Source organism: Hyperolius riggenbachi, chromosome 8 (assembly GCF_040937935.1).
Source record: "Hyperolius riggenbachi isolate aHypRig1 chromosome 8, aHypRig1.pri, whole genome shotgun sequence".
NCBI lineage: Eukaryota > Metazoa > Chordata > Amphibia > Anura > Hyperoliidae > Hyperolius > Hyperolius riggenbachi.
The window spans coordinates 28974774-29046862 of record NC_090653.1 but is presented as its reverse complement, the minus strand read 5'-3'; the positions used below and the strand labels follow the sequence as shown (position 1 = coordinate 29046862).

The 72089-nt window shown below is 44.1% G+C and overlaps 2 protein-coding genes across 2 annotated transcripts; both read left to right on the top strand.

Annotated features, from left to right (window-relative positions):
• Positions 1 to 54255: 54255 nt before the first annotated feature.
• On the top strand, positions 54256 to 55191 carry LOC137527236 (olfactory receptor 6C1-like). The gene has a single exon (XM_068247742.1). The coding sequence runs from the start codon at positions 54256 to 54258 to the stop codon at positions 55189 to 55191; it is 936 nt and encodes a 311-aa protein (XP_068103843.1).
• A 9868-nt stretch (positions 55192 to 65059) lies between these two features.
• Positions 65060 to 66031, top strand: LOC137527235 (olfactory receptor 6C74-like). The gene has a single exon (XM_068247740.1). The coding sequence runs from the start codon at positions 65060 to 65062 to the stop codon at positions 66029 to 66031; it is 972 nt and encodes a 323-aa protein (XP_068103841.1).
• The last annotated feature ends 6058 nt before the right edge of the window (positions 66032 to 72089 follow it).

Below are 72089 nucleotides of genomic sequence, written 5' to 3'. Positions count from 1 at the left end.
AAGTGACGATTGGTGAACGTGCTGGGGGTGTGGGGGGGGGGGTGGACCTTTCTTTCTTTCTTTCTTTCTTTCTTTTTTCTTTCTTCCTTCATATCTTTCTCTCCCTTTTTCTTCTTATACATGTCCACAGGTGGAGGGTGACTACCCCAAGTAGATACGAACTACACTAGTGACAGCCGACACTCTAACCACATTATACCATCTGTTATAAACAATGTAATTGAATGTACTACGATGCTTGCTGTTATTAAACTTTTATTCATGTCTGTATCGGGGAGACTGTCCCCTTCTCCACACTGTTTGTGGTTCATTGTTGTATATGTTGGAAAATTTTCTAATAAAAATTAACTTTTAAAAAAAAAAGTTTCAAAGGAAAAATATATACATTTAAAAACCCGCCAACTTTAACGGTTAATAGCAAAGCCTGCTTAAAATTTAGGAACACCAAATTCTCAGGGTATATTAAGGGGATCAGTGGGAATAAGAGGAATTTTTTTTTTTTTCAAAAAGACCTTATAGTTTTTGAGAAAATCGATTTTTAAGTTTCAAGGGCAAAAATGTCTTTTAAATGCGGAAAATGTCAGTTTTTTTTGCACAGGTAACAATAGTGTATTATTTTCATAGATTCCCCCAAGTGGGAAGAGTTTTACTTACTTCGTTCTGAGTGTGGGAAATATAAAAAAAAACGATGTGGGGTCCCCCCTCCCAGACCTCTTTAACCCCTTGTCCCCCATGCAGGCTGGGATAGCCAGAATGCGGAGCACCGGCCGCGTGGGGCTCCGCACCCTGACTATACCAGCCCGCATGGTCCATGGATTGGGGGGTCTCGGAAGGGGAGGGGCAGCCAAGCTTTCCCCTCCCCCTCCGAGCCCTTGTCCAATCCAAGGACAAGGGGCTCTTCTCCACCTCCGATGGGCGGTGGAGGTGGAGGCCGCGATTTCCTGGGAGGGGGGTTTCATGGTGGCATCTGGGAGTCCCCTTTAAAAAGGGGTCCCCCAGATGCCCACCCCCCCCCTCCCAGGAGAAATGAGTATAGGGGTACTTGTACCTCTTACCCATTTCCTTTAAGAGTTAAAAGTAAATAAACACACAAACACTTAGAAAAAGTATTTTAATTGAACAAAAAACATAACCACGAAAAAAGTCCTTTAATATTCTTAATTAACCATTAATACTTACCTGTCCCTTTAAATAAATGATCCCTCGCAATAGCCTCGGAAATGTTCTATCAGTTACAATGTAACAAAGTTATTACAATGTAACAACTTTGTTACATTGTAACTACGCCGCACCCGACGTCACTCGCCGCTCAGCCGCCGCATACACTTACGCGTCCTTGCAGGACGCTAAGTCCCCGCCGGCTCCCGCTGTCCACCCCGCCCACATCTGTCACCCACATGTGAGTGACATGTGGGTGACATGTGGGAGAGGCGGGGAGGGCAGCGGGAGCCGGCGGGGATTTAGCGTCCTGCACGGACCCGACAGAGCTCTGAGCTATATAGCTCAGAGCTCTCTAAGCATCTTTGAATTTGGGCTCCAAGGAGCCCCATTGGTCCTTAGCAGACCAATGGGGTTCCTTCAAATCAGAAGGAACCCCATTGGTCTGCTAAGGACCAATGGGGGTCCTTGGAGCCCAAATTCAAAGATGCTTAGAGAGCTCTGAGCTATATAGCTCAGAGCTCTGTCGGGTCCGTGCAGGACGCTAAGTCCCGCCGGCTCCCGCTGCCCTCCCCGCCTCTCCCACATGTCACCCACATGTCACCCACATGTGGGTGACAGATGTGGGCGGGGTGGACAGCGGGAGCCGGCGGGGACTTAGAGTCCTGCAAGGACGCGTAAGTGTATGCGGCGGCTGAGCGGCAAGTGACGTCGGGTGCGGTGTAGTTACAATGTAACAAAGTTGTTACATTGTAATAACTTTGTTACATTGTAACTGATAGAACATTTCCGAGGCTATTGCGAGGGATCATTTATTTAAAGGGACAGGTAAGTATTAATGGTTAATTAAGAATATTAAAGGACTTTTTTTGTGGTTATGTTTTTTGTTCAATTAAAATACTTTTTCTAAGTGTTTGTGTGTTTATTTACTTTTAACTCTTAAAGGAAATGGGTAAGAGGTACAAGTACCCCTATACTCATTTCTCCTGGGAGGGGGGGTGGGCATCTGGGGGACCCCTTTTTAAAGGGGACTCCCAGATGCCACCATGAACCCCCCCCCAGGATATCGCGGCCTCCACCTCCACCGCCCATCGGAGGTGGAGAAGAGCCCCTTGTCCTTGGATTGGACAAGGGCTCGGAGGGGGAGGGGAAAGCTTGGCTGCCCCTCCCCTTCCGAGACCCCCCAATCCATGGACCATGCGGGCTGGTATAGTCAGGGTGCGGAGCCCCACGCGGCCGGTGCTCCGCATTCTGGCTATCCCAGCCTGCATGGGGGACAAGGGGTTAAAGCGGTCTGGGAGGGGGGACCCCACATTGTTTTTTTTTTATATTTCCCACACTCAGAACGAAGTAAGTAAAACTCTTCCCACTTGGGGGAATCTATGAAAATAATACACTATTGTTACCTGTGCAAAAAAAATGACATTTTCCGCATTTAAAAGACATTTCTGCCCTTGAAACTTAAAAATCGATTTTCTCAAAAACTATAAGGTCTTTTTGAAAAAAAATTTTTTCCTTCTATTCCCACTGATCCCCTTAATATACCCTGATAATTTGGTGTTCCTAAATTTTAAGCAGGCTTTGCTATTAACCGTTAAAGTTGGCGGGTTTTTAAATGTATATATTTTTCCTTTGAAACTTTAACATCGATTTTCTCAAAAACTATAAGGTCTTTTTGAAAAAAAAAATTTTCCTCTTATTCCTTCTGATCTTCTTAATATATTCTCCAAATTTGAGGCTCTTAGCACTTAAGGGGGCTTTGCTATTAACCCTTAAAGTCGGTGGCTTTTTTATATTATACGGGAGCGTAATATTACGCGATTACGGCAGGCTGTGTAATTTCAATAGGAGTTTACTGTCTTACGCGTAATTTGTTACGCGTAATAACGTAACCTATGGTCTACGTGTAATTAATTACGTGTAATACCGTAAGCTTACACGTAACGCTTACGGTGCATTTGTAGTGAATTACGATGCGTAATTACGCTAATGCGTAATTTCGCCCCAGCACTGGTTGAAACTTACGCGGCTGAGTTTAGGAGATAAGCAGTGTCAGCCAGGTGGGGGCAGTATGCACTTTTGGACTGCTTTTTGTCAGGGTTATCTGATGCAATAGCTGATCTCATGTTGGGTCACCCCAAGCCCAAATCATTGGATGAAGCTAAATCATTAGCAATAAAGATTGACAGGCGAGTTCACTATCAGAAGCAGACTCGGACTAAGATTTCAGGGAGATTTGCTTCATGTACGTTTTCTGCTCCTATGCCTTCCTCTCCACCGTCTGACGAGCTAATGCAAATTGGGCATGCCAAACTTTCTGAGGTTGAAAGAAACAGAAGACAGATGGAGAAATTATGTCTGTACTGTGCTGACAAAGGGCATATGGTTTCTGCTTGTCCCAAGAAGGCGGAAAACTCTATCGCCTAGGAGTAGCTGGAGGTACTACCCTAGGCGATCCAGACTTACCTCTAAATAACAAACGTTTATTGCTCCCATGCTCTATTACCTGGGAGGGCCAAGTTCACTCCACCCAGGCGTTCATAGATTCGGGTTCAGCGGTTAACGTAATGTCACAAGATTTTGCCGATCAGTTTGGTTTTCCGTTGACTTCTGTGGAACATTAGGTCAAAATTACAGCCGTGGATGATTCTCCACTACCTATTAATCAGACCATTTCTCAGACTCCTATATTGTTGTGTCAGATTGGGGTCTTGCATAAGGAGCAGATACAGTTTCTGGTGCTCAAGATGTCCACCTCCACTATCATTTTGGGTATGCCATGGCTAAAGAAACATTCTCCTCAGATAGACTGGAGTTCCAGACAGTTATTAAACTGGTCTCCTTACTGCCATCATCATTGTTTGGAGAAGGTTACTATAGCCGCCACTGTAGCCCAAGTGTAGGGAACCTCTGAGCCCAGCTCTGAACCCCCTGAGGTAGATACCTGGGTGGATTGGATGCCCACGTTAAGCCCATTCCAACAGGAGGCCCCCGAGGGGAAGCCAGAGGAGGTTCTCTTTGTGCCATTACAGTTCAGATTCAAAGTTCTAAATACTTTTCATGCCCATTAAAATGCTGGTCACCCCGGGATTGCCTGCACACAGGAATTGTTGGACCGCTGTGTCTGGTGGCCCTCGATAGTTTCAGATTGCAGAGAGTTTGTGGGTAGTTGTACCATCTGTGCTAGGAGTAAGGCATCTCGGAGGGCTCCTGTGGGTACTTTGTAGCCGCTTCCAGTGCCTGAGCAGCCATGGACCCACGTGTCCATGGATTTCGTGGGCGAATTGCCTAGCTCTGAGGGTAAGACAGTCATATGGGTGGTAGTCGACAGGTTTAGTAAGATGGCCCACTTCATTCCCTTGAACGGACTCCCCACTGCCCAAGAGCTGGCAGAACTCTTTATACACCACATTTTTAGACTGCATGGGATTCCAGAAAGTGTGGTGTCAGATAGGGGAGTCCAGTTAATTTCCTGGTTTTGGAAAGCGTTCTGTCATCATTTGGGAATGAAGTTATCATTTTCCTCCGGCTACCACCCACAGACAAACGGTCAGACCGAAAGAGTCAACCAGTCGCTAGAGCAATTCCTTAGATGTTACGTGGCTGAGGCCCAGACAGATTGGGCCAAATTTTTGCCTTATGCTGAGTTTGCCCATAATAATTTGAAAAATGCCTCTTCGGGATTCTCCCCCTTCCAGATTGTTACGGGGAGATTACCGAAATTCTCACCACTACCAGTGGTGTCCTCACCATTTCCAGCTTTGGAACAATGGCAAGGGACTTTAAAGGAAATGTGGGGAATGGTGAAAGAGAATTTAAAAAGAGCTTTTTCCACACAAAAGAAACAAGCGGATAAGAAGCGGTCACTGGAGTGGGTGATTTGGTGTGGGTTTCTACTCGACATCTGACATTGAGACAGCCTTCTTCCAAGTTGGGTCCCAAGTTTATAGGACCATACCCTATTTCCAGAAAAGTCAACAATGTTGCCTATGTTGTCTTGCTCCCACCCAGTTTCAGGGGTGGTAGAACTTTTCATGTGTCTCTCTTGAAACCTGCAGTACATGTGGACTCCACTCCCCCCCCCCCCCCTGTGGTAGTTAATGGGGAACCAGAGTATGAGTTAGAGCAGATTTTGGACTCCAGATTGGTGCGCAATTCTGTGCAGTACTTGGTTCATTGGCGGGGATATGGTGCAGAGGAGAGATCTTGGGTGCCAGTCTCTCGCATGCATGCGGAGGAATTCAGGGAGGAGTTTCATAGGTTGCATTCAGATAGGCCGGGTGGTGCGTGTCCGGAGTCCACGCCTAGAGGGGGGGGGGGGGGTACTGTAACAAGCATGGATCTGGCGGCTGCTGACTCGCAGGGGGGGTCTGCAGCCACCACTCCCCCTGGCTCTCAAGCATTATCCATTCCCTTGGCATCTAGCATGCCGGGAACGATGTTATCTCCAGCTCATAGGGTTTCTGTCTCGCGCGGGCGAAGACAGGACCTTTATGCGGGCAGAAGGCGCGTCAGCTGACCTGCCAGTCGGCTGACGTCACTGATGACTCTCGCCGCGCCGATTGGCAGATTCCGTGGTGGGAGTGGCTGGAAGCGTGCCTCCGCTTCTTAAGCCTCCAGTCTTCATTTGTTCCCTGTCTGCTGTCGTGAATAATATGCAGACCCAGCCTCTGTGTGCTGATAGCATTCTTAGAACCCACCTCAGGTTCTCTTTAAAGCTAATGCAACCCCATATGTAAAAAAAAAAAGGCAGAGCGAAGGCTCGGTCCTAATGAGCCATCCCTCTCCTCTCCCGATGCCCCCGGTGCTGCGCTGGCTCCTCCGTTCACATCCCCCGCCTAGGGGACTTCGGAACTCTTCGGGAGCTGAGTCCTCCCGAAGACAGGCGGCGCACATGTGAGTGCGTCATAGAGGGTGCGCGCATGTGCGCAGTGTAGAGCGGCCCGTCTTCGGGAGCATTTCCGAAGCCTCCCTTCGGCCGGGAGACAGCGGTATTTGACCGAAACGGTCAAATACCGCTACGGGGGAGCCAGGACAACAGCGGGCACCGGGAGAGAAGAGGGAATGCTCTATGGGACCCAGAGCCTCTCTCTCCTTAGGTGAGTATCTGACTTTTAGAAAAAAAAACAGGTTCCTATTAGCTTTAAACCATTTTTCTTTGAATTTTTAAAATGGGGTTTCTTAATAACTACAAGGTTTTTTTGAAAAATTCTTTTTTTGACTTATACCCACTATTTTCCTGACATACATAACAATTTTGGTAGCAATATCATCTATGAGGGCTTTGCAATTAACCGCCAAATTTGGCACAAAATAACACGATATTATGCAAAAATTATGCAAAATTTTGAAATATTACAATTACATACAAAATGAATTACAATTTTTCCAGAGATTTCACATTACAATGCGTAATTGTGAATTATGGTGCAAAATTTCCCATAGGCGTAATCTCTGCTTATCACTAAATACAAAAACTCTGCTACTACCCTGCTGATAGCCCTGCTAAAACTATGTACAATGTTAAAACTTGAGCATTAGCATATAAAGGTATCTCTTACGGCCCAATGATATGCTCCAGCACACTTCCGTAGCAGCCGCGGGATACACAGTCACATCTGACTGATGAGGCATGCCTTGTGACGAAACAGGTTGGGATGGATTGTTGGATGGATGTGACTTTCTGTCTCTTGCAAAATCCTTGCATTACAATATCTTCCACCTCAGACGCCTCATTTCTATTGACAAGAATAGAAAATTATGTTTCTGACAACTGACTTGAAAAATATTGTGGCACAACCGTCTTTAGACAGGACACATGAAACACTGGGTGTATTCAGGGGGACGTGGATATTTCTAGTTTAAAGACTGCCTAATAGATACTTTGACAGATGTAAAATGGACCAATGAACTTTGAGCCAAACTTCTTGTAAGGGCACTAAAGCTTCATATTGCCACTGTAGTATAAATGAGTCCACATCTTCTTCAAAAGAATCCAGTAAAGCAACTATAACAGCATAAAGAAAGAGGGGAAAAGTAAGCCTCTGACACAAGAGACCTGGGTTCGAATCTTGGCTCTTCCTGTTCAGTAAGCCAGCACTTATTCAGCAAGAAGACCTTGGGCTAGTCTCCCTAACACTGCCTCATGCCTTTAAAGTGCATCCTAGTGGCTGCAGCTCTGGTGCTTTGGGTCTTGTCTTTTCACAACAACTCTAAATGTTTGGAACTAGAGTGTGAACCAGGGTTGGATCCCATTCCATTCTAACAGAAAGAAAATACTGTTGGAGATAGTTATTTCCAAATTTAAAAACTATATGGCTCCATAGAGATGTAGCACATGGCAGGTTGTAGACAAGTGGTGAGGGTGTCTGTGGTTACTTTAAAAAAAAATAGCTATTAAGATTTACTTTACTTCCTAAAGCCTATTATGCATGAATGTATCCAACCAGCTTTTCCAATGACAGATTTTAAAACCAATAATGATGTAAAACATAAAACAATCATCATAAGAGCAAGCTGATAAAGTGTAGTCCTAATGCCAAGTAACCACAAAAAAAGCTGATGTCTGAAAAAAAATAAAAGTAAGTGGGAGTGTTTCAGACTTATTTGGAGTAAACGTGCAGCTTTAAGTTACTGAGAAGGATATGAAAGTCTAATGAATTTTGTTAAAAAAAAAATCTTTCTGAAAAACGTAAATAAATACTTGTGCCTAGACTGCAGTTCTTAATTCTATAATCCTCACTCAGTGGTAAATAATATTTAAATAAACATTAACTGACTATTGCCCCATGACCATCATTTATCCCTTTTAGCAGTCAATTTAATTAGAAGCTTGCAAGTGCTCCAGGCCAATTTATTTTAGCATATTTTTTATTTATTTGTTTCATCTCCTTTCTTCTAATTAGTACTGCTGTAAAGTTGATTTATGGCCACTTGTCGTCACTAGGAGGCAGTGTGTGACAATAATAGAGTACTTCTGATTTAAGTCTCTATATTTTCTGCTTGCAGAGAGACATTAAAACATTCCATGAATTTACAGCACAACGAGTTCTGCTGACTTAGGTCAAAGCAGTGCACTTATCTCAAACAAGATAACTCTACTGAATGGGTTAATACACTTTGCTTGTAAATCCATTGAGTAACCACTGAATTCTGTACAGATAATGGCTGATGGTATTTTAGAGTTATTATGTTGTAAACTATCATAACAACCGCAGGCTAACCTTTGGGGAAATGAGTTCACCAAGGACTTGTTATGAGGTCTTCCTGGAGAATATAAAACCGGCATCTACAGCAAGGATATGCAATTATGGACGACAGCCACCAGACTGTCACAAATACATTTAGTATATTGCAGTCAACGGGTGTTGGTAGATTTTGTTGAATTGCAATTATTGAAGAGGACACTAGAAGCATGAATTTATGGTAACCTGACAGTAGAGCATTTCTTTATTCCATAGTTCCTTTAAAAAAGCTTACAAGTTGTAGTAAACCAATTTACTTTTTTAATTCAATTGGGTTGCTACATTTAAGGTAGAGAAGTTATCTGAAGATTGTATACAATGAACAGAGGCGCCAAAAAAGTATAAGATTAGATTAAATGAGCTTAAAAACCAACTTAAATGGCAAAATTGAAGGAGGAAGTGGTGGTCTTACCTCCCTCAAGCAGACACGACAACGACTGCGATTCAGACAGTTAAACACATTTATTAGGAACTCCAAAAAGAAATGCAACGCGTTTCGCAGGTTCAACCCCGCTTCATCAGGCAATATAGGGAGGAGTATCAAAAAATCTGCTCAAGGATTCAAGTTAAGCGTCACACACCACTTCCTCCTTCAATTTTGCCATTTAAGTTGGTTTTTAAGCTCATTTAATCTAATCTTATACTTTTGGCGCCTCTGTTCATTGTATACAATTTTGAGTCCACCCTTGGTGGAGGGTTGCTACTCTTTCTTCCTGTCTACAGAGAGTGACTTCTTAATCCTGAGTGGGGTCAGGACAATCTCCCCACCTGCCTTTACAGTGGTTGCCTGCTGGTGACCCTGACTTGTGAGTATCTAGCAATACAAACGTATTGCCACCTTGTCCAGTACGAATTACACTATTGGGGCTCTTGGTATTCCCTGTTTTTATCTGAAGATTGAATTGCTGACTATGCTTTGGAAGATATGCAGTCATCAGATAATATTTGGAGGGTAGTTTTAAAGCAAGTTGCAATAAGGTGTGGTAGTCCATTGTAACGAACTCCGGGAATACATGATTATTATTTACAGAATAAATTATTGAAAATAACTGGACAGAGTCTCTATGTTCCCAGTATCTAGAAATAGGACATTGATGAGGAGACTTTTTTTTATTAGGTACTCAGATAAGCATGTTGGAAACAATGGGTTGTTCACAAAATACTGCGGTTGCTTTCATAATTGATCCTGGCCCTGCTTTGTATCTTTTGACCTGCTCATCTGAGATTTACTGCAGTCCTTTATGATAATTTGTAAATACAATTACTACATCTGACTTACTTAGCATTAACGAGTACATATCCAAAGTTAGTTTGTCACACAAGTCATGCAACTTTGTATTTTTCACCCCATAGAGTTAAGCATAAATGAAGATAAGATGAAGAACATGACAATGGTGGCCTATTTTCTTCTTAAAGGGGTGTCAGATGCTCCAGAGTTAAGGTTTCTGATCTCTCTACTGGTTCTCCTCATGTATCTCATCACTCTTGCTGGTAACATGACCATTCTACTACTGGTTTGCCTGGACTCTCATCTCCACACTCCCATGTACTTCTTCTTGTGTAACCTTTCTGTTCTCAACATTTCTTCTCCTACTGTCGCACTCCACAAGCTTCTAGTTCTCTTCCTAACAGGAAACAATGTAGTATATTTTACAGACTGCATAGCACAGTTTTACTTCTTTGCATGGTTTTCCAGTAATGAGTTGATATTGCTTACTGCCATGAGCTACGACCGTTACGTTGCCATCTGCAAACCATTGCACTATTCATCTGTCATGAACAGTAATATCTGCGCTGGCTTGGCCACATTCTGCTGGTCATTAAGTCTTTTTGAAATGCTTCCTTTATTGGTCCTATTATTGCAATTCTCTTGCTATTCTTCCAGTGTAATTAACCACTTCTTATGTGACATTGCAATTTTGATGAATATTACTTGCAGTGATACCTCTATTCTAGAATTGGTGCTCCTCACACAGGGGGGTTTACTTTCAACTTTTGTGCCCTTTCTCCTCACCTTTATCTCCTATGTCCACATCATTGCAACTATATTGGGAATTAAGTCTAATTCAGGGAGGTCTAAAGCTTTCTACACATGTTCTTCTCACCTCACCGTCGTTAGTCTACTCTACACAACTCTAATATGCCAATATCTCACACCAAGTGGCACCTTCAAGTCCACCAAGCTTTTTTCTTTGCTCAATGCAGTTGTGATTCCGATGCTAAACCCCTTCATTTATAGTCTGAAAAATGAAGAGATGAAGACAGCTCTCATGAGAAAGATGAAGTACTTAAAGATCATGTTCTGAAGGTACATTTTCCATGACAAGACTAAGACACCCATTTATAACATTAAACTGGTTCTGAAAACATTAGTACTATTGGCATTGTAATGGATTTCAGCAAGAAAAGTGAACCCATGTTTATAAATGTGTACATATTTATAGTTCTTGCTATGAAACATTTTTGTGAAGCTTTACTAATCGTATATATGTGTGTGTGTGTGTGTGTGTGTGTATCATTCAATATTTTATGGCACAAGCAAAGCTTTTCATTTGAGTTGAGGGGCCAAAATCACATAAGCATAGATGATCTAAACCCAGACATGTAAAACAATCCAGAAGGTCCATACACTCAAATGAAGAATGAAGCTTGATTTATTCACCTGTCGTGACAAATGTCCATTCACAAAACAACCAACGACCGTTTCGGGTGGTGACCTTTCAATGCTACCTTCCTGTTCAGATACGTTGAGAAAAGGGACCTGGCGTGGCCCCGAAATGGTCATTGGTGGTTTTGTGAATGGACATTCGTTACAACATGTGAATAAACCTAGCTTTTTTTCTTCATCTGCATGTATGGACCTTCTGGATTGTTTTACTGGCTATTGCTATGGTCAAGCACCCCGTGAATGGTGTGAGACTCTAAAGCAAAATGCTCCCCACCTGATGGAGAAAGATGGATCCACTGGTGTCTCCCTAACAATGGATGTTTCACGATGCATCTTCCGGTCGGCGGGTACACACGACGACGCGCGATGTGTGCGAATAGGAAGTCAAGCGATATTGGTACTTTGTCCGGAGTCATCAGAGATCTTACAAATCTGTTCCACTGTGATGGTCCTTATCACCATGCTTTGTTAAACATGGTTCATGTGATCACCTGCATGTACCCACATTGCAGATCGCGGAAAGAATCGCTCATCGTACAAAATATTGCTGGTCGTCGGGAAAATTGTCAGGAAAATCACGTTGTGGGTACAAGCTTTAACTCTGCAATTATTTCCAGATATGGGTAAATAAAGTGAGCTTCAAATGTAAATAACTCATCTTTTCCATCACAGGTCATTCACCACTACATCATACTGATTCTGAAAATGTGACTATGGAAAATTATAATAGAGTTATAAATACTAGAGCTGTCGTTTTTTTTCGCCAGCTTTTCTTGCCAAATATTTTTCACATAAAAATGACTCCTGCGCTTACATACTAGTGCATTTCAATAAATTAGAATACTATTGAAAAGTTTTTTTTTTTTAGTATTTCAATTCAAAAAGTGAATTTTGTATATAATGTAAACTTATTACACACAGAATGATATATTTCAAGAGTTTTTTTTTTTCATTTTGCTAATTATGGCCTATAAGCAATGAAAACCTGAAATTCAATATCTTAGAAAATTACAATACCAATAAAAAATATAGTTTTAATATAGCATACTGAAAAGCATGTCCATCTACACACTCAAAATTTGGACGGGGCTATTTTTACAAGAATTAATGCTTTAAAGCAGCAGGGACAGCCTTACTATCCCAGAAAAAAAAGATAAATAATTGTTCTACTTACATAAATTATGTATTGTACTGTCCATGTTTTGATTTCAGTGAAATGTATATAGTAAATAAAGAGAATACAGTTTCAGGCATTTTCCATCTTTACTGCCTCTGACTGAAGCTACTCCTGATGTGATTTCCTGCCTTACTATTTTTTTCTCCTAGAAACTGCACTGTCATATCTAACTTGCTTTGTAAACACGTGAGCACAGCATATATCATATATTAGCAGCTTCACACTGAACTGCCCTCAGCCAATCAGGGAAGAGAAGGAATGTGGGAGGGGAGATAACAAGCTTCCTTCTCCTCGGCAATGTACCAAATAGAGCCAGGCTGATTGAGATACGATTTATCACAGCAGAAACATTTATATTTATATTGGAATGCTTGCATTGCAGGGTCAGATTGTAGACTGCATAATATACACAGAGCAGTGGGTGAATGGAATTTTTGGCTTACAATCCCGCTTTAAAGGATACCCGAAGTGACATGTGACATGATGAGATAGACATGTGCATGTACAGTGCCTAGCACACAAATAACTATGCTGTGTTCCTTTTTTTTTTCTATGCCTGAAAGAGTTAAATATCAGGTATGTAAGTGGCTGACTCAGTCCTGACTGAGACAGGAAGTGACTACAGTGTGACCTTCACTGATAAGAAATTCCCCTTTTTATCTCTTTCTTGCCGTCAGAAGCCATTTTCTGCTAGGAAAGTATTTTATAGTTGGAATTTCTTATCAGTGAGGGTCACACTGTAGTCACTTCCTGTCTGAGTCAGCCACTTACATACCTGATATTTAACTATTTCAGGCAAAGGAAGAAAAAAAGGAACACAGCATAGTTATTTGTGTGCAAGGCACTGTACATACACATGTCTATCTCATCAAGTCACATGTCACTTCAGGTATCCTTTAATGTGGCGTGGCATGGAGGTGATCAGCCTGTGGAACTGACTCCAGGAGAAGTCTACCTTATTTCACTTTTTTTCACAACATTCTCAGTTTCTGAGATACTGAATTTGAGATTTTCATTGCCTGTAGGCTATTCACTAATATATGTTTTTATTTTATTTTTTTGCATCTATGTAGAGATTTAAATAACTATTATTGATATCATTAAAGAGGAACTATTAAAGAAGCTTTCTGTGATGATCTGCTCAGCTGCCTGTGCAGGCAGGCAGCTTTTTGACCATTGTTTAGGTTTGCATGCTGCAGGACTCTGGAAAGAAGAGCTTCTGTCAGTTTTGCAGCTTGTGCTTGCAGAAGAATTTGCATACGTTGTCATGCAAATTGCCTGGACACATTCATTGGAGGCGTGTACTATAAGTACTATGTGTTTCCCACAATGCTTGGCTGTTCATAAGGATTTTGTCCTATGTAACACTTCCGGAGGAGTGTCAGCCTTACTCTCTGTTTGAAGATCAGCTTAGAGTAATTCCTGGAAAACTGCACTAGGCAGGTTTCCTTAGTGCAGTTAGGATTGCTTATTTGTTTGTTTGTTCTGTTGCCATTGTCCTGTCCCAATGGTGGTCGACAGGAAATGGTTCTGATCTCTGTTCTTGGAGTATAGCTGGTGCAGCGGTTGCTACCAGCTATCTCTTCTGATCTGTCTCCTTGTATCGCGCTAGCCACTTTTCGCTAGCGCTGTGGATCCTTCTGTTCTGTCTCCTTGGATCGCGCTAGCCACTTTTCGCTAGCGCTGTGGATCCTTCTGTTATGTCTCCTTGGATCGCGCTAGCCACTTTTCGCTAGTGCTGTGGATCCTTCTGTTCTGCTACTCTGTACCTGGATCGCGCTAGCCACTTCCGCTAGTGCTGTGGATCCTATCTCTCGCTTGTCCCTGTTTTCGTGTATCTGTCTTGTCTGCTATGAATGCTTGCTGGAGGCTCAATGAGGTAACCGTTAAGCAAGCGCTCGCGTCCTCTGTTTCATGTTTGTCTGTCAATGGTTAGTTAGGCGTGCTTGTCTCTATTGTGCTTATCACGTGGAGACCGTGCATAACCGCGTGCACTGTTGCGAATGAGTGCGGTGTTCGCGGTTAGCTAGCATTTGTTATTTTCCGTATCTCCTCATTGTATTATTTGCTGTGCCTTTGCTAACCTCGTATTCTGTTCTGATCTGCCTTGTGTCACGTCTGGCGATCGCACCTCTCGCGATCACGTTCCTGTTTCATATCTGCTGTTGTGTGTGCACTGTCGCGGGGTGGCGACTAGGTTGGTGCACACACATACAACCTGTCCCTTTGCTCGTCTCATTCGCAATCGCCTCTCTTGCGATTGCGTTCTGCGCTTCGTACAATTCCTGTCTGGCATTTGTGGAGGTACAGAGGATTGGTTCCTCTGCACTCCCCAGCGCCATCTGCCGACAGGAATTTTCCCTCTACGGGTGCGTAGCACCTTTTGCTGGGTGCCTGCAAATATACGCTTGTGGAGGATTTCCGCCGTGTCAGCGCACGCATTGTGCGCTGATCACGGAGAAAGTTCCACAATCGTTACAGTATGACCAGCCCGACCCAAAACCCCAGTGTAGACGGAAATTCCGATTTGTACGATTTTGTCGAGTTTGGGTCCTGTGTCTTTAAGAGCTTTAAAAGGCTTAACTCAGAGACCAAGGCGGACTTTCTTTCTGAATGTGTGAGGTTTTGTCTGGACCCCACCTTTCAGATTACTGATCCATCTACGTCGGCTCTTCAGTTTGCCTATGTGCTCTTAAAAGACGATTTGTTCACCTGGGCATATGATGTGCTAAAAAATAATTCTTGGAATGGTAATCTGTATCAGTTGCTTGCAGCGATATTCTCTCACTGGTTTAAACTGCCTGGCTTACCACCTGCTCTGATTAAATGTGTAGCTGCTGATAAGTCAGCTGATCTTTCCCTTCCATGCAAAACTTTTCAGTATGACAATCAGTTCAATGTGTCTGTTGCCACTTCAGGTTTTAAACAGCAGACATGCAAAGTGGCTAAAAAGAGAAAAACTAAAAAACGCAAGCATCGGAATAAAACACTCCCTATTGATGTTTGTAATGATGTTGTTCCGTCTCCGGCTTTTTTGCCCCAATCCAAAGCTTATGTGGATCCTGCTATAGGTAGGATCGCACACTATATTAAAGCAGTTAAAAAATCTGTTCTTGTTCCTGAACTCCACCCCTATGGAGATTATTTGGATACTGGCCTGTTTGAACCCCCATTTGCTTCCTGGGATATTGGGGCCTTGCTGGAGGAATTCGGTTTTGATTGGAAAGCTTTTTGCGATTTTTACATCGCAAAAAGCCAGGATGTCTTGAATGATTGTCTCGATTCTATGTACCTTTTGATTGATTCAGATGAATGTGACGAGGGTGATGTGGATCTGGTGATCTATGTATGGCAAACGATTTTGGATGAGTTGCACACACACCAACCAATTGATTCCAATAAAGAGACATCGTTGTCGGATGATTGTTCCTGCCTTTCTGGGGTAAAGCATGAGAGTCTTGACTTTGTGCAATCTGAAATAAATGAGTGTGCCGCTGTGGTTGATTCCTGTGCGAATCCTGAAGGATTCTCTCCTGACAGTGTGCAGTTTGAATCTGTGCGATCAGATGCCTGTTTTTCGGATGTTCCTGCAGATTGTGATCGGCATGAGTCTGCCGGTTTCCTCAAGGATGTGTGGGATCCTTTGTCATTTAGAAACAGATCTTTGAGATCTTCCGTCTGTGACCCTGCTATGGGGAAAAGTTCTCGACTATGCAGCGTCAAAAGTAAAATTAATATGCCTAATAAAGTTTATCCTGTTGATGTCGCTATTTCTTCTACAGATGAGTCTCTGTCTCACCCTGTTCACACCTGTAAGGGCCCGTTGCCTGGTGACAGTTGCTCCATTGTTTCGGTCCTAGATGCCTTGCAGTCTGCTCTGCAGATCGCGGAGGTTTGCGCTATGGAAGCGTCAGTTTCACAACCTAAAGTGAATTTTGATTCGCAGGTTTTGCGTTCTGGTTCCTCGGATTCGACATTGTTAGCCGAATCTAAGAGTGAGACAGCGCTTCTGTTTTGTGAATCTGATGCTGAACCTTCTTTGCCTTATTCAGAGACGCTTTCTCTGAACATGCCCTGTACCATGAAAGAAAACATGTTTTCTTTTCACACTGATGTTTGTGAGCCCCTTTCTTGCTCTGAGAGAAGTGCTGATTCTGCACCCTGTACTCTGGATGAGTCAATGTGGCCTTGCTCAGAATCCCCTGCTGTGTCCCTAGAGGCTCGTCTAGGTATTGCCACGATACTCACCTGTTTTTCTGCAGTTTTGGAGTTACAAGCTAGTTTGACTGCCACACAGAGTTCTGGGTACAGTGAGAATGAAGTTAGGGAGTCAGTGTGTGTTCCAGTAAATATACCTGTACATTCCCCTCATGATGATGAGATCCAGTCTCAGGTTATGGTGGAACCATTCCTGGGACATCTGCCCTGTCCACAAAATAAAGTTCCAGTTTTGCCCTGTAACATGGATAGTTTAGAATCCTTCTTAGAAAACCTGGAAAATGATGTTCCTGAGGTCTTGTTTGATGTTCTGGAGGTCTCCGAGTTCCTCCCAAAGGGTGCAGAACTTGTAGGAGATGTCTCCTGCCCCCTAAGTCCTTCTGAGGTGTTGCCCTCTTCCGTGGGCATTGCTGCCTTGCTGGCTACCTTTTCAGCTCTGGTGGAGCTTCAGTCATGGGTAGTCAATGATGAATTTCTGTCAGATACCATTACAGTCATTGAGATCTCTAAGCCTGAGATCGAGTCTTCTTTTGAAAGTCCAGTACCTGTGACCTCTACTCGTGATGTTTTTCTGCCCGGTCCTGGTTTTGGTCTGGTCGTGCCGGACTCTGAGGTTGGCAGTTCCCTGACATGTCCTGAGGTTTCTCATGTGCTGGTGTACCCCAGTGTGCTCTGTGACCCAGAAAGCCCAAGTGTGCCTCGGTTACCAGCGTACTCAGATGCTTCCTTGGTGGAGACATGTTCTGATTTAGCCTGCCTGCTTGCATGCCCAGAAGTGGTCCCTGAAAGTCTTGATCTTGATGGGTGTCCTCGTAATTCTGAATCCGGAATTGTCATTGGTTCCATGGGGGTTCTTGGTAATTCTCCATGTGAGCCTGGTGATTGTTCTGCCATCTTGGGATCTCTGTGGAGCTTCAAAAGGTTCTGGGAGATTCCGGGAGAAATTTTGCTTGGTACCCTGGATAAGATCAACGGTGGCTTTTGTGTTGTAAGGGACACTTCGAACAGGTATTGTGGCAAGTTTGGTATTTTCGGACGCTCCTTGGAAGGTGGTGGGTATTGTCTGGAGGGTGTCGATGGCTTCTTCTCTGGTGTTCACAGTCCTGATGGGCATTATGCTTAGACTTGTAGTGCTGATGGGCATGTTTCGGTGGCTTCTGTTTCCGATGAGGTCGGTTTCGGGTGGACTGACTCTGGAATTGGACCTTGTCGGGCTGTCCCGACCTTCATGAGTCTTCGGTTGGAGTCTTTTGCTAATAGCAGTTTTGAGGGTCGTCTGGAATTCGACCCTGGAGGGGGGGGGGGGGGGGTACTGTGATGATCTGCTCAGCTGCCTGTGCAGGCAGGCAGCTTTTTGACCATTGTTTAGGTTTGCATGCTGCAGGACTCTGGAAAGAAGAGCTTCTTGAGGGACGCCTACAAAGCCACCTCATGGGCAGCACTGGGCGCATCCGACCACTGCCTCATCCACCTGATTCCCACCTACAGGAGGCGCCTTGAAACTGCAAAACCAGTCCTTAGATCAACCAAAGTGTGGTCAAGCGAGGCCAAGCTTCAACTCCAGGCCTGCTTTGACTGCACAGACTGGAAGGCCCTGGAAGCACCAAACCTGGATGAGTGGGCAGACAACGTGAGCTCGTACATCAGGTTCTGCGAGGACTCCTGCATACCAACAAAAACTCACAAACTCTACCCAAACGACAAGCCATGGTTCACCAAGAAACTTCGGCAACTGCGCAGAAGCAAGGAAGCCGCACACAAGTCCGGGAACCAGGAGGAATACAAGAGGGCAAGAAACTTGCTTGACAGGGAATTGAAAAATGCAAAGAAAGGATACGCAGACAAGCTGAAGGAGGACCTCTCCTCAAATGACTCACAAGCCGTTTGGCGAGGGCTTAAAGCTGCAACCAATTACAAGCCCCCCCCCCCCCCCCCAAAGCGCACCTCCCAGCACTGAGCTGGCGGAAAACCTCAGCGACTTCTACTGCAGGTTCGAGGAGAATGAGGCTCCTGCGAGGCTACAGGCTCCCATCACTTCACCCCATACCGCCGTACCACCTGGCCATAACTTGCCTCCCCCGGCCGTAAGCGAGGCGGACGTGGCGTGCCACCTGTCCAGGCTAAAGGCCAGGAAAGCCTCGGGCCCTGACGGAGTGTATCCAGCCTGCCTGAAAACATGCGCACAGCAGCTTGCTCCTATCCTCTCCTCCGTCTTCAACAAGTCCCTTCAGTGTGGCAGAGTACCGGCATGCTTCAAGAGGTCCACCATCATCCCTGTACCCAAAAAGCAGGGCGCGTCCGACCTCAATAATTTCAGGCCTGTCGCCCTCACATCGGTCATAATGAAAACTTTTGAAAAGGCGGTCCTGCCCCTCCTTAAACACAAAACAGAAACCCAACTAGACCCATACCAATTTGCATACAGGGCAAATAGGTCGACCGACGACGCCATTAACATCTGTCTGGAGCTTGTCTACAATCACCTCGACAAACCAAATTCAAATGCCAGGGTCCTCCTCCTCGACTTAAGCTCAGCATTTAACACCATTAGCCCCCATATACTACGAGAGAATCTGGCTGAGCTCGGGGTCCACCCCACACTCCAACTGTGGATCAATGACTTACTTACAAACAGATCCCAGGTGGTAAAGCTGGGCTCCAGCTCCTCGCAACCAAAGACCACCAACACAGGGGCTCCACAAGGCTGCGTCTTGTCACCATTCCTGTTCTCCCTGTACACGAACAATTGCAGATCCTCAGCAAGCTCTGTCAAGGTAATCAAATTTGCAGACAACACCACCATAGTCGGCCTGATCTCCAACAATGACGAGCAGGCTTACCGCCATCAAGTGGAAAGGATTTGCCACTGGTGCAAGGAGAACAAGCTGGTCCTCAACAACGCAAAAACCATTGAGATTATCATTGACTTTAGGAAACATGCCCCCTCGCCACCTCCACTGCACATTGGAGGAATGGTGGTGGAGAGTGTGCCCTGTGCCCGCCTCCTGGGCACCACCATCTCCAACACCCTGAAGTGGAAGGCTAACACGGTCTCCACCCAGAGGAAAGCCCAGCAGAGGCTTTACTTCCTCCGCCAACTGAAGAAGTTTGGCATGTCACAAAAACTCCTGACGAACTTCTATACCGCAACCATCGAATCCGTCCACTGTTCTTCCATCCTTGTATGGTATGCTGGCTCCTCCGAAGGCGACAGACGCAAACTACAGAGGGTCATCAGGTCAGCGGAAAAAATCATCGGGAACACACTCCCTGCCCTGGACTCCCTCTACAACGCCAGACTACGCTCCAGAGCACTGAAGATTGCCAAGGATCCCTCCCACCCCGGCCACCAGTTTTTCAATCAGCTCCCCGTGGGGCGGAGGTATCTAAGGTACCGGTCCATCTCCACAAAGACCACGAGACACAAAAACAGCTTCTTCCCCTCAGCTGTAATTTCGCTGAACTCTATACGCTCTGCCCTTTCTCTCCCCCCGTAGGCTGCCCCCCCCCCATGACTTTCTGCATATAAACCACCACATGGCTGATGTGTTTGGAAAGGTATCACGTATATGTTTGGAACCAGATGTGTTTGTAAAGTATTGTTGTAAAGTATTGTTCTTGTGATGTTCTATGCTCTATTGTCTCATATGTTTCTATGTACATGCCCTGTATTCTTGTGCCAAGCCCAATTCCGGGCACGACCCAGTCGTGCTTGGCGAAATAAATGCGATTCTGATTCTGTCAGTTTTGCAGCTTGTGCTTGCAGAAGAATTTGCATACGTTGTCATGCAAATTGCCTGGCCACATTCATTGGAGGCGTGTACTATAAGTACTATGTGTTTCCCACAATGCTTGGCTGTTCATAAGGATTTTGTCCTATGTAACACTTCCGGAGGAGTGTCAGCCTTACTCTCTGTTTGAAGATCAGCTTAGAGTAATTCCTGGAAAACTGCACTAGGCAGGTTTCCTTAGTGCAGTTAGGATTGCTTATTTGTTTGTTTGTTCTGTTGCCATTGTCCTGTCCCAATGGTGGTCGACAGGAAATGGTTCTGATCTCTGTTCTTGGAGTATAGCTGGTGCAGTGGTTGCTACCAGCTATCTCTTCTGATCTGTCTCCTTGTATCGCGCTAGCCACTTTTCGCTAGCGCTGTGGATCCTTCTGTTCTGTCTCCTTGGATCGCGCTAGCCACTTTTCGCTAGCGCTGTGGATCCTTCTGTTCTGTCTCCTTGGATCACGCTAGCCACTTTTCGCTAGCGCTGTGGATCCTTCTGTTATGTCTCCTTGGATCGCGCTAGCCACTTTTCGCTAGTGCTGTGGATCCTTCTGTTCTGCTACTCTGTACCTGGATCGCGCTAGCCACTTCCGCTAGTGCTGTGGATCCTATCTCTCGCTTGTCCCTGTTTTCGTGTATCTGTCTTGTCTGCTATGAATGCTTGCTGGAGGCTCAATGAGGTAACCGTTAAGCAAGCGCTCGCGTCCTCTGTTTCATGTTTGTCTGTCAATGGTTAGTTAGGCGTGCTTGTCTCTATTGTGCTTATCACGTGGAGACCGTGCATAACCGCGTGCACTGTTGCGAATGAGTGCGGTGTTCGCGGTTAGCTAGCATTTGTTATTTTCCGTATCTCCTCATTGTATTATTTGCTGTGCCTTTGCTAACCTCGTATTCTGTTCTGATCTGCCTTGTGTCACGTCTGGCGATCGCACCTCTCGCGATCGCGTTCCTGTTTCATATCTGCTGTTGTGTGTGCACTGTCGAGAGGTGGCGACTAGGTTGGCGCACACACATACAACCTGTCCCTTTGCTCGTCTCATTCTCAATTGCCTCTCTTGCGATTGCGTTCTGCGCTTCGTACAATTCCTGTCTGGCATTTGTGGAGGTACAGAGGATTGGTTCCTCTGCACTCCCCAGCGCCATCTGCCGACAGGAATTTTCCCTGCTGGGTGCCTGCAAATATACGCTTGTGGAGGATTTCCGCCGTGTCAGCGCACGCGTTGTGCGCTGATCACGGAGAAAGTTCCACAATCGTTACACTTTCCTTCTGTAAACCCCACATACCTGTTTAGAGTTTTTACCCAGCAACAACAGAGAGCTTTTCAGAGGTCTCTGATGACAACCTGTGTGAAAAAAATGCTTTGTTTATAAGTTTTTTTAACAGTTTGTGTCGGCATCAGGGCTGGAGCTGTAACATGTAGATAGGTTCCACCTCTCTGTCACTAGTCACAGAGAAATGATTTACTGTTTGTTTCTGCCCTGCTTACACACACACTGCTTTTTCACAAGTCATATATGAACAGCTTAAAGCGGAACTGTAGATATAAAATAAACACATTGTTTCACTTACCTGGGGCTTCCCCAATCCCCCAGCAGCTGTCCTGTCCCGCGCCGAATCTCCACGAGTCTCCATTCCCCGGCCGCCGCTCGGTCCCGTACCTCGACTTGTAAGTCGAGGCCAGCGCAGCCCTGCCAAGCGTATCCTTTCTTCGCGTGCCCCTCTGCAATATCGGGGAACGCGAAGAAAGGATACGCGTGGCCAGAGCCGCGCAGGCGCAGTGGCCCGGCGGCGAAACTGAAAGTAGCTGGCCGCGGGAGAACGGACACCCAAATTGTACCGTGATGTTGAAATGCAAGTGGTGTCATCTCTGGCACACAGCGTTGGGTCAAGGGTCCATCTGGCCACAGATACCTGGTCTGCAAAGCACGGTTAGGGCAGGTACATTACTTATACAGCACATTGGTTTCTTCCTTGGATGTGTGGTGGTAGCCGTTTCTCAGGCTCCCACTCCAGACCGGAATCAAACCCTGATCCCCCGGCCATTACCCGTGGTCACCATGGTGCAGAAAGTACCAAAGAGAGGTGATCCAATAAATGTCAGACTTGCCCTCCATAACAGATTTCAAGTGAACTCATCATTATACAGGGCCTCGAAAGAGTCCTGTTTTGTTATTTTTCATCATTACCTCCCTGAGTCAGGACTTGCCTGCTGCCTTCCTTGGATGTGTGGTGGTAGCCATTTCTCAGGCTCCCACTCCGGACCGGAATCGAACCCTGATTCCCCAGCCGTACGCGGGGAATCAGTCAGTCCCCACACAGCATCTCTGCCTGCCTGCCGGCCGCTGCTGCCTGACCCAAGACTAAGTCAGTCCCCACACAGCATCTCTGCCTGCAGGCCGCTTGACTGCCTTCTCCGCCACCACCAACAGGGTCCAGGACTCCAGGTGGATTCCTGAACAAAAGAATAATCATTTTTCTGGTGTGTGTACATGCCTGCCTAATTTTTCTGGATGCACTGCGGCTGCAACAACAAAACAAAAGGCATGTACATGTGTCAATTCCCCTTCGTGATCGTTACATTGCCGCAGTGAAGGGGCTTGCGTATCACAATGAAGCAATGACCGGCTATATGAGTGTGTTGTGGGGCACACCTGACCCAAGATAATAAGGTTGTTGCTTCATTGGGGACAGACCAAATTCGATCAGCTGGACAGTCACTGTTGTTCTGTCATTGAGCTACCTCAGCCCGACCATATGGGCTTGAAAACCGTCATGGCCTGCACTCTCGCCAGGGTGCGCACCAGTCCAGCACCGCCATCACTACACAAACAGCTATTTGCAGTGTGTTACACAGTGAGTTTGGTCTGTCAGTGTGAAGCAATACACTAATTACACTACATGATTTATACACACAAGGTGTTTTCAAGCACTTTAGGCCTGCAATTTAGCAATGCCCTTAAAACCCTGCTGTGCGTCAAATCTGTTATTTTCCCCAGGACTTTTGGTGTGTATCCCACTCCGACATGCCCCCCTCCAGGTGTTAGACCCCTTAAAACATATTTTCCATCACTTTTGTGGCCAGAATTAGTGTTTGTAGTTTTGAAAGTTTGCCTGCCCATTGAAGTCTATTGCGGTTCGCTAAGTTCACCAGTTTTGCAAACTTTTGTGGAAGTTCGTGTTCGAGGTTCGCAAACCGAAAATCGGTGGTTCAAGCCATCTCTAGTGATGGGCTTTACTACCTCATTGTGCACTGCTTCTAGGGATGTACCCTCACCAAAAGGGTGCTAATCTCTTTATATCAGAAGCATATAAAGGTCTATCTTTGGATGATCTATGGGTTTTCTTTGAAGATTCTGGAGACTGAGTGCAACTGTGTATGGGGGTGCAGTTTGGAAGGATGTGGTTGTCTAAAAACAGTGCACCCCACAAGCTGTTGGACATAAGGAAACAGGTGGTCTTTTTTGCGTTAAAGAGACAGTTGAGCACAGCCATTGGGGACTGGTATTGGAAGTATTTTAGTCAATATATTATGACGTGTGCACTGAAATACTGAATAGGGACCACTGATACTCTGTTAGTATCTTTAACTACTTAAGGACCACAGGTTTTACCCCACCAGTGACCAGGCTATTTTTTACTAATTCGGACCCTGCAGCTTTAAGTGCTCACTGCAGAGCCGTACAAGTAAGCACACAAGTGATCCCCCCCCCCTTTTCTGCCCAGCAACAGAGCTTTCTGTTGGTGGGCTCTGATCCCCACCGGCATGTTTGGTTGTTTATTTATATATTTATTTGTTGTTATTTTTTTAAATTAAATTAAATTAAATTTGCCTATTTCCCCCCCTTAACTCCCTCCCCCCGCCAGCCAATCACCACGATCGGCTGTCATAGGCATTAGCCTATGAGAGCTGATTGCTCCTGTGCCTCCCCAGGGGACAGGCGAGTAGATCACAGTGCTGTACAACGTAAATAGATGGCGGTTTCGCCGTATAACAGTCTCCTAGCGGTGATTGCCGCTGGGAGACAGATGATGGAGCGGAGCGCCATCATTCAAGCAGAGAGGCGCGCGCATCGGCACGTGCGATCTCCAGTGATACCTTTCACTAGGACTTCACAATTGGCATTGAGCGTTCCTGGGGCTGAACCACTGAGTGGTCAGCAAGAGGTTAAACATCCTCTAGTTCTCTAGTTCTCCCCAAACAACCAAACAACCAATGGGGAGCCGGGATGGTAAATTCAATGTTGTTTTATGTTGGAGCTATCTATATTCTGCTATTGCAGCCTTATTAGGAACCTGTGTAAATCTGTCCTTGAAATTTCAGCAAGGGTTTCTTATTGATCTATGTACTGCACATTAAGATTTTTAGCAGGAAGGCATCCCATTGATCAGTACATTCTGTAGACCAACAGAAAACCTTACTTTTCCTGTTTTCTCGTACAGCTGCAGTAACAGTGTCTATGGACTTTTAATCTTCCACCAGGGTTCTTCATTAATCCTTGGATCTGCCCAATGGGAATTCTCCTGACAAAAGTTCTTACTAGTTTACTAACAAACCAATGGGAGCATACATTTGAAATGAGTGCCGGTAGACTTAGGCGCAGGACACAGCCGGTATATGGCTGATCCTGTTTCTGCACAAGTCTGGGCTGTGTTAATTACTATTCCCCCTCCAGGCCTGTCAGAATTCTAGCGGTCTATTAATGAATATACCATCAACAGGGACTGTATAATGTCATTTTATATGCACGGACATCTTTATATTATTTACTGTGACAAATGCATTTTGTATAAATTTCTCTATTTCTCAAATAAAAATATTTGGAAAAAAAAAAATAATTTTATTCTAAATGCATTTTAACGGGAATAATTAAGAAAACAATGGAAAAAATAATTATTTCTCAGTTTTCGGCATTTCAGTTTTAAAATACCACATGCTACCGTAGTTAAAATCCACACATTTTATTTGCCCATTTGTCCCAGTTATTGCAACGTTAAAATGATATTCCTTGTATAATGTATGGTGACAATATTTTATTTGAAAATAAAGGTACATTTTTTCAGTTTTACATCCATCGCTATTTTTTAGCACATACATTTATAATAATATGCCCTCTTGACATACATATTAATTTTTTTTTTTTATTCCCTAAAGTCAGTAGGTGTAATTTTACTATTTGGCCACAAGATGTCCCCATTGAGCATATCTTATTAGCGTATAAGTACGATACATAGGAAACAATGTGTTGCTACATTGTTACTAGGGAGGTGACACAGGCTTTAATGGAAGCCTGCTATCAGGGTGGCCTGCGGTGAGATTAATGAATGGGAACTTTGTTCCCATTCATAAATCTAACGATCGGTGGTGGAAATCGGCGGCTGGAGGTGGCTCCATTTAAGAATAAACACTGTCTTTGAACAACAACAGTGTTTATTCTCAGCGGACATGTACAGATTGGCACAATCCCCACTGCTCCCGGCAACAATCCCCTCTGCTCCCGGCAACAGTGCAATCGCAGGCATTTGCCCGCACGATCGCCCGCAAAGCACCCCATTCTGCAGGGACACGACTAGCACTCCCATCTGCACGGCATATACGGTTAACAAGATGTTAAAACACAGAGCATACAGTATATATAACATTATTTTGCAAACATAAATAAATGTCATAGATGCCTTAATTACAACTTCAGGAGGGTCTCACAGGAATGCTAGCTAATTTATGACAAACAGATAAGACCACTTGTTTGTTAAACATCACATACCACACACTACGGGTGATGGGGAGACTTTGTAAATCCAGAGTTCTAACATGACTAGGCAGAGTACATACATCATTAGTATAAGCTAAAGAGAATTAAGGCATTTAAAAACCATCTTACCAGCACATGTAATACAATGAATAGTGGCATTAAATCTTACCAGTATGTGAAATAAAAAATGAAAAAAAAAATAAAATAAAAAGGATGATGGCATTTAAAACCCATCAAACCTGCAAGTTAGAATCCTTGTTTAAACATTTTTCTCTACAGTTTTGAACCAATGTATACATTTTGTTTCTTTTGTTAATCTTTCTTAATGTGATTTGAAGCCACCCATTAATACAGTGACGAGAAGATCGCTTAACTAGTTACTGCACCAAGTAAGTCCAATGGTGTTTTGACACATACTTTCAAGGAATAAAGCCGTTACTTTTTTGCTCATGAGAAGCCTTGTGTGCTAACCAACCTTTGGACTTACTTATTACGCAGGGTGTCTGCTTTGCACCAAAGGTTATGCAGCCACATAATAAGGTAAGGTGTGCCACTCCAAACCCTCTACTTCATAGTTATTGCACCAAGTGCAGAATTTCTACATCCCTCAGGACTTTATCTAAAGTCCCAGGGATGTAAATATTTGTCTATCGCTGCTGCGCGCTCCCACGTGCAGTTTCACAGCCCCCCATTCATTGATCTAAGTCCCCATGTCAATGATCACTGGCATCAATAAGATACCTGTGGTTATTGTAATAAGGAAAGTAACACATACATGTATTACTTCCTGTTAGCGTACTAACATTATGCACAGGAAAATAATAGGTGATCTTGTGGTCAAATAGTAAAATTACACCTAAATACATTTATTTTAATAAAAAAGCTATACGCATGCATTAAAATTAACCCCTTACCTCCCACACTCTCCCATAGTTATCCACATAAAACATTTCTGTTAAAAATTGACAATTAAAAAAAATACATAAATAGTTACCTTAGGGACTGAACTTTTTTTTTAATATGTATGTCAACAGGGTATATTACTGTTATTTTTGCCCTATATGGGCTTGTAATTAGTGATGGACGTAAAACTGAAAAAAAATCCACCTTTATTTCCATAAAAAACATTGGCGCCATACATTTTACTAAGGAAATATTTTAAACGTTGCAATAGCCACGACAAATGGGCAAACAAATGTGTGGGTTTTATCCACAGTAGAATGTTTTATTTTAAAACTATAATGGTTGAAAACTGAGGAACAATATTTTTTTGCCATTTTTTTTTAAATGCATCTAGAATAAAATAATTCTATTGCCAGCAGCTGAATAACCACATTTTTTCAGCTAATTTGTGCTCTTACTATTGCTGGCCCCAAATCAGTCACTAAGCGCCGTTATAGCCGGAGTTCATATTACAGCCTATGATGGCACCCAAATCATCAGCATATTGCTATGCGACATTTACCGTAGCTGTCTCGACTTTAGGCCACAGGATACAAGTGCACAAAATAAGTTGTCTGAAGTTTAATGTTATTTTTCTTACTAACTTCTTAGTACTTTATTCACTTCCTAGATGCTGGAAAATGTATTTTTCTTTTGTAGAACAGAAATCATCTTCTAAGGAAAACAAAAAAAATAAAATCACAAGTTTGCTGTATCAGGGCCAATATGTTAAAATAATTTAATCAGTCAGTAAATACACTGAGCATGCCTCAACTTGCACTTAGCTTAAAGGGAGAATATGAGAGTAGGCTGCGTGCGCATCTCCTGCTTGGGGGGTGGAGCTCTGCCCCGCCTTCAGTCTCTGAGCGGCTATTGCCGCTCGGGAGACTGTTAGACGGCGTAATCGCCGTCTATTTACTCTGTGCAGCGCTTCGATCAGCAGCAGCGCTGTACTGGGGACAGCCGTGTGACACGGCTGTCCCCCTGGGGGACAAGAGAGCGATCGGCTCTCATAGGCAGAAGCCTATGACAGCCGATCGCCGTAATTGGCTGCCTGTGGGGAGGGAGGGAGGGGGGGAAGGGATTTAAAGGAACAGTTTTTTTTTTTTTTTATAAAAAGCAGCAACAAAAATATTTAATAAAAAAAAAAATAAACATGGGGTGAGCAATCAGACCCCACCAACAGAGAGCTCTGTTGGTGGGGATAAAAGGAGGGGGGGGGGGGGAAATCACTTGTGTGCTGTGTTGTGCGGCCCTGCAGCTTGGCCTTAAAGCTGCAGTGGCCTTTTTTTTACTAACAATGGCCTGGTCACTAGCGGGGTTTAGCCCTGCAGTCCTCAAGAGGTTAAATAACATTATTTCTGGCTTTTTTGTGGAATATAATGTATTCTGCCTTATTATAACATTTTTGGGAAAACTGTTTGTAATTAGAGTATCCACAAAAATGCAGCGCTCAGATCTGGTCTCCTTGTCTGAGGCCTTGGATCACCCTATAATAAGAAAGTACAGCACATAGTGCCTGAGACTGTCTTCACAATCCAACACCCAGGTGACCAATGCAGAGAAACTGTATAGCTGTGCCTTCCCCAGGAAACACTCCATAGAGCACTCAAGGGGGAATAAAAACTCCCCCAGGTGGGTTACACTGGCCTGTTCCCATTTGAATCAATAGCACATCATCCTTCCAATAATCTGAGCAAGTCTCCTTTAAGTAAAGCATTAAAACACAAGCCGGAACAAACTCATAGTGTAAAACTGTAAACGTAATCTCTTAAAGAGGAGCTGTCAGCCATACTATCTCAGAAAAACAAAACAAAACACATATATAAGTAGATAAATACTTGCTCTACTTACATAACACATGTATTGTACTGTCCATGTTTTTATTTTATGAGAAGTCAAGAAACAGAAATCCTGGATGAGAAAAGGCTGCACCACCAAGATATGTACTCAAATAATCTTTATTCAAAAACACTAGGACATTTAAAATGGAGTGCATTGCACCACAAAAGCAACCCTCACAGCACAATGTGATGTGAGGAAATGACAAACAATGACAATGTCTCACCTCTCATGTATAATGATTAACCCTTCTATGCTGCACGTTAACCATCTGGGATCTAAAATAGATCACAGTATGGAAAAAATGGGACCTGGGTCCAAGGGAACACGTCTAAAGATTGGTTCAGTAGTGGCTGGGATATCCATGCAAGTGCCTAAGCAAACATCCAACAAGTGCACATATAGATCAGGAACAGTGAATGGGTATGGGTTTGAATATGCTCACAAACATGCATGAGACAATGATTAAGAATGATGGACAGTGCACATAATGGTGAATAGTAATATTGGTAGTATACATACGTAGTCCCAGGACAGGGTCCAATATGAAGTCATGTGCAGCATAGGTTTAAGGGCGGAGGGAGGCAAGTGATTGTAGTGTTTTTTCTACAGTAAAAAAAAAGAGAAAATCCTTCTTAGCATTTCCCATTTTAAGTGTGGCTATTCTGAAACCAATTCAGATGTCATTTCCTCCCTTACTCTCCTCTGCCTGATTTGCTCGCCCTCCACTATAGAAAGTGCATTGTCTCAGCATGAGAAATATTGGCCAATCAAAGATGAACAGAGGTGTGGGAGGGGAAAACAGGAGGAAAAGAGGCTTCAGCCAATCAGGCTGCATTTGTTAAGTCTGAGGGGAAGTACAGAAGCAAAAAAGGACAACCCAGCATGCCCTGCAACTTCCTTTGTGTGTACCAAATTTTGTGTGTACTAAATAAGAGTCAGGTAAACTGGGGAATGATCATTTATCAACAAGAAAAGTAAAAGTGATTTTAACTTTTGGATTGCCTGGTTAGCATCCTTATTACTTGTTTACCAGATACAAATAAATAATTGATTTTTTATTTTAGGCCGACAGTTACTCTTTAAAAGCAATACCAAATATTCAGACAATGTAAAAGAAGCAATCAGGCTTATCTGCATGAGGTTACAGCATTCGCCGTGGTCAGATCTCGCTGCATGTATCTATTTTTTTTTATTCTAGGGTGATCCAAGACCTCGGTGGATATTTCTATATACACACAAGGAGACCCGATCCGAGTGCTGTTTTTTTGTGTACAGAATACTCTGGGAAATTGGAAGTAGTCTTTGTGAGCAAGTGCACTCCTTCTTTACATTATCTTTGATTATAGAGACATCTAAGAATAAGGAGTATATGTTGAACTTGTATCTAATATTTCTATTGTCGGGTGCACAGCCTTAAAACTATTTTTTCATGTAATTAGAGTGTGGCATATATTACAATTAAAAACCTCTCTCAATGCCTATACAGCTATAATACCAGCCTTTGACCCCAAGTAATGTTATTTGTATAAACATTACAATTACTGTCCCAGGCCACAGTCAACTACTATCAGATGGCGCCATCTCGTATAATAATGTAATCCAATCTGTAAGCAGCTCTACTGCTATTTTCAGATTACAAAGCTTTCTATCAGTGTAGCATACACACAGAAGCTCCCTGCTATAAATCAAACCTTATTTATTGCCCTCTCCTCATAAAAGAATTGGCAGTTGGAGAGCTAATTGTGGTAAAATGAAAATAAACCTATTAACACTTCCAGTCAATATTTTTTTTGTATAAAAAAACAAACAAAAGTATGCACTTATGTGGGCGATATGTTGGAGCAGAATAAGCTATTTCACTATAATTCCATCCTAAATGCAATAAAACATTGGAAGACACATTGATACCAGTAATTCAACAAGAAAAACAGGACTTTTAAGAACACTGTCAATGAAGGACTTCTTTGATTTGTTATCTTAATGTCTTCAGAACTAAGTTCGGTTCACATCCTTCAAATGCTTTAATGTCTTCATTATTTTAAACTTTTGTTGTGTTACTCATTACATTAGGCCCTATGATTATTACTTGTTTTGTGTGTAGTACTTTGCTGGACATTGCAGCCTGTTATCACTTAGAAATAGCTATAGCAATATTTTTTATTTTTTTTTTAACAAGATGCCAGGTGTGAAATGTAGAAGCAGCCTAACGAGATTTCCCCAAAGAGTCTTACAATTTTCTTGCTCGTTAAGATAGGCTTAATATATTATTATTTCCTTTTGTATCTCAAGAGACTTATGTCTGTGCTACAAATAATTTTAAGGAAGATATTCATCCAGGGATTGAGTCCTCTGTTGTGGGTACATTATTTTCTATTATATCTTCTTGCATTACCTTACACTATTGTCAGTTGATTGTCAAATAAATAGTGTTTACAAAACGAATGATTATAAATTATAGGTTTATTTAGGCTATCCCTAAGTCAACTTTTGTAATATAAACTGAACAAATCATGATAAACTACATAATCAGGAGATACTGATAGTGAAATCTGCGCATCCATATTTTTAGAAGATCCAGGGATTGTAGCAGATATAAATTATAAACAAAACTGTGCTTAGCTCTCGGGCTTCCCTGTTGGTCATTTAAGCTATACGTTACATTAAAGGACCAATAAGGAGGTTTAAAGGGAATCTGAAGTGAAAATAAACGTATGAGATAATGACTTGTATGTGTAGTAAAACTAAGAAATAGAACATTAGTAGCAAAGAAAAGAGTCTCATATTTTTTAGCAGTACAGGAAGAGTTAAGAAACTTCAATTGTTATCTATGCAAAAGAACTGCACTGAGCTCCCCGACCCAACTTGGGTCGGATACTGTCCTATTTTCTGAAGCACTTATACAACCAAGAAACAGTGAGACACAGCTTCAGATAAGGTTTTACTACAGTGGAGTTCAAAGGGTCATTAGCTCTGCTCTGTGTCATAGTTTAAAATACAGTGTGTGGTTTGTAATTGCAAATATGACAGAATTATGCAATGTTATAAAAAAAAACATATAACTGAAAATAAAAATATGAGACTCTATTCTTTGCTACTAATGTTCTAATAACCTCCCTGGCGGTGCATTTCTGTCTGGAATTATGAGTCAAAAGCAGTACATTGTTTTCAAGAATTTTAGGCCTCCAATTCTTAAGTCATAACTCATCAAAATATGTAAAAATAAAAGCCTGGCAGACAATCTGCATATAAATAAAAGACTAGAACACACATTTGTTCAATTACATTTATGAATGAAATAAAAAAAAATTGTGAAACTGTACAAATAAGGCAGGCAGAGAGTAGTCAAAATCCAGGCAGAAGTCAGTGCAGACGGCAGGCAGAGAGTAGTCAAAATCCAGGCAGAGGTCGGTGCAGGGGGTAGGCAGAGAGTAGTCAAAATCCAGGCAGAAGTCAGTGCAGACGGCAGGCAGAGAGTAGTCAAAATCCAGGCAGAGGTCGGTGCAGGGGGCAGGCAGAGAGTAGTCAAAATCCAGGCAGAACTTAGTGCAGACGGCAGGCAGAGAGTAGTCAAAATCCAGGCAGAGGTCGGTGCAGGGGGCAGGCAGAGAGTAGTCAAAATCCATACAGAGGTCGGTGCAGGGGGCAGGCAGAGAGTAGTCAAAATCCAGGCAGAGGTCAGTGCAGGGGGCAGGCAGAGAGTAGTCAAAATCCAGGCAGAGGTTGGTGCAGGGGGCATACAGAGAGTAGTCAATTTGCTAGCTCAGGATTCCCGCTCCCAGCTATAGTCTCCCACCCGGAGCTCAGCTCGGGCTTACCGCCAGTGAGGTTAATTTTCTTTTAATGTAATATATCATTTCAAGTGACCACAAGGACCTTATTCAATTTACTTTTTTCCTAAGTTTTCTCCTAGGAGATAATTTTTAATTTTACAATTTCAAAAGTACCAAAAAGTAGGCTAAAATGGACTGTGAAAATAATTTTTATAATTATATAAGTGTTTTATTGATAAGGTGTGGAAATATCACCTAGGACAGTGGTCTACTCATTCGTCTAAAGAGCCAAAGATCAGCAGTAAAATGATTAAGATTTTTTTTTTTGAGAGCTAAATTTCTTTTCAAGAACCATGCTTTTAGGAGTTAGTTGAAACTAGCTACAGGTAGTCCCCGGGTTACGAACGCCCGACTTACGAACGACCCGCCGATACGAACGCCGCAACCGTAGCTCCGCCCCGCCGCATGACGTCACGCCCGCCGGGGACTACCTGTTTTTTCCCCTTGAAAATGCAGAGTGTGGGCAGCGGAAGGTAAATAGAGGCCTACTCACCTGATCCGCGGCGGTAGAAGGTGCCCTCGTGGTGCCCGGAAGGTCCGCAGCCCGTCCTCTCGCTTCCTCCATGGCTCCCCGGCGGCTCCTGGCTTCACATGCGGCGCATAATGACGCAATTAGGAAGCGCCGCCACTAGGGGGCTCTTCCTGATTACGTCATTATGCGCCGCATGTGAAGCCAGGAGCCGCCGGGGAGCCATGGAGGAAGCGAGAGGATGGGCTGCGGACCTTCCGGGCACCACGAGGGCACCTTCTACCGCCGCGGATCAGGTGAGTAGGCCTCTATTTACCTTCCGCTGCCCACACTCTGCATTTTCAAGGGGGGAAAAACAGGTAGTCCCGACTTAAGGACAGATTCAGGTTAAGAACGAGAGGGCAGTCCCTATCTCGTTCGTTAACCGAGGACTACCTGTACTAACATTAAATAAAAGCAGATATCATAGTAACAATCTTATATCATGGCCAAAAATGATATTTAACATTGAAATTAAAAAATGACAATACGCATACTTAATATAAAGAATGACCTTGCAATTCCTGGAATGTTTTAATTTCAGGCATGATTCCAGGTTCTAATCAATAATCGATTTCTCGATGTATTTTTTAAAAGATTCATGCTTGAAAAAGATTGTTCGCATGAATATGTAGAACAGTAAATGCTATTTTTTTCAACTGCTCAAATGAGTCGGAAATACTACTCTAGGGTCCATATGCAATTCCCTTTCTCGCCAAAGTTATCACCTAGGAGATCATCTAAAATCCCATTTATTTTTCTCCAATGTTTACCAGATCAGAATTAAAGGAGTCATCAGGCAAAGTGACTTAGCTAAAAGAGGCATGTCTGCATGTAACTAACCTTTCTGTCAGGTGGATCGCGGCCTCTGTTCCCTTTCAAAATGTATACTTTTTCTGCAGTACTCTCCGGTCGGGGACCGGACCTCGAGGTCGGGCTCCCCAGCGACCCGGAACTTCTTGGTATTGCAGACGCAGTGCTTCTGTCCTAGCTGCGGGGAGCTAGTGCAGGTAGATCACTATGCGTGCACTCGTACAGTGATGTACGGCTGCGCCCGCGTACATGGAGGAGGGTTTGAGCTTGCCTTCGTCACTTGCAAGCCAAACACTCCGCTTCCAAACACTAAACACTCCCACTCTCTTCAGCCCACTCCCTTCAGCCTCTGCCTTGCCTCATGCGCGCTCCCAGCACAGATCATCCGTGGATGAGATGCGCAGGCAGGCGGAGGCTGAGAGATTATTGGATCATTTATTGGAAAATTATTAGTAAGTAAAATTTATTTTTAAAAAAGGCAATACAATTAATAATATAGATAATTAAAGTGACGGTGGTGGGTGGCAGCTGAAGCAGAGGGTTCGGCTTGCGAGTGACGAAGGCAAGCTCAAACCCTCCTCCTGGGCTCTAGTACGAGTGCGCAGCCGTGACTGAAAGAACAGAAGCATGCATTGAGGACCAACTTCCCCCTGTGTTCCACATAAAGGAAAGGGGAAGTTGGCATAATGAAAGGCTGAATAACTTCCGGGGTGTGAGAAAACGCGGAAAAGCTGCCGCGAGTACTCAGAGTAAGGCAGCTAATTCCGCGGCAGCTTGCGCGCATGGGCCTGCATTCACTAGCCTGACGGAGCGCGGAGAAACCGCTGCATGCCCAGTGAATAAGGCGGCGGATTCCACGTCCGACGCGGCGGTTTGCGCGCATGGGCCCACCTCCAGCAGTATGGCTGAACGCGGGGGAACCGCCGCATGCTCTGACACCGGTGCGGCTGGCTACACGTTCAAACCAGCAGATACATTACAGCACATGTCTGGTGTGGCTGGGACTGATAGTCCACACAGGTTTAGAAGGACGCGCGCGCGCGCGCGCGCTGAGAGGCAGAGCCTTTATGACAGTCAGAAGGGTGACAGCTGATCCAGCCGATCAGCTGACAATTCTATCGGGTTTCATTGGTCCAGCACTTAGGGGAGGCGCCGGAGAGCGCTTGTGTATATATATACTGGGTGCTGGTCATTTCTCTGGTGTCTGGCGTTGCGATCACTACGTGGTAGCACTCAGACCTTGTCAGTTTCTGTGATATTTTCTGTGTTATTACTTCAGACTAGTTCCAGGGTGTTGATGATCAAGGAGCTCACACCCAAGACTAGGGAACTGTATTACCATTCTGTTATACCTCAGACTAGTTCCAGGGTGTTGATGATCAAGGAACTCACACCCAAGACTAGGGAACTGTATTACCATTCTGTTATACCTCAGACTAGTTCCAGGGTGTTGATGATCAAGGAACTCACACCCAAGACTAGGGAACTGTATTATCACTCTGTTATATATCAGACTAGTTCCAGGGTGTTGATGATCACGGAGCTCACACCTAAGACTAGGCATTGTTATTATCTGTTATGACTTTCTGCTTTCCTGACCATTCTCTTGATCTCTGATTTGGTACTTCGCTATATCTGATACTCTGTTGCTGAACCCTGCTTGTCTTGAGATTCCGTATCTGTCTCCTGTCGCCGACCTGGCCTGTCCGACCTCGAGAACTATCTTCCCTGTTTGGAGATAGTTCACAGACCTGTCAGTGACACTTCACCATTGGTGTCACTCACTCTCTGGTCCTTCCCACTCTCAGCCTGGCTCCGCCCCTTGGGGAGCATCAGGCCATTGGAAGGAGCCTGTTCTTTGGGCAGTATCTCTTACTGCCTTGCACCCTCTATACGGGTGCTCTCCTCAAAGTATTACGGTTGCACCAAACACTCATATTACTCAGGTGTCCAGAGGTTAGTAATATATCTGATTATCGGTGATACTGCAGATCATCAATAATCGGGTATATCTGTATTCTCGGTGATACTGCAGATCACCGGTAATCAGATCCTCTCTGTGTTACACCGATCGTTACACGGGGCATGAAATTCTAACGGCCAGAATTGCGGAGCCGGGGAAGGGTTTTGAAAAAAAATATATGTGATCCTGCTCAGGTTATAGTGGTGAACAGCCGCAAGTAGGCCATTTTAATTTGCTTTATGTTTGCCTGATAACTCCTTTAAGGTGTTCACATTTTGAGCACCATATTTCTTTATTTTTTTAACTCCAGTAATTGCATTTCAGAAGCACCCATGTCAACATTAAGAAGAGAAAAATTAAATTCTGTAAGTCAGAACTGAGAGGTTTTTAACAAAGGCTTGCACAGAAGAAAAGGAAAGAAAGAGGCACTCCAATGGCGAAATGAAACTTGCGTTTAATCTAAGAGGTAGCAAAACACATGTTTCAGGGTCTCCCCCTTCTTCAGGTGTAGAAACAACCAAATGACACAGCAAACTTATGCACTCTAGTGCACCACGCCCATATTAGGCAACCCCGCCCACTTGGTCAGCTGATCAGGAGGGCCTTACTTCAAAGTCCACATTAACCCATTTAAGGGTAAAGTTCAAATCTTACTGGGCACTATGTCTACCCACATAAACACATCTGTAAACATAAATGTTAGCAAACATTTGTAATCAATATGATATACAATAAACAATAATGCAACCAACTTAAACCACTACTTTGTATTGACTCAATGCCCCATGGATACATTTGTTCCCTCCTTCCACCACCTATCTACCGATGACTTGGCATCAGAACCTAGGGGGAAAAACACAAAATGAATACACAATTGTTAGTTACAGGAAACATTTTAAAATGAACATTTTGTTCATGCCTCTTGGGGTAATAGTGTCCAGTTTTCTCATCCATTTAAAGAGGAACTCCAGTGAAAATCATGTAATAAAAAAGTGCTTCATTTTCACAATAATTATGTATAAATGATTTAGTCAGTGTTTGCCCATTGTAAATGCTTTTCTCTCCCTGATTTATATTTTAAGATTAATCACATGGCGGCATTTTTACTGCGGGCAGGTGATGTCAGTGAAAGTAGCTGCTGCTAGCTTTTTTGGTAGCTGGAAACAGCTTTAAACAGTAAAACAGCTGTTATTTCCAAAAATGCAACGAGGTTCACAGACAGGAAACTGCCAGGACCATGGTCCTCACAGTTTCCTGTGGGAGGGGTTTCACCACAATATCAGCCATACAGAGTCCCCTGATGATCCGTTTGTGAAAAGGAGTGGAATTCTCATGTAAAAGGGGGTATTAGCTACTGATTGGGAGGAAGTTCAATTCTTGGTCACGGTTTCTCTTTAACTTCTCTTTGCAACAGCAATCTGTCCTTTTCACCTCCGCAGCTGATTGATAATACACAATCCAATACCATCCATCTGAGCTGTGACACCCCATGTCCCAGGGCATGAAATTGTCTGCCCACTGGGCTGTGACTGCTCGATTTGGATAGACCAAACCCCTGGATAGAGGTCCCGTGCTCCTATATTCTAGTTTTCACTTCTCTTCCAATATACAGAAGCCCAAGTGGACACTTCAATGCATAAACCACAAAAGGATTGTTACACGTGGACATAGACTGAATCTCGATCTTATCTCCCATGTGTGGGTGTCTTAAGTGCTCGCCTTTAATGATGGTGTCACAGCAATTACAGCTCATGCAAGGGAATGTCCCTCTTTCCTTTGTCAACTTGCTTATCTCAACACATCTGCTAGACAAATCTACTCTGCTGATCACATTCTTAATAGTTCTGAAAAATAAGGGAGTTCTTTAAACAATTCTCCATAGATAGGATCCTGTTGGAGCGCTGGCCAGAATCTACTAGCCACATCCCATACAAAACCCGACTAATTACAGAATGTTTGGACAAAGGGCATCTGTTTTGTTTGCTTGTCTTTTTTGGTTTATTCTTCAACAATGAAGATCTTATGATACCTCCCACCTCTGTTCTCACCTTGTCTAGCAGTACAGGGTTGTACCCTTTGACTTTACATTTTTGGATAAGCTTGTCTGCTGCCACCAATGAAAAATAGCAGTGATGTGCTGCTGTGTTGTTGCTGCCAGGGCCAGATTTAGGCAAAGGCCATCTAGGCCATATCCTAAGGCTCCACAGGAGCAAGGGCACAAAAGCAGCAGGCTAAACTGGTGCAGCATTTGCAAGCTTGCAAATGCTGCAATGCAGGGAGATCAGGCAAGTGCCTGACCGTGGTACTCTGCTGCCAGCCGCCTGTGCAGCAGCCACCTTGCTCTCTGTGCACGTTTGCATTGTGGCTGGTGGCTATTGACTAAGGCAGCATTGGAGACAGAACAGAAGAGAAAGCTTCTGCACTGGAGACGAGTGGAGAAATTAGTGACATTAATGGCTGCTGTGGTGTGAAGGCAAGCTGGCTACCTATACTTAAAAGAGGGGTTGGAAAAGGAGGGATTAGGGAGTCATCTGGCTACCTATACTGGAGGGAAAGGGGGGAGGGGTCTTCTGATTACCTATACTGGGGAGGAGTCATCAGGCTACCTATAATAGAGGGAAGGGGTCATCTCGCTACCTATACTGTAGGCGGGCGGCTGGTGACAGTGGCCTTGGGCAGTAAAGAGTTCAAATCTGGTCCTGGTTGCTGCTGCTTCTGAACATCTGTTTGTACTGAAAAGTTATCACATACAGTATATGTGGGGTGGAGCATGTCTAGAGTGCATGACATATTGAATACTAGGCATGCCAAGGGAGGTCCCCTAGTGACCTAATATATATTTGTCTTACAGGGATGCAGTGCAACAATGAGCTTTAATAAATGTTATTATTAGAGGGTGCTTTAAAATTTTATCATAAGCCACCCCCGAGAACTTACTTCCACTAGTCACACTTCGTCACTATCAAATCTGTCCTCAGTTCATCCATCTTGGTATGGTGTGCCAACTCCTCTGTCAGCGACAGACACAAAATTCAGAGGTTCATCACATCAGCGGAGAGAATAATTGGGAAATGCCTTTCCCCACTAGACACAACACCAGGCTGCACTCCAGAGCAATGAGGATTGCCCACAATCCCTCATACCCAAGCCATCGTTTCTTCAATTGTCTCAAATCAAGCCAGAGGATCCGGGCCATCTCCACCAAGACGCCAAGGCATAGGACCACTTTCTTCCCCATTGCTGTAAAACTCTTGAATTCACTCCACACCCCTCTTCCCCGGTAGCCCCTTCCTCCTTTTCCCCCTTAGGCCACAGCTATTGTGTTGCTCCCCGCGCTGTTGCATCTGATAAATCTTATCGCTTATTATTGTTATTGTCCTGTTATTGCATCTACCTATTGTCAATTCTGCTGCTGCTGTAACTAGACGACAGGCCAGTGTCTAGGCTAAATTTCACCCAGGGCGAGGGAGTAAAAATCGCCCCCCCCCCCACCTTGGAGCCAGGTATAGGTGCCCACAGTATAGGTTAGCTAAGTAGGTGCCACCAGTATGTGTTAATTAGCTAGGTGCCTGCAGTATAGGTTAGATAGGTAGATGCCCCCAGTATAGGTTAGATAGGTAGGTGTCTGCTGCATAGGTTAGGTAGGTAAGTGACTGCAGTATAAGTTAGATAGGTAGGTGACTGCAGTATAAGTTAGATAGGTAGGTGATTGCAGTATAGTTTAGGTAGGTAAGTGACTGCAGTATAGGTTAGATAGGTAGGTGACTGCAGTATAGGTTAGGTAGGTAAGTGACTGCTGTATAGGTTAGATAGGTAGGTGCCAATATAGGTTAGATAGGTAGGTGACTGCAGTATAAGTTAGGTAGTTAAGTGACTGCTGTATAGGTTAGAGAGGTAGGTGACTGCAGTATAGGTTAGGTAGGTAAGTGACTGCTGTACAGGTTGTAACGATTGTGGAATCGTCTCCGTGGTCAGCGCACCAGACGTGCGCTGACACAGCGGATTTCCTCCACAAGCGTATAAATTTGCAGGAACCCAGCAGTAGGTGCAATGCACCTGCAGAGGGAAATTCCTGACGGCAGGTGGAGCTGTGGAGTGCAGAGGAACAGCTCCTCTGCTCTACCACACACGCCAGACAGGAATTGTACGAAGGGAATAACTGTAATCGCAAGAGAAGCGATTGAGAGTGAGCACAGAGACAGATTGTGTGTGTGTGCATAAAACTAGTCGCCAACCCGCGACTGTGCACACACCACAGCAGATACGAAGCAGGAACGCGATCGCGAGAGGTGCGATCGCCAAGCGTGACACAAGGCTACAGCAAGGCGGAGCACGAGGGTAGCAAAGGCACAGCAAATCATACAAAGAGAAAGATAAAGAAAATAACAAAGCTAGCTGAACGCGAACACGGCACTCATTCGCAACAGTGCACGCGTTCGTGCGCGGTCTCCGCGTGTTACGCACAACAGAGACAAGCACGCCTAACTAACCAAAGACAGACAAACACGAAACAGAGAACGCGAGCGCTTGCTTAACGGTTACCTCACCGAGCCTACAGCAAACGTTCGAATCAGACAAGACAGACACACGTGAAACAGGAACTGGGCAGAAAGGATCCACCGCTCTTCCGTCAGAGCAAGTGTGATCCAAGCAGAAACACAGATCAGAAAGATCCACAGCCGCTACCGCTAGCAGTTAGTGCGATACAGGAAGACAGAGTAGCAGAACAGAAGGATCCACAGCGCTAGCGAAAAGTGGCTAGCGCGATCCCAGGAGACTGAACAGAAGGATCCACAGCGCTAGCAAAAAGTGGCTAGCGCGATCCAAAGAGACAGAACAGTAGGATCCACAGCGCTAGCGAAAAGTGGCTAGCGCGATCCAAAGAGACAGATCAGAAGAGATAGCTGGTAGCAACCGCTGCACCAGCTATACTCCAAGAACAGGGATCAGAACCATTTCCTGTCCACCACCCTTGGGACAGGACAATGGCAACAGGCAAGACAAGACAGAACAGGAAATACAGATAATACAACCTGACTGGGCTAGAAGGGGAGCCTAAAGCAACCCCCAGGAATTAACTATACTAGATAGCAATGGCTGACACTCCAGCAGTGTCCATCAGGAACAGACCATGGAAGGGAAATGACCAGCAAAGCCTTCTGGGAAACATAAAGCTCTTATAGTGGCAGTCATCAGAGAAGGCAGGTAGGGGATTTGCATAACGAATGTATGCAAATTCCCCAGCAAGAGGACAGACCAGAACTTGCAATGTAAAGACAGGTCTCTGTTCCAGAGTCCTGCAGCATGCAAACCTAAACAATGGTCAAAAGGCTGCCTGCCTGCGCAGGCAGCTGAGCGGATTCTCACAGTACCCCCCCCCCCCCCCCCTCTAGGGATGGATTCCAGACATCCCTCAAAACTGGTATCATCACAAAACTCTAACTGAAGACTCATGAAGGTCGGGGCAGCCCGACAAGGCCCAATTCCAGAGTCCGTCCATCCGAAACCGACCTCATCGGAAGCAGAAGCCACCGAAACATGCCCATCAGCACTACAAGTCTCAGCGTAACACCCATCAGGACTGTGGACACCAGAGAAAAAGCCATCGACACCCTCCAGACAATACCCACCACCTTCCAAGGAGCGTCCAAGAATACCAAACCTGCCGCAATACCTGTTCGAAGTGTCCCTTACAACACAAAAGCCACCGTTGATCTTATCCAGGGTACCAAGCAAAATTTCTCCCGGAATCTCCCAGAACCTTTTGAAGCTCCACAGAGATCCCAAGAGGGCAGAACAATCACCAGGCTCACATGGAGAATTACCAAGAACCCCCATGGAACCAATGACAATTCCGAGTTCAGAATTACGAGGACACCCACCAAGATCAAGACTTTCAGGGACCACTTCTGGGCATGCAAGCAGGCAGGCCATATCAGAGCATGTCTCCACCGAGGAAGCATCTGAGTACGCTGGTAACCGAGGCACACTTGGGCTTTCTGGGTCACAGAGCACACTGGGGTACACCAGCACAGGAGAAACCTCAGGACATGTTGGGGAACTGCCAACCTCAGAGTCCGGCACGACAAGACCAAAACCAGTACCGGGCAGAGAATCATCATGAGTGGAGGTCTCAGGCACTAGACTTTCAAAAGAAGGCTCGGATACAAATTCAGAAATTTCTGTGACAATAATATCATCATTGACTACATATGAGTGAAGCTCCATCAGAGCTGAAAAGGTAGCCAGCAAGGCAACAATGCCTACGGAAGAGGGTAACACCTCAGAAGGACTTGGGGGGCAGGAGACATCTCCTACAAGTTCTGCACCCTTTGGGAGGAACTCAGAGACCTCCAGAACATCAAACAAAACCTCAGGAACATCATTTTTCAAGTTTTCTAGGAAGGATTCTGAACTATCCATGTTACAGGGCAAAACTGGAACTTTATCTTGTGGACAGGGCAGATGTCCCAAGGAAGGTTTCACCATAAAGTGAGATTGAATTTCATCATCATGAGTGGAACATACAGGAATATTCACTGGGCCACACACTGACTCCTTAACTTTAATCTCGCTGCACCCAGAATTCTGCGTAGCAGTCAAACTAGCTTGCAACTCCAAAACTGCAGAAAGACAGGTAAAAATAGCAGCAATACCTAGACGAGCCTCTAGGGGCAGGGCAGGAGATATTGTACAAGGCAATATTGACTCATCCAGAGTACAGGGTGGAGAGTCAGAACTTTCTTCAAAGCAAAAAAGGGGTTCCCAAATGTCAGTGTGATTGGACATCATATTGTTATTCATGGTACAGGGCAGGCTCAGAGAAACCTTCTCTGGACCTAGCAAACATGCTTCAGAGTCAGATTCGTAAAACCAAAGTGCTGTCTCACTCTTAGACTCGGCTAACGATGTCGAATCCAAGGAGACAGAACGCAAAATTTGCGGATCCAAGATCGCTTTAGGTTGCGAAACTGATGCTTCCATAGCGCAAACCTCCGCGATCTGCGTAGCAGACTGCAAGGCATCTAGGACAGAAACACTGGAGCAACTGTCATTAGGCAACAGGTCTTCACAGGTGTGAACAGAATAAGACATAGATTCATTTGCAAAAGAAGTGGCGACAACAACAGGAGAAACTTTATTAGACACATCAATAATTTTCGTAAAGTTGCATAACTTAGGAATTTTCCCCATAGTAGGTTCATAAATGGACGATCTCAGAGAACCTGAGGGAAAATATCTGTCTTTCTTAGACAAAGGCCCACACAGACCTTTTGCAGCCATACGTGCGGTGGCGACATCAGACCGCACTGGTTCAACTTCCACACAAGCAACTGCTCTGAACGACTTGCACTCAGGCTTCAAACACTCAGTAGCTTTGGGGAAGGAAATGCATTCAGAACTCACTTTCTTTAAATCCAGAGGATTGGAACAATCGTCCGTTGACAATGTGTTTTTACAAGAATTAGCAGATTGAAGCGCATGTAGTTCATCCAAAATCATTCTCCACACGTCAAACAGCGGAGTCACAAAGTCAGAGATACATTCACCAGTCTTGATTAATGTGCACGCAGACTCAATGCACGCATACAAAACTGCTTCATTTTTAGAAAGGTAATGATTGCAAAACGATCTCCAATCACATTCTAATTCATAGACCAGGAGCTCGATCTCCCATTTCTCAAACGGGGGTTCCCATGCACACTTAACAAAGGATGAACAATCATAGTGCGCACAGTCTACAGACGGAACTGGAGCAGAAACAGAACGGGAAACTTTTACCTCTTTATTGGGATCAATTGATTGGTGTGTGTGTAATTCATCCAAAATCGTCTGCCATACAAACATCACCAGATCCACAACACACTCATCACATTCATCAGAGTCAATCAAAAGGTACATAGAGTCAAGACAATCGTTCAGGACATCCGCGCTTTTTGCGATATAAAAATCGCAAAAAGTTTTCCAATCAAAATCAAATTCTTCCACCAAGGCCCCGATTTCCCATGAGGCGAATGGTGGTTCAAACAACCCGGTGTCTAGATAATCTCCATATGGGTGGGGATCAGGAACGAGAACAGATTTTTTAACTGCCTTAATATAGTGTGCGATCCTACCTATAATAGGATCCACATACGCTTTTGTCTCAGGTAATGATATCTGAAGCAAATCAAAGGTTCCCTCTGCCCTGGGAATTTTGGTTGGGCTGGTCATTCTGTAACGATTGTGGAATCGTCTCCGTGGTCAGCGCACCAGACGTGCACTGACACAGCGGATTTCCTCCACAAGCGTATAAATTTGCAGGAACCCAGCAGTAGGTGCAATGCACCTGCAGAGGGAAATTCCTGACGGCAGGTGGAGCTGTGGAGTGCAGAGGAACAGCTCCTCTGCTCTACCACACACGCCAGACAGGAATTGTACGAAGGGAATAACTGTAATCACAAGAGAAGCGATTGAGAGTGAGCACAGAGACAGATTGTGTGTGTGTGCATAAAACTAGTCGCCAACCCGCGACTGTGCACACACCACAGCAGATACGAAGCAGGAACGCGATCGCGAGAGGTGCGATCGCCAAGCGTGACACAAGGCTACAGCAAGGCGGAGCACGAGGGTAGCAAAGGCACAGCAAATCATACAAAGAGAAAGATAAAGAAAATAACAAAGCTAGCTGACCGCGAACACCGCACTCATTCGCAACAGTGCACGCGTTCGTGCGCGGTCTCCGCGTGTTACGCACAACAGAGACAAGCACGCCTAACTAACCAAAGACAGACAAACACGAAACAGAGAACGCGAGCGCTTGCTTAACGGTTACCTCACCGAGCCTACAGCAAACGTTCGAATCAGACAAGACAGACACACGTGAAACAGGAACTGGGCAGAAAGGATCCACCGCTCTTCCGTCAGAGCAAGTGTGATCCAAGCAGAAACACAGATCAGAAAGATCCACAGCCACTACCGCTAGCAGTTAGTGCGATACAGGAAGACAGAGTAGCAGAACAGAAGGATCCACAGCGCTAGCGAAAAGTGGCTAGCGCGATCCCAGGAGACTGAACAGAAGGATCCACAGCGCTAGCAGAAAGTGGCTAGCGCGATCCAAAGAGACAGAACAGAAGGATCCACAGCGCTAGCGAAAAGTGGCTAGCGCGATCCAAAGAGACAGATCAGAAGAGATAGCTGGTAGCAACCGCTGCACCAGCTATACTCCAAGAACAGGGATCAGAACCATTTCCTGTCCACCACCCTTGGGACAGGACAATGGCAACAGGCAAGACAAGACAGAACAGGCAATACAGATAATACAACCTGACTGGGCTAGAAGGGGAGCCTAAAGCAACCCCTAGGAATTAACTATACTAGATAGCAATGGCTGACACTCCAGCAGTGTCCATCAGGAACAGACCATGGAAGGGAAATGACCAGCAAAGCCTTCTGGGAAACATAAAGCTCTTATAGTGCCAGTCATCAAAGAAGGCAGGTAGGGGATTTGCATAACGAATGTATGCAAATTCCCCAGCAAGAGGACAGACCAGAACTTGCAATGGAAAGACAGGTCTCTGTTCCAGAGTCCTGCAGCATGCAAACCTAAACAATGGTCAAAAGGCTGCCTGCCTGCGCAGGCAGCTGAGCGGATTCTCACACAGGTTAGATAGGTAGGTGACTGCAGTACAGCTTAGATAGGTAGGTTCCAGTATAGGTTAGGTAGGTGACTGCAGTATAGGTTAGGTAGGTAAGTGATTGCAGTATAGCTTAGATAAGTAGGTGCCTGCTGTATGGGTTAGGTAGGTAAGTGACTGCAGTATAGGTTAGGTAGGTAAGTGACTGCTGTATAGGTTAGGTAGGTAAGTGACTGCAGTATTGCTTAGATAGGTAGGTGCCAGTATAGGTTAGATAGGTAGGTCCCTGCAGTATAGATTAGGTAGGTAGGTGCCTGCAGTATAGATTAGGTAGGTAGGTAGGTAGGTAGGTGCTGCAGTATAGATTAGGTAGGTAGGTGCTGCAGTATAGATTAGGTAGGTGCTGCAGTATAGGTTAGGTAGGTAGGTAGGTGCTGCAGTATAGCTTAGGTAGGTAGGTGCTGCAGTATAGGTTATGTAGGTAGGTGCTGCAGTATAGGTTAGGTAGGTAGGTGCTGCAGTATAGATTAGGTAGGTAGGTGCTGCAGTATAGATTACGTAGGTAGATAGGTGCTGCAGTATAGATTAGGTAGGTAGGTGCTGCAGTATAGATTAGGTAGGTAGGTGCTGCAGTATAGGTTAGGTAGGTAGGTGCTGCAGTATAGATTAGGTAGGTAGGTAGGTGCTGCAGTATAGATTAGGTAGGTAGGTAGGTGCTGCAGTATAGATTAGGTAGGTAGGTAGGTGCTGCAGACTGCAGTATATATTAGGTAGGTAGGTGCTGCAGTATAGGTTAGGTAGGTAGGTGCTGCAGTATAGATTAGGTAGGTGCTGCAGTATAGATTATGTAGGTAGGTAGGTGCTGCAGTATAGATTAGGTAGGTAGGTAGGTGCTGCAGACTGCAGTATATATTAGGTAGGTAGGTGCTGCAGTATAGCTTAGATAGGTAGGTGCTGCAGTGGTGGTGGGAGCGGGCATAATAGTAATAACTCACCTTTCTTCAGCAGAATAGCCGATCTCGTCCCACGCTGCTTCAGTGTACTTCCTTTCCCGGCATCTGTCTCAGTAACAGCGCCGCCTGTGTTGACATGCGGAACATCATCACAGGAGGCGCTGTTACTGAGACAGATGCCGGGAAAGGAAGTACATTGAAGCAGCGTGGTATCGGCTGAACGAAGTTGAGTTATTATTATTATACCCGCTCCCACTACCTCTGCGCCCAGCTCCTGCCGCAACAATCCAGCACCCCGGGTGATTGCACGTATCGCACGCCCATAGAAACGGGGCTGCTAGACGACATTGTTGTCATGGACAAGCAATTGTTGTTTTATTTCCTATGGTGCCCTGTTGTTGCCAAAAACCAAGCTTGACTGGGCACCACCCAGTCAAGCTTGGTTAATAAAAACTGATTCTGATTCCAGTAGAAACCCCACCTCACTTATCACATGGTGGGGATGTCCCTGGCATTGGACAATGACAATTTGCAAAGGAGGAAGGCTTTATGGCTCATTTTTGCAAAGCTCACCTGAAATTTTATGGACCATAGGGGTTGGTGGTGTTTCGGAGGTATGGCCCCAGTACAGTGGGCTGCCTAATGCTCGTGTTATATAAGCCTGCATGGGGACAAGGGATGAAAGGGGCTTTAGAAGGGGGGAAGGTAACACACTTAAATATTATTATTAATATTATTTTTATTTTAAATATACAGTATAGAAAATCAAATATAAACATAATATAAGGTAGATACAGAACAGCATGGTGTACGGGTTAAACTAGGCACAGCATTTTGGACTCTGCCCTCCATTTTCAGGTGCACTTTAAAGTAGTGATAAATAAAACAGTTGGCCAGCCTGACAATCATATTTCTATCAAAAAGTACTTTCATTTCCCTTTGTTTTGTCGGTCCATGGTACATTGTGTAAGACTAGGAACAACTACAGCAAAGTCCCTAGTATCTGGCACCGACGGGGATTGCCTGATGCCGGATACTTGCCAGTTGAGCAACTCCATGATAAAATAATCTACGAGCTTCCAGCAACATCCTGTAGCTCCTAGTGAGCTCCTGTCGGCTTTCCACCTGTCACCTGCGTCGAGTCATGTGAAATGCCGAGAGTGCAGTGTTGATGCTGGAAAGCTGCTAGGAGCCTGCAAGGAGTTACAGGAAGGCTAGAAGACGTCACTGGAGATGTGGTGAGTATTTTATGACCGGAAAACCTCCCCTCCACAAAACACCCCCAAAACCAGTCTCCATTATCCCCCCAGGCATGTCAGTTAGTTGAGACTTCTGGTTTCCTGAGCTCTGGATAATGGGGACTCTGCTGTATACATTCACTGTTTGGATCGAGGTTGTCCAACTCCAATAGTTGAGGGCTAAACCCATGCTAGTATCTTGTGATGTAAAGAGTCACGTTCTTTGGTTAACCTTTGTAAACTCCAATATTTTATTTAGAGCTGTACTAAAAACATCTGAGGAGACCAGCTCTTGAGGATTGGAAATAGATATTTCTGCTATAATGAAGGATGAGCCTTCACAGAGTAATAATATTTTAACAAATGCAGGTATCTCTTTAGGGAGGCCAATTCATTGAGGGCTTATTATTTAACTGGTGAAAAGACTATATAACATTCATCTAAGGCAATGCAAGGCTGTAGTAATACACAATACTGCAGCAGGGATGTATTCTGTCACTACTTCAGTCTCAGTATTGTAACATCTGGCAAAGACCAATGCAATTGGAAACATCAAGTGAACTTGATAACAGAGGTACCGTTCATATTAACATCCCTCTTCTAACAGCCATGATGTTCTGCCGCTCTCTAACAAAGAAATATCCCTTCTTTCATCTGGTATTTCACTTCTGTTTATAAACTGTTGTACGCAACATGGCCTGTTCTTATGTATACATTAAAATTGGCAAAGTCTTTGTTTTGGCAAACTTTTAACCAATAAACTCCAAATTAAAATAAAGGAAGTGTTAACTATAGGGTGCATATTCTGCAAGTCTTTTGTTGTTATTATTATTTAGTACGATATATTTTTATTTTTATATACCGCCAACATCTTCCACAGCACTGTACAGAGTATATTGTCTTGTCACTCTGTTCCTCAGAGGGGCTCACAATCTAATCCCTACCATTGTCGTATGTCCATGTATGTATCATGTAGTGTATGTATCATAGTCTAGGGCAAATTTAGGGGGAAGCCAATGAATTTATCTGTATGTTTTTGGGATGTGGGAGGAAACCAGATTGCCTGTAGGAAATCCACATAGAGACAGGGAGGACAAACAAACTCTGTGCAGATAGTGTCCTGGCTGAGATTCGAACCGGGGACCCAGCACTGCAAGGTGAGAGTGCTTGTTATTAATATACATTTGTAAAGCACTGACACACTTTTCACAGCACCTTACAGAGTATACAAAACAACTAATGTCTCTGTGAACAGCCTGCGAGCCTCCGATCGCGGCTCGCAGGCTAAATGTAAACACGCGGGGAAGAAATCCCCAGTGTTTACATCGCACGGCGCTGCTGCGCAGCAGCACCGTAAAGGAGATTGGCGATCCCCGGCCTCTGATTGGCCGGGAATCGCCGGCATCTGATAGACTGAAGCCTATCAGAGGCGATACAGGATGGATCGCCGTCCTGTGCCGCCCATGGGAAGGAGGGGAGGGAGGGAAAGAGAGGGAGGCCGAATAACACTGCGGAGGGGGGCTTTGAGGAGCCCCCCCGCTACAGCAAAATAGCCGGCGGCGATCAGACCCGACCAGCAGGACATCCCTCTAGTGAGGAAAAAAGGGGGGGAAGTCTGATCGCCCTGCCTGCAATGTGATCTGTGCTGTGCACCCAGCACAGTTCACGCAAAATGAGCCCGATCCTTAAGGAGGAAGCTCCGTAGAGATGTAAAGTGATGTAACACGACGTGGAGCGCACATGACAAGGGTAAGTTAACTCCCCCCTGCCGCGACCAGCAAGTTTTAATCAGAACTCGGAATCCCAACGCTCTGCAGAGCTCATGCCTGCTCAGGAGGTTCTATTAGTGACAGATAGTCAATGAGATGCTAATAATTTTATCTTGCATGCCAAATGAATGCAGAAAAAAAAAACATAAATGGGGGAGCAGCGTATGTATTAGTATGCCTCCGGGTCAGTTGGGCGCAGGAGGAGCCGAATGATGGTTCCTCCTCCTGCTGCTGAATCGCTGGGTGGAGTTAAAAACTATTCCCCCTCCGAGTCGTAGCCACTCAGAGGAAGAAGAAACTTGGGGTCCAGCGATTGTCGGAACCCTGAATTACTCTTACAAGGGGTGTGGACTATGGCACTGAAACTATAGCGGCTCCATCATCCGGTGCTACGCACCTGCGTGCTCCAAGATGAAAACTGGCAGCTGTAATTGCAGCAAAAGGTGGTTCTACAAAGTATTGACTCAGGGGGCTGAATAATTACGCACACCACACTTTGCAGTTATTGATTTGTAAAAAATTTTTGGAATCATGTATGATTTTCGTTCCACTTCTTACGTGTACACCACTTTGTATTGGTCTTTCACGTGGAATTCCAATAAAATTGATTCATGTTTGTGGCAGTAATATGAAAAAATGTGGAAAACTTCAAGGGGGCCGAATACTTTTGCAAGCCACTGTAGATCTTTTTCAGGGAGTGTCTTTATAAAGAATTAAGGCCATGCTGAGAATCTCCCATGGAGAGATGCATGAGCCCAAGATGTCAGATTTCTACTACTTACTGTAAATGCTAGCAACATAGTGGAGAAGTAATTTATGGCTCATTTTACTCAGGACCAGAGGCGCTTCTAGAGACCAGCTGACCAGCTAATTGCCTAGAGCGACAGATTTATTGCAGGGCGGCTTTGAGGGAAAAAAAAGTTTATTTTTCCTGTCCTTAGAGGCTGAAAACTCAGGGAACGGAGATAAAAAGTTCTAATGAAAGCCTCTACTGCTCAGCCTCAAATAAGGAATCTACAAACCTTTTGTCTACAACACTTTGTATGGCCTTCCCTAATGTGTTATCTCGGGATCTAGAGTGTCTGTGTGACTCCTGTCCTGCCCTCCTTATGACTTGAAAAGAAGAGGAGGATGCACTAGCATTGTAACCAGGTGCGTGGAGTGCGACCCCCACCAGGGTGTGATGTTGCCTTTAGAGGGGGTGACAGCAGATGCCACTTCAACAGAGCTGAATTTTAACTCCCCAAAAACGTGCTATTTTAGCTTTAAACATTCATTCACTGAGGCTGGGAGAGGAACAGCCTCCCCTCTTTAGCTGGATATGCTGCTGCTGGCTCATGGAGCCGATCTTTGTTTACACACCCCCCTGTAGACTGGGCTGTATTGGGCTGTGCTGCCAGAGCATGTGACTGGGGCTATGGAGCGTCTCCTTGAACATAGCCTGTGCTTGAGTTATCTCTGCTCCTGTCAAAACCCTGATTGATGGAGCGAGGGGGAAGATGGAGTGGAGATCTGAGTGAGCCGTGCACCACTGGAGGGGATGGAGAAAGGAGGAAGGTTATATGGATTGGATATGAAGCCTGTGTAAGCATCCAGTCCCCCTGCCATGTTGCCACAGCCTCTCTCTCAGCACACACACACACACTGCACATATACCAGCCTACCCCCTCTCCCATATCAGGCTGGCTGGAAGCTTTTACAGGCTGGAGGAAGTGCTCTTGTAATGGATTGACTAATCTCTGCACAGCATTTACAACAAAAAATGCATGCTTTCCTGTATCTTGTCTCACTTTCTACTTGTCCCCTGCCCCCTCCTTCTCTCTTGTGTTTCCTCTGTCACTCTTCCTGCTCCCTAGTTTAATGGCAGGCATCAACTATTCATGCATTGCATGATGTGTACCGGCCTTTCTCCATCCCTCTCTTCCTTGCTTACATTCTCCCTCCTTTTCTATTTTTCATTCTCTTTCTTTCTTTCTTTCTTATTTCCTCTTTGTCTTCCCAGCCTCCTACATCTCTTGCTTAGGGCCAGTTTCCACTAGGAGCCATGGTCGTTTCTGATTCGGCTGCGGTTTCTGTTCTGCTGTGCAGCCCCAGCCTGAATCGCTAAAAACGGCTATAGGGATTCGGCTGCGTGCTGCATAAAGCTGCAGCATGCCATCCAGATTCGCACCAAAGTGCAATTTGAACTGCAAAACCATAGGTAAGATGGGCAGCGTTTCCCGCCCTTCTTGTATTGCACTTTGAGTCCTATGGGAGAGAAAGGCTATAGAAATGTTACTGTTATTGTTGTATCGGGCCCATATTCGGAGTGGAAATATGGTCTCCTTCCTCCTTCATGACCTGCAGCACTTTAGATAGTACATAGTCATATCACTGAATGGCCTCAGAGGAGCTCACAATCTAATCCTACCATAGCCATAGTCTAATGTCTTACCATATTATTATTATGTATTTATATAGCACTGACATCTTCTGCAGCACTTTAGATAGTACATAGTCATGTCACTGACTGTCCTCAGAGGAGCTCACAATATAATCCTGCCATAGTCATAGTCTAATACTCAACCATATTATCATTATTATTATGTATTTATATAGCACTGACATATTTTGCAGCACATTACAGAGTACATAGTCATGTCACTTATTGACCATAGTTTATCTAATATCTCTTATGTAGTCTAAGGTCATTTTTAGGAAGCAGAAACCATTTGTATGCCAGCACACAGGTACCATGTGATGCAGTCTTATTTAGGAAGGGAGTTACTGCACCAGGTGTCACAAACCTTAGCAACGCCACTGGGAGGATGGTGTCTTTGTGTGCATTCCAGAACGGACTAGCCAGGAGGAAGGAGGGAGATTTTCCCCCAGGCTGCTGGTACAGTGTATAAGGCAATGTGAAGCACTAGGCTGGTTGAGGGAAATAAATGTACAATTTAATGGCAAGCTGGTAAATGTACACAGCATGATGCAGAAGAGAGGCTTGCCTCCTACAGTGTCCTTAGAAAAAAACTCTGTCTGCTCTCTCATCATTGTAAAGACTGCATGTGGTCAGCTAGATAAGGTATTACACAGGTTGAAAAGATTTAGACTGTCCCTAGACTCCAGGAGGGCTGCTTTCTGACTTGTGTGAGAGATTGGCAGGACAGGAGTCACATTACAGGCAAGTTGCCTCTGTGTTATGTGGCTGCAATACAGATAAGCTCTCTGCTCCATGTCAGGCTATTCTCAGTCCCTCTCCACTTCTCCTCTCTCCCTCATTCACCTTTGTTCTCCCCCCCCCCCCCCCTTCCCCTAGTGCTGGCTGTCTTTTCCTCCTCTCTCTGGATAGTGTAATTGTTAAGGGCTCCGCCTCTGGCACAGGCAACCAGGGTTCAAATCTCTGCTCCTTTCTACTCAGTAAGCCAGCATCTATTCAGTAGGAGACCTTGGGCAAGACTTCCTAACACTGCTACTGCCTACTGAGCGAGTCAGCACTGAGTCCGCCAGTAGAAAAGTAATTATAAATGTTCCTTGTTACTCTACTTTGCCCCCCCAATCTTACCCTTACAATTGAATCACCCAATCTTGTTATTAGTAACCCTAGCCTATAGCTGTCAATACATGCATTCATTTTTACAGACAGATTCTTTCAAAATGATCGAATATGGCGATTATCAACCACCGCATCGATCAGAATTTCAATCAATCCATGGCAAAAATGTACCAAAAGTACAATCAAGCAGTACATTTTTACAATTGGACACAGTGGTATAGTGGCGGCCGCATTGCGAATATTTTCATGGAGAGGGGGGGGGGGGGGGGCACCACAGGTTTCCTTGCCTGGAGTGACAAAATGGCCAGAGGCGCCCCTGCTCAGGACAAAACATACCTCTTATTTGTATGTGTTTTAAATGTTAAGATTTTTGTGACAGTTCCTCTTTAAGGGGCCAGAGACTGCTGGTACTCAAGTGGTTAATAAACTGGCCACAAAGCCTACACAAGACTCTACTGTAGCCAGGGCTGGCGCTACCATAGAGGCAAAGGAGGCAATTGCCCCAGGGCCCCAGAGCCTGTAGGGGCCCCCAGTGGCTACAAGAGAGACATTTGTTTTTCAAAAAGACCTTATAGTTTTTGAGAAAATCGATTTTAAAGTTTCAAAGGAAAAAAAATACACATTTAAAAACCTGCCGACTTTAACGGTTAATAGCAAATCCACCTTAAATGCTAGAAACCCTAAATTTGAAGGAAAAAAGTATACTTTTAAATGTGGTAAATGTCACTTTTTGTAGCAAACCTAACGGTAGTGTAATTTTACATGTATCAAAAGAAAGAGCAATACATTTCCTGACAGGGTTTCCAGGGGGTCCATACGCAGCCGCAGCACTTTGGCCAGGGATCGCTATACAGCCGCAATATGGCTGTATGAAGATCCCTGGTATTTTTTCCTATTTTCCCAAAAAAAAATTTATGTTTAGAGTGTGGGAATTTTTTTTTTAAATTATGTGGGCTCCCCCCTCCTGAAACCTTTTAACCCCTTGTCCCCCATGCAGGCTGGGACAGCCAGAATGTGGCGCTCCGACCGATTGGGGCTTCACACCCTGACTATACCAGCTGCAAAAAAGGTCCCTTAACGCTGAATTTTGTTCCGGGGTATCTGTTGGGGGACCCCCCAGGTTTATTTTGCCCTGGGGCTCCATTGTTGCTTAAACCAGCCCTGACTGTAGCAGACATCACTGCCCTGTAGGACCTGTTTTGTTCAGTATATATGCTTTCTCATGTTAACTGTTTTAGTTTACAGTGTAAATTATGAATGAGATGAACAACACAAAGGTAACTTCCTTCATACTCAAAGGTATTACAGACATCCCTGAGTATCAGCTTCTGACTTTCATTCTGGTCCTTTACATGTATCTCATCACTCTTGGTGGAAATGGCACCATTCTTTTCTTGGTTTGCTTGGACTCTCATCTCCATAAACCCATGTACTTCTTCCTGTGCAATTTATCTGTTCTTGACATATGTTCTACCACAGTTACACTACACAAGATCCTTGTTAACTTTGCAACAGGCGACAACGAGGTGTCTTTTATTGACTGCATGGTACAAGTGTACTTTTTCTCATGGTTTTCCTGTAACAACTTCATCTTGCTTACGGTCATGGGCTATGATCGCTATGTCGCTATCTGTAACCCATTACAATATACCACTGTAATGAATGGTAAAGTATGTGCTGGTTTGGCAACATTTTGTTGGGTATGTAGTCTTCTACAGATGCTTCCTGCAACGATGATCATATCCCAGTTCTCTTGTTATACCTCCAACATCATTAACCACTTCTTCTGTGACCTCATCCCTTTGATGAACCTCTCCTGCAGTGACACCTCCGTTTTGGAACTGATGATCTTCACGCATGGTGGTTTGGTTGTAACGTTCACCCCTTTTCTCCTCACCTTCATCTCCTACATGTTCATCATTGCCACCATCATGAGAATTAAATCCAGTAGAGGAAGATCTAAGGCCTTTTACACATGTTCCTCCCATGTAACGGCTGTTATGCTTCTCTACACGTCCATCGTTTGCCAATATTTGACTCCAACGGACACCTTCAAGTCTAGTAAACTCTTGTCCTTGATGAACACAGCTGTGGTCCCCATGCTAAACCCTTTCATTTACAGCTTGAAAAATAAAGATGTGAAGTCCGCCATGCGGCGAAAGTTCAAACATTGTATGTCAGTCCTTTGAAGAGTATCTTGCCTTTTGGTCAAAATAAAAGTACAGACTTCTCTACAATAAAGATTATTACAGTATTTATGGTTCTTAGCCATATCATTGACAAGCCTTCCGCCTGCCATAGAACGTCTATAGACATTTTTGTTTCCTCATATTCCTTTGTCACGGGCCTTTAAAGGACCATTTCAGCGAAAAAAGAAAGCAGTTAAAATCTGACACAACCAACAGGATGTGGACTAGTATATCTCCTCATGGTGAATTCACAGGGTTTTCTTGGTTTTCCAAAGCATTTCCTGAATGGCAGCTTAACTGCCAAAATAGTAAGATACCAGCCAGCCTCCCTACTCACTTGTACACTATTTTGGTAGTTAGACTTAGCAACTGCTGTTCAGGAAATGCTTTTGAAAACAAAGAAAACCCCAAGAATCCCTCATGAGGAGATTTGACTCGACTAAAATCTCTCAGTTCTGTCAGATTTTAACTGCTTACTTTTTTTTTTGCTGGATTGGGCCTTTAAAGACATTTACTACAAAGTTTTGGATTAGTGCCAACTTAGCTTCTACTTGAAAAAAGGGAATAAGGCACCTGTGCCAAGAGGTTGTCAGCAGCTGAATGGATAGCAGTATCCCTTAAATGCTTAGTAGAATCAAAATATATATTAAAAAAATCCACAGCGCTAATAAAAGTAATTACACTCTTTATTCCATACAATAGCATGAAGTAGCTTCTGCACAAAACCCAATTGGGCACCTGCCCCTTTAAACATACACAAAAACATTAGTACAATGCATATGCACATAGTAATAGTACCACACACATGCATTAACCTCACCAATGCTCTCACTGTAATGGGTTGTCTGAAAAAAAAGGTTCAAACAGTGGTCCAGCAAAAGAGTTTTACTCCACCTAATTCACAATAAAAAATGTTGAAATATGCTTGCAAGCACTAAAAACAAAATATATCCATATAGAGGTTATAAAAGGCCTTGCAGCCTAATTTGTGAAGTCCTTGTGTTCAGAATAAGACCTATGAATGTAAAAGGTGGTGCACTTATACTGTAATGAATCTTCTTCACAAATAATGATTTACACTGCTTTGCAGGCAGCCCTGGGTACATTACCCGCTCCGTGCATGTGATGAGGCGGTCAATTAGGTGGAGTAAAACTCCTTTGCTGGACACCTATTTGAACCATTTTTTCAGACAACCCATTACAGTGAGAGTACTGGTGAGGGTAATGCATGTGTGTGGTACTATTACTATGTGCCTATGCATTGTACTAATGTTTCTGTGTATGGTTTAAAGGGGCAGGTGCCCAATTGGGGTTTGTGGAGAAGCTACGTCATGCTATTTTATGGAATAAAGAATATAATTACTTTTATTAGCGCTGTGGATTTGCACCATTGCACCTCAATAACATTCCTACTTACTAATGTGGACTTTGGTACATGTAGATTTGGGCAAGACATTTAATAAACACAATTCAAGCATAGCTAGCCCCGGAGTGCAGCTTTTTAAAAATATTGAGCTGGAGGTCAAATTATAATTTCAGATGGACAAGTGTAGTTAGAGGATTATTTCATGGTGCTGTGCTATACACAAAACACTTAAAGAAAACCTGAACTGAAAATTAAAAGTCAAAATAAACATCCACAGGTCATACTTACCTCCCGTGTAGTCTACTCCTCAAACTATTTTTCCTCTCCTCCGTCCTGTTTGTCCACTGTGATCAATGGATTTCTCCGTCCTCCATTTTGAAAATGGCTATTACCCCATAACAGCTTCCTGGTCAGCACACTGTTAACCTGCCCGGCGTTCTGATTCCCGCGGCCCTGCGGCCGCGGGAAAGTTTTTTGCAATTTTTTTTTTCAATATATCATGTAGCTAGCCTAGCGCTAGCTACATGATTCCCCCCTCCCTGCGGTTTCCCTCCCACCCCTCCGATCCCTGCCGGCGCAATCACCCATCCGGAAATCCCGTTCTGAACGGGATTTCCAGGAGGGCTTCCCCCGTCGCCATGACGACGCACGTCGTGACGTCACAGGGAGACCCGATCCACCCCTCAGCGCTGCCTGGCACTGATTGGCCAGGCAGAGCACGGGGTCTCGCCTGGGGGGGCCCTGCATCGCGGCGGATAGCGGCGGATCTGCGGCGGGCGGCGGCGATCGGACACAAAGTGCTTGCTGCGTGTTTTAAAAAAAAAATTATTCAAATCGGCCCAGCGGGGCCTGAGCGGTGACCTCCGGCGTCTCTGGACGAGCCTAGCTCGTCCAGAACGCTAGGGAGGTTAAACTGTAACATCGCCCACTTGAGCCATAGGGAAACATGGACACATCAGTTCTCCTCTCAGCTGTAACTGACAGCAACTGATATATAACTGACAGCAACTGATACATTTCAGTTCTGACAAAATGTTGTCAGAACTGGAAGGGATCACTGTAAGAAGAAAATGGTGAGCTTCTGAGAGGAACTGATGGCAAGGTAACTATGTAATGTTCATTTGAAGTTACCTGATGTGTTTATTTTAAATAATTTTACTCAGTACAGGTTCTCTTTAAGCCTGGTACACACTTTCAACTATGATTGGCCAATCACTGACCAATTTTACCACCTCCCTGTATTTTGAGAGTTTACCTACATAATATCTTCATAGTATTCAAAATCTTGTCCATCTCCAATTAATCTCCAATTATTGGCAAATCGAAGGTGTGGGTTAGGGGGTGATCCAATATTATGTGGCCATTAATGAATATGATTCTTTGTACAATTGGTTCTTTGATTTGATCTTCATTATTGATCGCATTATTTTGGTTTTTGAATCGATTCCATTAATCTGATTGAATTGGATAGCAGATCACCTTCCGTTAGTGGGCCTGAACGATCATTTCTGATTGCTCAATTGTCCAAAGAATTGTATCATAAATGGCAACCTTTTGAGTGACCAATGATTGATCAATTTTTCCACTTCCATGCAGTATGACAGCTTGCCCACATAATCTGTTATTCAAAATCTGTTGGTTCTCCTACTACGCGGAGATGATAAAATGGGCCAATTATTGGCCAAACAAAATTCAAGGTGTGTCCTAGGTTTTAGGATTCGTACACACATCCAATTTTGAGTTACCAATGGTTGGCCAATTTACATCCAATTTTGAGCTACCAATGGTTGGCCAATTTAACCACTTCCATGTAGTATGAAAGCTTACCTACACAATCTGTTCATAGTATTCACTATTATAGTGTACTAATATTCAGAATTATACTGTATATCAGTATGGGACACTACCCTCCAGCTATGGCTAAGGAGAAATGTTTTTGCTCCGATACACGTGAGCTGTTACTGCTGAATTGTTGATTGTCCAAATGTCCATTTTTCACAAATAAAGGATTGGCATTTAATACTTGTGAGCTGATCTTTTTGTGTATGGTACAGAGGGTTCCGCCTCATGTCTAATACCAGAAGACTCATATCACCCTGGTGGGTGGAGTCTGGTGAACATCAATGCAACTATCCTGGGTGCTTCAAGAGCATCCGAGAGTACAACTATACAATGACACCCAAAGAAGAGCTGCTGAGAGAATGCCGAGAAACCAAGTAGAGCAAGATCTATGGCAAGACAAGACCATGCATGTGATGCACCCTCAACTGATAGCTGAGGTGGTTGACATAGGGAAATCCTACCATTGGCTGGGAAGACACTTTTAAAGTACTGATCATAGCAGCACACAAATGGGTACAAAGCACCAGATTCATAATAGTGGGGATCTTCTGCACTAGACAGGAGCATTTCATCTTTGCTGTAAAAGATTATTTACAGCATATTATATACTACCACCATTTTTTTTTTTACTAGAAGAGCATTCAAAGGGTTAAACACAGGACTTTACAAGTTCCTTGCCAGGAAAGCTGGACACATCTGAACTGTAGATAATGTTATCTTGTGTTTACTTAATTGTATCAAGTGAGGAATGTGACACATTCTCTGACTGTGCAGAAGCTCCTGAACACAGAAAGACAATCAGCAAGTATTTTTGTTTAAATTAAAAGATGAATAAACCAGTTATGAATAAAATGCAAAGTCAGCTCACAGAGCAATAAAAGTGTACTTTGGGAACTTGTAATTTCTAAATGAATAATAATGCTTATGCACAAAAGCAAATATGATAACCGTATGGCATATAAAAAGTAGGAAAACATGTTTTTATTGAATATTATGTCAGGGTTTTATACCACTTTAAGGCAGCATAGAAAGGCCTCAGAAACAGTTTAAAGCGGATTTCCAGCCTGCAAGTTAAAATCCAGCAGCCTTTCTGAAAAGAAAGCTATAGTTACTTGTGCTGCCTTCTCTCTTGAAGCCGTCCTGAAGACCCTGAATCACCTGACTTCTGGCACGCAGCTCCGCAACCCCGAAGAAAAACGCCAAGATGTTTACTGGAGTTTACTGGAGTAAACATCTTGCTGTTTTTCTCCGGGTAGGGATGGGAGGCGGGGCCACGCTACAGAAGTCAGGTGATTTGGAGTCTTATGGATGGCTTTGAGGGAGAAGGCAGCACAGGTAACTATAACTTTCTTTTACAGAAAGGCCGCTGGATTTTAACTTCCAAGTTGGAAATCCACTTTAACAAATCGTGGCAGGGTGGAAGAAAAGGAGCTGCATACATCACACAACACAGCCAAGTACCTGACATTGTGTACAGGAACAACTGCACAGTGTATGGGCTAAACCAACCAAAGTCCAGATGACATATTCCACAGAGGATCGTGGAAAATGACATGCATTTACCTAAATAAATAAGAGAAATTACACTCATTGAAGAGAACCTGAGGTGGGTTTCTGAAATCAAGACTAGGACACAGAGGCACATTCTGCATCCAATCACCAGCCTCTGTGTCCTTATAATGTGCCCCCAGACTCCACCAGTGCTCTGCTGTCCCCCCTTATAAAAACCGCCAGGCTAGCAACACACAGATTGTCGCTAGTCGGCTGTTTACATTCAGGCTGCCACTCACCACCGCTCCCTCGCCTCCTGTATAGCGCGGCTCCCCGCCTGCATTCCTTCCCTCCCCACCTCCTGTAAGCCGATTGGAGGAAGCCTACGGAGGCGGGGAGGGAAGGGACACAGGCGGGGAGCTGTGCTATACAGGAGGCAAGGGAGCGGTGGTGAGTGGCAGCCTGAATGTAAACAGCCGACTAGCGACAATCTGTGTGTTGCTCACCTGGCGGTTTTTATAAGGGGGGGCAGCAGAGCACGGGGGGAACCTGGGGGCACATTATAAGGACACAGAGGCTGGTGATACTATGCAGAATGTGCCTCTGCGTCCTAATATTAATTGCAGAAACCCACCTCGGGTTCTCTTTAAACCTGTGGGTTACCCATAAAGGTAGCCATATCACAACAAATATACATTTAGCAACCAACCAAAAACATCATGGGTGTTCTTACTTAGTTAAAGTTACTTTCTTAGAATCCAGTACCACTTAAGGACCACAGGATTTTTGAAAGATCGTAGCTGCGCGGGCTCTCCAGCCCACAGCACCGATCGGGTAAAAGGCAGGGCGATCAGATTTCCCCCCCCCCCCCCTTTTTTTCCCCACTAGGGGGATGTCCTGCTGGGGGGGTCTGATCGCCGCCGGCTGCCTGTGATTTTCGGGGGGGGGGGGGGCTCCTCAAAGCCCCCCTCCGCATCGATTTCCGCCCTCTCTGCCCATACCTGCGTCTCCCACAGGCTATGGGCTGCGCAGGACGGATATCCATCCTGCGCCGGATAGGATAGGCTTCAGGAAAAGGAAGCAAAAGACAGGAGGAGCGCTCCGTAGTGTGATACCGTTTAATAAAATGAAAACTGCGCAATAAAAGATACACTTACTAGATCTAGTAAGTGTATCTTTTATTGCGCACGTATCTTTTATTGCGCAGTTTTCATTTTATTAAACGGTATCACACTACGGAGCGCTCCTCCTGTCTTTTGCTTCCTTTTCCAGTAGTCCGCTCACAGCCGAGTGTTTGAGGAGCTGCCAGTGTGTGATCAGTCTGCGGTCCACTTTGACCTCTCACCTGCGTTAGCGCAAGATTGCACATCTTTTGTTTTTCCTCATTAGGATAGGCTTCAGCCTATCAAATGACGGCGATCCCCGGCCAATCAGAGGCCGGGGATCGCCGATCTCCTTTACGGCGCTGCTGCGCAGCAGCGCCGTATTGATGTAAACAGCGGGGATTTGTTCCATGCGTGTTTACAATTAGCCTGCGAGCCGCGATAGGTAGCTCGCACACTGTTCACGGAGACACCCTCCGTGAACTGGCATGGAAATCCATGCAAAACCACAAGCGACCAGCCGCCCCTGGTCGTTAAGTGGTTTACACTATAAAACCACAGAAAAGATATTGAAAAGTGTCTTCAGTATTTAAATAAAACAGGGTCTCTAGCTCTCTCATTCTACCAGTCATATTGTCCAACAATGTCAAGGATGTATTACACATTAGCAGGTCCTGTATTAGTAGGTTCCTACATTCCAAATGCTGTCCAAGCTGTAGTTTCTGCACATTAAAGGGAACCTGAACTGAGTAAAATTATTTTAAATAAACACATGAGGTAACTTCAAATGAGCATTACATCGTTACCTTGCCATCAGTTCCTCTCAGAAGCTCACCATTTTCTTCTGACAATGATCCTTTCCAGTTCTGACAATATTTTGTCAAAACTGAAATATATCAGTTGCTGTCAGTTATAGCTGAGAGGACAAGTGATGTGCCAGGTAATGTCAATGTTTCCTTATGGCTCAAGTGGATGATGTTACAGTTTAACAGTGTGCTGACCAGGTAGCTGTTATGGGGTAATGTACATTTTCAAAATGGAGGACAGAGAATTCCCTTGATCACAGTGGACAATTAGGACATGGGATAGGAGAAAGAGATTGAGGAGCAGGCTACACAGGAGGTAAGTATGACTTGTGTATGTTTATTTTGACTTTTAATTTTCAGTTCAGGTTTTCTTTAAATTCCTTGATCCTTCACCCCTATTGTCTCCTCCCATTCCTGCTTTCAATACTTCTCACAAACTTTACCCTTCCCTTAAAACTCATTTCCACACCTGCTTTTCCTGCTTAGAAAAGCCTTGAGCATATCTTTAAAATGTACCTCTTCAGACAAGTAGATACTTTGTTAGCTCTGCCTTCTTCTATATCAGCTATCAAATGACCCAATACCTCATCAGACATTGTGTAAGGCTTAGCAAGATATCAGTTCACAGTTCTGCTCCTATACCCCAATCTAACACCACCTTCTTCACCTTATGTGGTGCGTCCCCGCTTGAACGGGAGGTGAGACACAACACCTGTCCGACTTCGGTTACACTCAGGCCTTGTAGGTGCAAGGTATAGGAGCTGGACGTACAGTGAACCAAAAACTCACCGGAGCCAAACAAAAGGCAGATAACAAAGTCCTGTAACAATGCGAGGTCAAATCGTGTAATCAGAGATATCGAGGTACACAGAAGTAGGCAACGTCAGAGTCGTACAATCTAAAGGTCGGTCCAGGCAGCAATCAAGAGTAGTTGTATTCCAGGCAAGAGTCAGTTCAGGCAGCAATCAAGAGTAGTCATTATCCAGGCAAAGGTCGGTACACAAGCAAGATCCAATATTAGTGATAATAGCACCCAGCAAAGCACACAGCTAAAGCTATCACTGGCAATGAATACTGAGCACAGACAGACTTTTAAACCGTGCACTCACAATCAGTGGCTGGCCACACACTCCAACAACCAATCAGATCACAGCAGCATTCGCCTGAGTGTCAGCTGACAAGGAATTAGCTGACACCACAGATTGCCTGAATGTCAGCTGACTGAAGCAGATCAGCTGACACAAATGTATTTAGCCTGCCTGCATGTCAGCTGACACTAAATCTTCTGGCGTCTGCGAGAATAGGATGAACGCCTGTCGGAATGTGCCCACCCTCTCTGCTCGCTGGAAGACGTGTGTGCGTCCTGGTTGCCATGGATACCAGGAGTATCATGCACATGCGAAGAGCGAGCAGAGGCAGAAGAGGGAAGCGCTTCCCGAGTCCCAGCTGTGATGGCTGCATCGCGGGATCCCAGAGGTAAGTTGCTGACACATTGCTTTTATATCAGCTTGCCTAGTGCTTCCATGCCTCTTTCCTCTAGACCAGGGATGCCGAACTCCAGTCCTCCAGGGCCATATCCATGCCACTGTTTAGGATTGGCCGTGAAATGTGTTGTACTTAATGAACCACGCCTTTCCTGATCCAGTACCATTAATCAATTTGAGCTGTGCCAAAAATGTGTGAAGGCTTTAGCCCTAGAGGACTGGAGTTCAAAATCCCTGCTCTAGATTACGTTTATGAGGGCAGGGCCATGTCCCTTGGTATTGTTCCATTATTTTACTGGTTCTAGCAAAATAGCCTTTTATGGTCAGATGTTTCCATTACAATATGCTTGGATTATGCATAGATTTGATACCCACTATAGAGTGCATTACTCTGTGTAAAGGACTAGGGATGACGAGGCAAAACTATAAATAAATATATAAAAAAAACAATAATATAATAATGATCTCACTAGTTTACACAAAAATAATTACTGTTAAGATTTTAGCAATTTTAGATTGTTAATAATGATAAACAATGAAGGTTCTCTCTTCGGGGAAGTCGGTCCTTTGAGAAATTGTCATAAGATAATAGGAAACACTTGCTAGCCTTGTCAAGGTAATATAAAATAGTCTTCTGCGGAGAGGACCTGAGACTTCAGAAAGACACCATTACATTTTTTAAGCAAAATATTCCACATATTGCAGCATACAGTCTCTTAAAACATTGTCAGATGATGTTTAAACCATTACCTGAACCTGAGTGATAAAGTCCTGTTTGTGCCATAGTTCCTTTCTTTGAAACCTTCATATTAAACCACCCTAGTTGGAAGCTACAGTCAAATTCCCTTTCTGGTCTGGCATTTTCTGTTTTCTACACACAGGGACACATTTTTGTGTAAAGTGAACCTTGTTAGAAAACATATTGTCACCAACAAAGTTATTGATGTTGTTTGGAATCTTTATTTTAGGCCTCGTTCACATCTGCTGCGCTGAAAAACGTGTTAAAGCGCATGGTAAAAAACGAATGCGCTTGTGCGCGCTTTAGTCCGCGTTTCTGTGCGTTGCGCTGCGCTTCTTTAAAGCACGTTTTGCTTACTGTAGCAGCAGCAGTTGTCAATAAAACTTTGTTTTTGTATGTAAATGTATTTTTTTTCTCCAATTAGGGGTAAAAACGCATGCGCTTCTATGCGCTTGTACGCGCTTCTATGCGCTAAAAAAGCGGACCCATTCACTTGCATTGCTGTGCGCTTTCCAGCTCAACGCACAGAAATGCCTGCAACACTACGTTTCTGTAATGCTGCTCAGCGCAGCGCATAGATGTGAACCAGCTACATTTAGTTACATGGAAAAATCAATACCTTGCTGAACGCACAGGGCAGTGCGCTGTGGAAAGCGCACAGAAACGGCCCTGATGTGAACGAGGCCTTACTGGATGGCTTGAAAATACCTTGGATTTCCTTATTCTTGAACTTATAGAGAGTTGTTATTATTATACTGCTTATTGCAGTTCTTGTGTCTGGTTGTGTGTATTGGAAATTAAGAGTTTCTGTTTAGTTAACACACAGATGAGCAGAATTTTGCTAGATAAAGAAGGTTGAACGATTAAACATGTCTAGTTTGCTGTCTCAAATCAGATGTGTGTTCCATCAAAAATGTGTTATTTCTTATTTTATCAATAAGACTTCCGTCATAGCTCTTACAGAATAAGAGGTCCTATATTAAAAAAAAAAAACATTCAAAGGCAACTCAGCTCTGCCATGCTTTATAGAGTAGAACATGACAATGGCCAATATTACAATGGTGACTTATTTCATACTAAAAGGGATTTTGGATATCCCAGAACTGCAGGTTCTCTTCTTCCTCCTGGTTCTTCTCACCTATCTCATCACTCTTGGTGGCAACACGACCATTCTTCTACTGGTTTGGCTAGACTCTCATCTTCACACTCCCATGTATTTCTTCCTGTGTAACCTGTCTGTTCTTAACTTGTGTTCTACCACAGTTACACTACATAAGGTCTTTGTAATGTTTGTAACAGGAGATAATGTAGTTTACTATACCGACTGTATGGCTCAAGTCTTTCTATTTTCATGGTTCTCCAGCAATGAGTTCTTATTACTTACTGCCATGAGTTATGACCGTTATGTTGCAATCTGCAGATCACTACATTATTCTAATCTTATGAAGAGTAGGGTCTGTGCTGCTTTAGCCATATTCTGTTGGTCATTTGGTCTTCTACAGACACTTCCCGTGATGGCCATATTATGGCAGGTCTCTTGCTACACATCCAACATAATTAAACACGTCTTCTGTGACACGGTACTTCTGATGAATCTTTCCTGCAGCGACACATCTACATTGGAGCTGTTAATTTTGATAGAGGGAGCTTTACTTTCAACCTTCACTCCTTTTCTCCTCACCTTCATCTCCTACTACTTCATTATTACCACCATAATGAGAATTAAGTCTTCTACTGGAAGATCTAAAGCCTTCTACACATGTTCCTCCCACCTAGCTGTTGTCACTCTTCTCTACGCATCTATTGTTTGTCAATATTTGATACCAAGCAACACTTTTAAGTCAAAGAAATTATTTTCTCTGCTCAACACAGCTTTGGTTCCCATGCTAAATCCCTTCATTTACAGTTTGAAAAATAAGGATGTAAAGTCAGCTGTACAGAGGAAACTCAAGTCTTTCACCATCATTATTGGAAGAGAAGTTATCTTTGGGGTTGTTGGAAGGACATAATGTACTTGTTTGACACAATGCTGCCAAATGACAGTTAAATCCATATTTTGCAATCATTTTAGGTGACAGTCTTGCAAAAATGGGTCAAAAAAATCACAGCTTATATGCCAACTATATGGAATCCAAGACATACGAACGGCCGTCGATGTGAACAACCAACCTGAAACTATGTCAGGGACTCCCTGTATTGTTCCCATGCTGGCCCTTATTTTACATGTAGGTGGTAAAATTAGCCAATCAAAATTGGATTTGTGTGCGCAACTTAATAGCCTTTCTCAAGCTCTCAAAAGTATGGAGGAAAACAGCATTTAATGCAATATAAAGACAACTTGTACATGTCACCATATGTGTGGCATATACCACGGTGATGCAACATCATCACATAGGCTTTAAAGGATACCCAAAGTGACATGTGACATGATGAGATAGACATGTGTATGCACAGTGCCAAGTGCACTAATAACTATGCTGTGTTCCTTTTTTTCTTTCTCTGCCTGAAAGAGTTAAACATCAGGCATGTAAGTGACAGTTTCTGTCTGGGTCAGGACTTGGTCGGACTACAGCATAACCCTCACTGATAAGGAATTACAATTATAAAACTCTTTTCTAGCAGAAAATAGCTTCTGAGAGCTGGAAAGAGATAGAACGGGTCAATAGTTCATAGATGTTAGCTCTGGCATACGTCAATGAACATGTCATTAAGCAGAAACAATGAAACAGTAAAAACTTAAAAAGTGGATTTAAATATTAATTAAACCTGTGGAATAACTAAAAAAAGTCATTTTTAGGAGAGGGAGGATAGATACAATTGTTAATCTCATCAGTCTATTTTCACCTTGGGTGTCCTTTAAAAACCTCAGCCAGATAAACTGGAAAGAGTAATGGTTACAGGCTCTGCCTCTGACACGGGAGACCAGTGTGCGAATCTTGGCTCTTCCTGTTCAGTAAGCCAGCCCCTATTCTGCAAAGAGTACTTGGGCTAGACTCCCTAACACTGCTACTGCCTACTGATCGCGCCCTAGTGGCTGCAGCTCTGGTTCTTGAGTCTGCCAGGACCAAAGCACAATATAAATGTTATTTGTCTTGTCTTGACTTATACAGACACAAGTTCAAGGGCAGAACTACCATCAGCTACCTACATGATGGGTGGAATCTAGCTGTATGCAAAAATTGACCTGAGTTTGCCAATTCCCTGACATGGTTGTTAAGCCTGATAAAGTATAGTTGCTAAAGTGCCATGCAGATGCTGTGTGTCTAGACACTTCAGTTACAGAGCTTCTTAACCACTTCAGTACCAGCACCCTCTGCCCCCTTAAGGACCAGAGGGTGCTGGTACAGTAAACCGCTGCTTCCCAACGAATCGCCGCTAAAATCCACCATTCCCGCCGGTCACGCCGCTCTGTCCCTGCCGCAGGCTGCTCTCTCTGCCGTCTCTATGACGGCAGAGCGCTGTGCGCCGGTCAGGAGCCGCTTTCATTGGCTCCTTACCCTGTCACTCAATGTACGCCAATGGGAACAGCTTACAGGAATGACAGGGCCAGGAGCCATTGAAAACGGCTCCTGCCCAGCTCACAGTGCTCTGCCGTCATAGAGACGGCAGGGCAAGCAAATTTCGGCGGGGAGAAAGCGGCGGGAACGGCAGGGATGCGCGGTGAATGGGACGTAGAGTTTACGTCCAGTGAGAACTGCAGCGCCACCTGCCCGCCGTAGAATCGCACTGCGTCAGTCCGCAGGTAGTTAATTATGTTTGCTGCTGCAGCAACATAAGCTGACCAAAGGTTCATCAACCTAATCCCTGGTCTGGTCAGTCCTCAAGTCCTCAGATATGCTGCTGGCAAGCTGGCCACAGGAGGACATGTAAGCTGATGATTTTGAGCTGGAAGCTGGAAGCTCCTCATGGAGTGGAGAGGGGTCCAATACACACAGAAGAGATTGTCTGCTACAGCCTACCACATTCACTGGGAGCAAGATCTAGTTGACATAGCCCCCGATTCCACCATACATAAAAATATCAGCTCACTTCTAAGTTCCACTCTTTTGACATGTTAGTGTACTCATCTAGGGAACAGGTTTTTATGTTTCATATTGTGTATTTATGTACATGTCATTTTAAGAGTATACGATTGGGGTTCACTTGCTCTATATATACAGACATCAATCCAACAAAGGTTGATTCCCAGGATACCTTTAATGACTAACTGTACATGGTTCATTGCTTAGGCGTTCCAAACGTTAAAAGGGTTCTCCGGGGGAGGGGGGGGGTTGGAAAATAAAAGCAGACTCTTACCTGGGGCTTCTATCAGCCCCCTGTAGCTGTAATGTTCCTCGCCGCCGGCCCGGTCTAGCGCGGCATCACATCCAACTGCGGCCGCGCTTGCTCGCTCCTGCATGTGTCATTGGAAGCTTACTGCACAGGCGCAGTACAAAAAAAGTCATACTGCGTCTGCGCAGCAAGCTTTCGATGACGCGAGCGGGAGCGCGCATTATTCCTATTCTTAGGCGAATAATTGCCCGGTGCCGGCGACGAGGAACGGTGGGAGGAGGACAGCGAGGAACGGTGGGAGGAGGACAGCGATAGAAGCCCCAGGTAAATGTCAGATTTTATTTTCAACCCCCGGAGAACCCCTTTAACGTTCTTCTTCAGCCATTATACAGAACTCTATCGGAACAGTACAATAAGAATTTCTGAATCACATACAGACTTATATATGATTCTGCAGGCTCAATGATGTCACACAATTGTTCTCTGGCTGAGAGATAAGTTGATCATTGTGTGTGTTTACCTGTAGTGAAAAATGCTGCCAGAGTTCACTGAGGATGTATAATGCCTGAAGAAGTAACATAACACTTCGAAAGCTTGCAATAAACCATGTACAGTTAGTCATGAAAGGTATCACTGGAATCAACGTTTGTTGGTTTGACTGCATTTCTGCGCCTCGACTAACACCAGACCACACTTCACTTGCTCTACTATATACACAGTATATCAGTATGAAGCACTCTTTACTTCAGCTATGACTAGTAAGGAGACATCTTTTGCTCCGTTATGTGTGAGCTGTTACTGCTGAATTGTTGATTGTCCATATGTCCGTTTTCACAAATAAAGAATGGGTGCTTTATGATACTTGTGAGCTGATCTTTTTGTGGACTGTACAGAAGGTTCCACCTAATGTCTAATCCCAGAAGACTCTACATCACCCTGGCGAGTGGAGTCTGGAGAATATCAAAGCAACCATCCTGGGCGCTTCAAGAGCAGCCTAGAGTACAACTATGATGTGCCATCAACAGATAACTGAGATGGTTGACATCAGGAAATCCTACCATTGGCTGGAAAGGGCTGGATTCAAAGATGCTATTAAAGTACTGATGCTAGCAGCGCAGGAGTGGGTACTTAGTCCCAGATTCATAAAAGAAGAGATCTACGGCACTAGACAGGAGCTGAAATGCAGGCAGCATAGAAAGGCCTCAGAGAGAGTTTACCAATAGTGACAGGGTGAAAGATACAGAAAGGTACTGCATACATGACAAATCCCAGCCAAGTACCCGAAACTTTGTCCAGGAACAACTGCACAGTGTATGGGCAAAACCCACCAAAGTCCAGATGAGATATTTCACAGTGGATCATGGAAAATGAAATGAATTCATGTCTGTGGTATTTATCTAAATAAACAAGAGATAATGCACTATTTAAACATATGGGTTCCCAATAAAGGTAGCCATATATATCACAACAAATCTACATTTAGCAACCAACCAAAACAGTATGGTTGTTCATACCCAATTAACCCATTAGCAGCTTCAAATTAATTTTTTAATGTGAAGACTGCTGTGCAATGTAACCCTCTGCCAGCGAATCTCGTTTGGCTGCCTAGTGCCACCAAACAAGCAGGTGGCAGGGAGCAGTTATATCCACCTGTTCTGGGCAGCTTCTTCTCTTCCTCCAACGATGGCTCTGAACTTCCGATAGGTCTTCTGGGTCCTCCAATCACATGACATGACTTGATCGGTATCCAGGAGATCATGTCAACGTTACAGCGCCACCCGGTGGTGGAAGGGACTCTACCATCACCCCTCTTCTATCACCAGGTGGCGCTGTAATGCTGACACGGTCTCCTGGATACTCATCACATGTCATGTCATCTGATTGGAACCAAGAAGACCTGTCCGAGTTACATCGCCGCCCCAGTGGAGGAGAAAAGAAGCAGGTCAAGCCATCCAAACAGTTAACTATAAACGCTCCCTGATGCCCGTTCTACATACCCTTTATGGCCTGCCAGGCCGGGAAGGGCACAACGGCAGGAAAAAGTTGACAGTGCAGCCAAATAAAGTTTTACTTTATTTGGCAGTTAAAGGGTTAAAGTAGCTTTCTTGGAATCCAGTTGAACACTTTAAAACCATGGAAAAGATATTGAAAATTGTCTTCCGTATTTAAATACATTAGGGTCTATAGTCCTCTCATTCTACCAGTCATATTGTCCAACAATGTCAAGGAAAAGTGCTGTATTGCCAGCAGGGCCTGTATTAGTAGGTTCCTAAGTTCCAAATTCCATCCAAACTGTAGTTTCTGCACATGAAATTCCTTGATCCTCCACCCTTGTTGTCTCCTCCCATTCTTGCTTTCAATACTTCTCACAAGCTTTACCCTTACCTTAAAACTCATTTCCACACCTGCTTTTCCTGCTGAGAAAAGCTTTGAGCATATCTTTAAAATGTACCTCTACAGACAAGTAGCTATTTTGTTTGCTCTGCCTTCTTCTATATCAGCTATCAAATGACCCAATTCCTCATCAGACATTGCTTTTATATCAGCTTGCCTAGTGCTTCCATGCCTCTCTCCTCTAGACCGGGGATGCCGAACTCCAGTCCTCCAGGGCCATATCCATGCCAGTGTTTAGGATTGGCCGTGAAATGTGTTGTACTTAATGAACCAAGCCTTTCCTGATCCAGTACAATTAATTAATTTGAGCTGTGCCAAACATGTGTGAAGACTTTAGCCCTAGAGGACTGGAGTTCAAAATCCCTGCTCTAGATTAAGTTTATGAGGGCAGGGCCATGTCCCTTGGGTTTGTTCCATTATTCTACTGGTTCTAGCAAAATAGACTTTTATGGTCAGATGTTTCTATTACAATATGCTTGGACTATGCATAGATTTGATACCCACTATAGATTGCATTACTCTCTGTAAAGGACTAGGGATGATGAGGCAAAACTATAAATATATATATATAAAAAACAAAACAATAATATAATAATGATCTCACTAGTTTACGCAAAAATAATGACTGTTGAGATTTTAGCAATTTTACATTGTTAATAATGATAAACAATGAAGGTTCGCACTTCGGGGAAGTCGGTCCTTTGAGAAATTGTCATAAGATAATATGAAACACTTGCTAGCCTCGTCAAGGTAATACAAAATAGTCTTCTGTGGAGAGGACCTGAGGCTTCAGAAAGACACCTTTACATTTTTGAAGCAAAAATATTCCACATATTGCAGCATACAGTCTCTTAAAACATTGTCAGATGATGTTTAAATCATTACCTGAACCTGAGAGATAAAGTCCTGTTTGTGCCATAGTTCCTTTCTTTGAAACCTTCATGTTAAACCACCCTTGTTGGAAGCTACAGTCAAATTCCCTTTCTGGTTCGGCATTTTCTGTTTTCTACACACAGGGACACATTTTTGTGTAAAGTGAACCTCGTTAGAAAACATATTGTCACCAAAAAGTGGTTGATGTTTGTCTGGAATCATTATTTTACTGGATGGCTTGAAGATACCTTGGATTTCCTTATTCTTGACCTTATAGAGAGTTGTTATTATTATATTTAAAACACAATGATTAAAACAAAAGCGCTCAACAGATTATCCACATACAATAAGATCAACAGAACATATATCATTCATAGAGTCCTTTTTGTTTGAAATATTCTCGATTAATTGCCACAAGTTCACAAACGAGTATATCACTTGATTTCTTCACTTCCAGTACATCTCACTCCAGGATCCCCATAAGCATACAACAGAATTAAGATAGTAACACTATACGCTCACCAGATA

What these genes read in the sequence shown, in the direction of transcription:
- LOC137527236 (XM_068247742.1), top strand. Translation starts at nt 54,256, where the DNA reads ATGAATGAGATGAACAACACAAAGGTAACTTCCTTCATACTCAAAGGT.
- LOC137527235 (XM_068247740.1), top strand. Translation starts at nt 65,060, where the DNA reads ATGACAATGGCCAATATTACAATGGTGACTTATTTCATACTAAAAGGG.